Source organism: Manihot esculenta, chromosome 6, assembly GCF_001659605.2.
Source record: "Manihot esculenta cultivar AM560-2 chromosome 6, M.esculenta_v8, whole genome shotgun sequence".
In the NCBI taxonomy this organism is placed as follows: domain Eukaryota; kingdom Viridiplantae; phylum Streptophyta; class Magnoliopsida; order Malpighiales; family Euphorbiaceae; genus Manihot; species Manihot esculenta.
The window spans coordinates 8310590-8382678 of NC_035166.2; the positions used below are offsets into that span (position 1 = coordinate 8310590).

Here is a 72089-nt window from a genome sequence, read left to right on the forward strand (position 1 = left end):
AAAAATCAAAATTGATTAAATCAAATCGAATCGAACTGAATCAGACCGGTTCGGTTCAATTCGATTTCTGACCAAAATCGATTCGGTTCGATTTTCATAAATACTAAAATTTCGATTTTCGATTTATTCGATTCAGTTCGATTTTGAACCGAACCGACCGAATGATCACCCCTAATCTGTACTAAAAAATAAATAATAATAATAATTCACATAATAAAATTAATACAAATTTTAAAATTTAATTTTATAAAAAGTCATAATCTTTTAAATATGATTTATATTTTTTATTTATTTTAAATATTAAAAGGAAAAATATTATGGAGAATTATTATTATATGCTTGAATTTTTAAAAAATACTAATTCATTCATTTTAAAATTATTTAATTAAAACGTTTTGCATGAAATCAAACTCTTTATTTTTTTTATAAAAAAATTTATATTATAGAAATAAAATAATATGTATAATTAAAATTATTAAATAAAATAATATAAATAATTCATGCTAATGATTCTTTAAAAAAACATTAACGAATTAAATTTTATAAAATACATTGGATTTTTAATTAATATTTTCGAACATAAAGATGAATTAATTAATTTTAAAGGTAATTTATCAAAAAATATTTTCACTCAAGCAAAGCCTTCATGCATAAAAAAGCTCGTCTCCATCACAGCCATCATTCAAAGGGACCCGCCATCCTGTCTTGTGTTCATGTGTGATGTACCCGTGTCCCCGCTGGTCCTGGGTAGCCAATTTGAACTTTACGCTGACCTTCGTTCTACACCAAGTCTTGCTACGCAGCCTCACTTGGTTGCCCAAGTGGACGCGACTGGCTAGGGTCCGGATCACAGTTTGATTCAGAAGTAAATTGGAATAAATTCCATTTTTCTCTGTAGTTATATTTGATTTTATCTAAAATTAGTTTTTATCTAATTTTAAAAAAAATTTGATTTATAATTAAATTATCCTTTTTATTAAAAAATGTTAAAAATAGTAATCTCAAATTTTTTATTAATAAAATATTTACTAAAGTTATAGTAAATGTTTTCAATAATAAAATTAGTAAATTTTTATTAAATACAGAAAATAGGTTTAATAGTAATTTTTAAAATTATTTACTAAAGAATAATAATTTTAAAATCAATAATATAAATTAATATTAAAATATTAAAATTTTGAAAATTATTACTTTAATTTTTTCAATAATTTTATTCCAAAATAAAATGATTTCTCCTACTAAATGCTATTTAAAATTAAATTTTTATTTCATAATATTAATCGTTTTAATAATTATTTATTTTTTTATAGTTAACTGAGACGTCGGAATTTAGCTTTGAAATTTAAGATTTTCATTTAAATAAAGAAAAAAATTACTATTTAATTTTAGTAATATGAAAAAATTTATTAATTAAATTGTTTAATTTAAAAATATATTAAAATATTTATCATATTTTAAAAAGTTTACCGATTAATTTTCTGATAATTTTATTTATTAAATATTATAAAAAATTAAAATATTTTTAAAATATTTAACAATACCATTAATGATATTAATTAAAAAAATTTAAAATATTTATAAAAAATTAATTAGTAAATTTTTTAAAATTTTAAGATATCAATTAATAAATTTTTTAAAATTATAGGTTTTAAATAATTAAATATTTAATGGCAATATTAAAAAATATATATATTTTTTTAAAAATTAAAGAGTTAATTAGTAAGTTTTCTTGATTAAATAGTAATTTTCTAAAAAGAATTAAAAAATTAATTAAAGTGACACGACATTAAAATTAAAATTAGCATTAAATCATAACTAAAATCCGATATACCTTTCCATTCGATTCCGGTTCCTTTTTAGCTTTGAAACCAAAATTGCTGAATCTCAACTTAAATAGTTGATTTTGTGTTGAATCAATTCAATTAAAATATATAAATAATAATCGGTCAAAGCAAGTTGTGAGTTGTTACTGTGAGATAGATGCACGTGGCAAGAATCTAATGAATAGAAAATACAATCCAGCCCGATGAGTGAAGATATGAACACCTCAAATGTCCGAATCATTACAAAGACCCCCTTCTTTCGACAAGGACAAGTTTTGGCGCAAAGTTACAGTTATCTAGCGTAACCCAACGTATCTCCACTATGCATATAATCGCGGGATTACCAATTTACTAGCTGGCAATGACCATTACCAAACAATCGACCACATTAACGTCAGATTATCGAAAAGTGTCATATTTACCTCCATATTCTTACAGTATAAAAGGAGAAGAATCACAGAGGCAAATGTACGCTATTCTCTAACACTAAAACTCTAAGCAATTCATTGCATTCTCTCTACTTGTCGATATACTGACTTGAGTGTCGAAGTGGCTGTCGTGCGTACCCACCACCACCACCTCACATTTTCTTTCTTGCAGGTTCTAACCAATCACATCACAGTTCCATTCCGGCCTCGTCATCAATCTAATCTTAGCAACATCATTTAGTTCCATTATCGGGAAATCCATTGAATCCTCTCTATTCATTTGGATTACAACCGATCTCTTATTCTTTTTCTTATAGAAAGAAATCTCTCTCTCTTTTCTCCCTCAAGATGGTCAGTAGTTCACAAGCTGCTGCTAATATTACTACCAATGAGGGAGTCATCATTTCTTCTGCCCTTGACAACAGAGAGAATATGCTCCCAATGGTTAATAAAGCAGGCCTCAATAATCTAAACAATGAACATATACTTTAGAAAATCCAAATGCTGCAGGCTACCCTTGAGAAGTACAAGGCACGGGAAGAGGTATCAAATGGATTCAGAAAGAAGGGAGGAAGCCTCTGTAGATACCCCAAGGATTCGAACAGAAACGGTCAAAATGCGGTCCAAGGGAGAAGTCGAGCCCGAACATGAATCAGATGAGGCTCGAAAAGGCGTCAATTGGAAGCTAATACGGGCCATTCAAAAGTACCAAAAGGAATAAGAAGAGGATTTCAGCCTAGCTTGGACAAATATGACGGAAAGAAAGACCCCAAGAGCCACCTGGCAATCTTCAGGACGACCATGCAGCTTCAGGATATAAATGATTTTGTGTTATGCTAGGTGTTTCCATCCACACTCATAGGTTTGGCTCAAAAATGGTACCAACATCTAAGTCCAGATTCAATTTAAAATTTTACACAGCTTTCCGCATTATTTAAATCTAAATTTATTACTTGCATGGCTCCTAAAAACCTTTTCTCTGACTTGCGGAAGATTCACCAGAGAGAGGGCAAGTCTTTAAGGAGTTTTATCTCACGTTTCAACGCTGAAACCATACAGGTGGAAGAGTTAAGTCATGAGATAGCGTGCGAAGCATTAAAGAAAGAAACTCACAACGTCAAACTCATAGATTACTTAATTAAAAATCCAGTCGCGATATAACAATAGTTAATAGCAAAGCCTAGAAATATATCAGACTGGATGACAAAGTCCAGGCGTTAAAAGAAGACAAGAGAGCAAATCAAAAGCAAAGTCAGAAGTCTGAGAGATAAGAACATGAAGGAGATCATAGGAGTTATCCCATCTCACGAAAGAGGGACGATCAAAATAAGTATACGAATTACACTCCATTAAGTGACTCATGGACTCATATTTTGATGTGGATTAGAAAAAATAATAAAAAAATCAAGTAGCCACCCAAGCTCAAACCTGAAAAAGTGGAGAAACGAGATAGGATAAAATATTGTTGCTTCCATGAAGATCACAGTCATACAACAGAAGAATGTCAGCAACTAAAGGATGAGATTGAAAGGCTGATAAGGGATGGTATCTTTCGAAAATTCACAAGGAAGGGAAGGGAAGAAAAGAGATTTGAGCCCGAGGAATCAACCCTTGAAACAACCCCTGATCGAGAACCTGTAGGGGTCATACATGTAATAAAAGAAGGACCTAGGGATGGTTAGGGAAGGTAAATAAACTGGAAATATAATTACCAGACTAGTAAGAAAATTTTTTAAGTCTCGAAGGTCATTCGACCAAAATTTTTACAAGCTAGACAGTTTGGGGAGCCGAGTGGTCCCCCACTCTCGATATATTTGTAACATGAGGATATTTCTTTTTAATAATAAAATTAACAAGTTATTTTCATATGTTTTATTCTTCAGTGGTAAGGAACAATAGAATTGCCTTCCTCCAAAAAAAAAAAAAAAGATAAAGGAGACAAGAAGAGGCCACAAGACGAGCATTGATCCCACTATACAAGACCATAAGGCGAGTTTCGCCAAGCCATGTCACAAGGCAGGCTCCACCAGACTATCTGAATGTTGGTCCCAATATACAAGACCACAAGGCGGATTCCGCCAGGCCAGGTCACAAGGCAAGTTTCGCCAGACCATCCGAGCGTTGGTCCCACTACACAAGGCCACAAGGCCACAAGGCGGGTTCCGTCAAGTTAAGCCACAAGGCAGGTTCTACCAAGCCAAGTCACAAGGCAGATTTCACCAGACCATCCGGGCATTGGTCCTACTATACAAGGCCACAAGGCGGGTTCTGCTAGGCCATTTCACAAGGCGGGCTCCGCTAGACCATTCGAGTGTTGGTCCTACTATACAAGGCCACAATGTAGGTTCTGCTAGGCCAGGTCATGAGGCGAGCTTCGCTAGACTATCTGGGCATTAGTCCCACTAAACAAGGCCACAAGGCGGGTTCTGCCAGGCCAGGTCATAAGGCGGGCTTCGCCAGACCATCCGGGCATTGGTCCCATTAACTCAAAGTGGTCACAAAAGGCCATAGGGTGAGTCTCGCTCTATTGTTAAGGACAAGTATTGGCATCAAGATCACGAGGAATCCCATAGGATCTTTCAAGACCCAAGGCAAGTATATGTCAGGCCACATGTCTGAGTGTTATCCCCATTACTCAAGGATTTTCAAGATAATTAGTACTGCCACGATGGACAGATGTTAACCCTTAGCAATCCTTTAAGAAAAAAGAAATTGTTTCAAATCTTGAAAAAAGGTTGTAAATGAACACAGGGTGTGTAGACACACAAAAATAAAATAATAAACTTTCATTAAAAAGGATTACATAGGAGGAATGATATTTTTAGATTCTTCCTAAATCTCCACTACATCATTGTTTCCCATATCTATTACAGTATTTATAGAGACCCGGTCGGTGGGAGTATCTTTATCACGCTCCTTCTCCTCTTCAATTTTATCCTCCTCCTTAGGAAGAATGTCGTCTATCCAGGAAAAATCCTCAGAAGAAAAATGTTTTGCCAGCTCCTTCTTCACCAAATCTTGGCCTTGAACAAACATCTCCCCACCCTATGCCACTATCTCCTTGAGCTTCACCTTGAGCTCGCAACCTCTAATAGAGGTAGCCTGGGCTCCTTTAGCTTGTGCCTGTAGCTCCAAGACTTAGTGTTGCAATAGGGCCACTTGATCCTGGGGCAGATTTACCCTGATTCTCAAGCCCCAACTTAAAAGCGATGGCCTCATCAAGGTTGGCCCGAAGCTTGTCCACAAACTCCGGGATCTCCTTCATGGTACCCTCGTCTTCAGCAACTTGAGCCTTCAACCTTGAACATTCTTTGATCAAGAGCCTCCTGTCCATATCATCTGCACTAGACTTTCGTCTTAAGGCTTTGTATCGCTCCTTAGCTAAGTAAGTGTAGAGGGCACTCTTCAGTGCAGAGTGTATGGAGTTGCCAAAAAGCTTATTTGTCTCAAGCTCATTTAGGTGGCACCGGTTTGTAGGCTTTAGGGCACCTTTGTTCAGCAGGAGTCCTAAAGTGGGATCGTCAAAAAGCGAGGGTGCCCGATTTAGTGCCAAAGCCAGACGATGGATATTCAGATGCCAGCAAGATTCAACCCTAACGCTCGTAGGAGCTGATATAGAGGAGGTGGGGAAATCAGCAGGAAGCTCAAAGGCTGGGGCAGAGTCAGAAGCGCCCAAAGGAGAAGACTCAGGCTGTAGATGGGTCGACCCTTCCATTGTAGGAGGTGGCGGGGAAAGAGGAAGCATGATAACCTCTGCCGAGGGGCGAGCACATTAAGAGGGGGTACTAGCAACCCCGACAACAGCTTTGTCTTTACGAGTGGCACTTGCCGCCTCAGCGAATTTGCTTGACCCATCCATATCTACAAAAGAGGAAAAGTAAGTAAGAAAGGAAGTTCAAAAAATAAAAAAGATAGAAAGAAAAGTACCCTGATCTCAAGCATAGGAAGTTCCTTCGCCAAGGCCAGAAAGATTGGACGAGTGGGGACCCCGGGTCTGATTTGCTTGCAGATGGCTCTGCCAAGATAAAATGGTGTTCCTCACCACCTGGGTGATGTCAATTTTCTTTAGGGATTGAGCCATGGTTAAGAGAAAGACTAAAGTTTCGTCCTCCTCTTTCCTTGGATGGAACCCATCCTTCTTCAATTTCACCTAATAATGCCAACTCGTTTGAAGCTGCCCAAAACCCCTTGACGTTCAGTGACGAAGGATAAAAAATTTATTTTTCCACCGTTTCAAAGAGGAAGGCATCTGGTCAAATATGGTTAAGTATTTTCAGCTACTGAAGTAACAAAACTCTTTGTTTTTATGAGTATTCAGCTAGTACAACTAGGAGAAAAGTGCTACACTCGGTTCGATGTGATTATTGAGGTAGACAAACCGAAAAGCCACGTAGATTCTTCAGCTATTAGGATGAAGCTGGACAACCGAAAGCTTGTGAAATCGAAGAACCTCCTCAAAAAATGAGTCTAGGGAAAATCGAAGACCCGCCTTCATCTACTCCTAAAAATTAATGATAGTGTTCTTAGTAGGGATCAAGTCGTTAATGCGGATGCAGGGAGTAAGAGCCAAGACTTGGAAAGTCTCTCGAGGAATATATACCAAGTCTCACTAATTAAACCTCCCTCTTTTTTTGAAGCCTCCTTCAGTGGAACGATGGAGTTGGTGCTCAGATGGGACCATCAGAGGAGGAGCTGGAGGAAGAACCCTCACTAGGGAAAGAAGAAGTATTTCTATTCATATTGAAGAAAAGGAAAGTGAAAATTACTGTAAGAAGTACAAGTTCGTGAGGAGTAAAAATGAAGAAAAAGTTGCGAGCAATTTCTTCTGAAAAATAAAGAATCACAAGAAGTTCGTGAGGAGTAAAAATGAAGAAGAAGTTGCGAGCAATTTCTTCTGAAAAATAAAGAATCACAAAAGGTAGCAAAAATGGAACTAGGGAAAAATAAAGGGTTTCTATAAGATGGTTTCGACGGCTAGCTTTACATACAGTACGATAAACAAGGCAGTCATCATTGAAAGACTAGATAGATAAAATGGCGTGAGGAGCATAAAATCAATCTTAGGAGGCCATATGCCTCAAACTTCGAGAATAGTTATCCCCTTCGAATCTTAAGAATAAAAAACCAGCGGGGGACCTCTGATGTTATATAACAATCATCCAAAGAAATCTGTAAGTTGTCACTGTGAGATAGACACATGTGGCAAGGACCTAATGAGTAGGAAACGCGATTCAGCCCGAGGAGTGAGGACACAGACACCTCAAATGCCTGGATCATCATAAAAAATCCACCCTTCCCTCTACAGAACGAGTCTCGAAATAAAATTACCATTATCTGGCGTAACTCAGTGTATCTCCACTACGCCCGTAATCGAGGGATTACCAACCTATTAGCTGGCAATGACCATTATCAAGCAATCGGTTACATTACTGCCAGATTATCGGAAAGTGCCATATTTAATTACATCCACCTTCTTACAGTATAAAAAGAGAAGAATCACAAAAGTAAATGTACATTATTCTCTAATACTAAATGTAATACCCGGCTAGACCCCGACATCGGAATTCCTATTTTCCGGTGGAATCTCAGATGTCGAAAACCTCTAAAAGGGAAAAATCATGTTTTTATAAATGTTTTTACATGTTTTTAAGGTTTTAAGTAAGAAAGAATTTCGTTTTGAAAGAAAAAGGACAAAGGAGAAAATCCCAGGTTCGGCCGCCGAACCTCATGTTCAGCCGCCGAACTTGGTGGAGTTGTGGAGGCACTTTTGGCTTTCGAAGGTGGTCTGGCCACCCACCTATAAAAGGCCCCCTGTCCGAAAATGGACGAGTTTTCTCTCTCTATTTTTGGGCAAGTTGAGTCTTTGCCACCCCTTTCATGATTTTGTGTTTTCTCCTCAAATCCTACAAGTTTTTAACAAGTTTTAGCTTGGTTTTGAAGTTTTTAAGCAAAGATTGAAGTTTGGGAGCTTGGAGACCTCCGGAACTCATTTTCCCCAAATCTCCAAGTTGGGTCACGTTTTCTCTCGATCTTCAAGAGGTAAGCGTCGATCCTCGCCTCCTTTGATGTCTTAAGTAAGTTTTATGAAGGTTTATGGGGTAGAAATGCATGTTTAGGTTAGTTGTAAAAAATGTTAGTTTAAGGATAAATGTATGCTAAAATGAGTTGCTATGTTGATGTTTGTTGGGGTTTAGGTTAGTTTTATGCCCCTATATGCTTGAGAATGTGTTTATGCATGTTGTAGAATAGCCAAATGCACGTTTGGAAGGTTAGGGAGGCTTAAATGTGCATAAAGGCTGAGTTCTGCCATTTCTGGAAGAACTCGGGTTCGGCAGCCGAAGGCACTTTCGGCCGCCGAACCTGCCTGTGGTGGCACTTTTGGCTGCCTAAGCTTGCCCCCGAAAGTTTGGACTTTTGGCTCTGGAGGGCAGTTTCGGCCGCCGAACATGCATGAGTTTCGGATCTGGAAGGAACATTCGACCACCGAAGGTGCCGCCGAAGGTGCATGGCTTTCGGCTCTGGAGGGACTTTCGGCCGCCGAACTTGCCGCCGAAAGTGCCTTGTTCAACCTTCCTTTGAATGTTTTCTATGAATATTTTGTGATGTTTTAGGGGGTTTTTGGGGAGTTGTTTAGAGTTATGTTAGTGTATGTTCGGTCCCTCATTTGAGTCCACCTGTGTAGGTTCAGACCCGAGGAACCGAGGACCCCAACAGTGAGATAGCTGCTTTTCAGTCAGTTCAGAGTCAGCCAGAGGTGAGTAGAACTAACTAATCTCTTATTTCAAGAAATTAAATATTTTAAGCATGATTCATGCATCATGATATATAATAGGTTGATTGCATTAGAACTCACAAATATGACGCATTGCATTATTCATTATGGGTGTGGATGGACAATAGGACGACTCACTAGCCCTCTAGATTTTCATTGTATGTAACAAAAGTCCTGAGGAGCCCCACCGAGGGCCGAGCACAAAGCTTATTATATGTAACAGAAGTCCTGAGGAGCCCCACCGAGGGCCGAGCACAAAGCTTATTATATGTAACAGAAGTCCTGAGTAGCTCCTTCGAGGGCCGGGCACAGAGTAGAGGGAATTTTGGGTCAGTCCATCCGTGATGTGAATTAATTGTGTTGTGATGCATTCCATGAAAGCATGTTTTATATTAATGTTTTATTGTTCTGCTCACTGGGCTTTTTAGCTCATCCCTATCCCTTAACCCCTAGGCTTGCAGGTTCAAGATAGACCGGGGAGTCTTCGAGGCTAAAGGTTGCTTATGTAATAGTTTAGTGTGGACATGATTTGTGAAATGTTACAAAGTGTAATATAATGTAAAGATATGAGTATTAGTATTGTGCTTGGCCCTATGGTCTGTTATAATCCCTTTTATACATGATCTGTTTTTGTAAATGTTTTAATGATGTTGGTGTTGAACCAAGCTTGTCTTATGAGATGTTGACCCAACTAGAGTTTTTTATTAGGGCTATAGTATGGGGTTTATATGTGACAGGTATAATGTATGCAAGATAGGCTTGGTATATAGAAAAGTTTAAAATTTTTTATGTAAATGTATGATCATGTATGGAATTTTATCAGGTATACAGGTTGCATGTTAGGCTTGCTACGGGTCTCGGCGACCTTAAGTCGATCTGGATTCTAGCACCGGTAGCGGTCCGGTTTCCAAGTCGTTACACTAAAGTCCTAAACAATTTATTGCATTCTCTCTACTCGTCGATATATTGACTTGAGCGAAGCACAGTTCCATTTCAGTCATGTCATCAATCTAATCTCAGCAACATCAAGAAATATGTCAAAATTATAATTTTTGAATTTAAAATAAATTTATTCACTTTTTATTATCTTTTACATCTATTTATTTTAAAAATTATTAATTTTGATTACTCATTCTAATATATATATATATATATATATATATATATATATATATATATATATATATAAGAGTTCATATTGTTACTTGATTAAGTAAATTGAAGTATATATATATATATATATAAGAGTCCATATTGTAACTTGATTAAGTAAATTCTAGTAACTACAAAAATAAACTAATCTTTATGGTAATTTTTTATATTTTATACTATAAATTTACATAAAACTAATACTTCATTGTTGTAAAAATAATCATTTTAAAAAAATAATAACAATTTATTTTTTCAAATGTATAAAAATATATTGTACAAATCAATATAATATAATTATGCTAAATTAACAACATTATTGTTAATTAAAAGTAATATTTTCTTTCTATTATTTACAAAAATATGTTATGATATTTATGTGTTATATTTCTAAAAAATATTAATATTTTTATTAATTTAATAATTTTTCATAAAATAATTATTTTACAAAAATATATATCATTTTTCTATAAATTTATAAAATAAAAACATAAATGTCATAGATTTTAATTCTTTTAAAGAATTTACAAATGTATTATGTTTATATATATTTTTAAATTATTCTTATTTTCCATTAATATTGTATATTTTTCTTGTAAAATATTACTTTAAAAAATTATTAAAATACAATATAAAGTTTTTGTAAAATTTAATTTGTTTTTTAATAAAGCAATTATTATTTTATTTTAAATAAAGTGAACAGGTGTAGAAATGAATTGAGAAAAAGAAAGAGAGAAACAAAGAAAAAGAGAGAATCGAAAGAAGAAGCAGCACCGTTGAGAATTTCCAGCTTTGGATTTTTGTTTTTCACCGTTTTTGTTTGAATATTTTGCTTTGTTTTGTTTTTTTTTTTTTTCATTCTTATTTTTCTCTCCTCATTTTTGGGCGAAGAGAGTAAGCTTGAGTTAGTTTTTTATTTTTTATTATCGCCATCCTTTTCAGAATCTCTCGTCATGGACAGTTATGCTAGTGGTTTGTTTTTTTCTTTTTTTCATTTGTTGTTTTGTTGTTTGTTTTGTGTGTTTCTAAATTCTTGGCGTTGATCTTGCAAGAGATTCAATGTTTACTAAATCTATTTACTGAAGTTTTGACTGGTGCTTCTAGTATGAAGGATAGTTGTTTGTGTGATATTGATATTCTCGAGATTGCACCAATACGTCCCGCGATCACGCTTCCATTAGGCATCATCAGCTGGGTTTTGCGATGTCTTCTCTCTCGGTCGTCTCTGTCAGTGGATGACTCCTGATATTGAAAGCTTGTGGCTTGCTTGTGTGTGTTGCATGTCCGTTGCCTCTGTTCTTCTTGCTTCTGCTCTTGCATACTTTCTGCGATTGGCATCGCTACAGCTATCGTGTTTCTATATGGTTTTTTTCTATAGATTTGCTTGTCTATTCTGGTCTCAGCTCGACATTAGAGAATTGTGCCGATGAGTCTGTGCTTATTGGTGAAGTCATAGTTGCTGGTTGGCACACGTGGTTGAACCGTTGAATTTTACTTTTAATTTGTGCATTTTGATTTTGATTTTTTTTATTTGATTTTTCTTTTAGTTTGAACCTTTATTTTCTGTAGCTCCTTTTCGATAGTTATGTGAACCTTGTACAAATACAATCTACTTAATATCGATAAAAAAAATTATAAAAATCCATTTATATATATATATTTTAAAATTTTTTTATTTTTATTTATTTTTCATTATTTTATTTAAAATTTTTATTTACAACGTGTTTCTTGGGGTTGGAACATAAATTCATTTGTCATTTGGTTTACTTTGCACGGAGACGTAAGCTGAAATCTAAAGACTAATGTAAGCTTCCAACTCATTGCGAGTTGGAAGCCTTATGTAAAGACGGCAAAATGATTAATCTTAGATCCACTTTTACTTTCCAGAATTTAAAACAAGGTAAGTTAATTAATATCTGATATTTTTAAAATTAAATACTTAAATTACTGAATTATTATTCTGTCCAAACACTATTTTTTTATTTAATTTTTATCATTATAAATGTGAAAATATTTTTATTGTCTTATTTTAAATTAAAAATTGTTGCTCTCATATTCAAATTTAATAAAATTTAATATTTTTAATAATTTATTTTTCATTTAAAAAATACCTAATCTTAATAATTTTTGTCTAATTTATTACATTTAATTAATTTTAAATATTTTTTTTTTTTGAAATAGGGGATGGGGGAGTCGAACCTTTGACCTCACAAGGCTACAAGGATGCACTTTCCACCAGGCTAAATCTCGGAGTGCTAATTTTAAATATTTTTATCTTTTAATTTTTATTTATTAAAATATTTCAGTATTTAATACTTTCAAAACTTTTAAAGATAGCTTATTCATTCAATTTAAAAAAAAAAATTCTCATTCAAAATATCAAGTACAACCAAAACTATTTTCATACTAACTGTATCATTTTTACAATTAGCACAATCAATAAAAATATATACACAAATCATAAAGTAAGTTTTCGAATGCGATAGCGTATGCTCAACCTTTTATGCAAAAATGTTTTTATTTTTCTTTACTTTCTTCGCTTTATTTTTTTATTTTGCATACTTCTTTTTTAATCTTGATGAAAAGAAGAGATTAGTGATAAATACGGAATGGTACTAAGTAAATTTAAACTAGTTTATAGACTTTTACAAATAATATTTTTAAAAGAAAACTTATTTTCAAAAATTAACTACTCACCAGTTTTAAACTATTATTTATAATGAATAAAATGACTTAAGTTTTAATCGTATTAATTATAAAATAATTTAAGTATTTAATTTTAAAAATATACGGATTGATCCGTTAAATATATTAAAATTTAATGAGTAAAAAATATATTTTATTTTAAAAAAATTATATTAGATTTTTATTTTAATAATTAAATTTCCCTTTAATATCAAATTTTATATTATAATATAAAATTAAAGACTTCTTTACAAGATAATTAACTTAATTACCTTTCAATCTCTGCTAGAAAAATGCAAATTCATATATGTTGAGCAGAATGGAAGTGATGAGCCAAGAAAATATAAAATTAATTATATATAAAAATAATTTTATTTTAAATTTATTTCAATAATATATAATTTCAATGCAAAAATGATCTATTAAAAATACTATTTAAGTATGTAACCAAATTTAATTAAATAGTCAAATTGAAATTTATTGATAAATTTAGTGCCCGTGCGTAAATAATTTTAATTTTATAAATATTCGAGAATTTTGTTGAAATAAGAAAGAAAAATACAATGTTTCGTATATATAATCTAAAAATTAGATTGATGATATAACCAAAATGGAACTGTATTGCGATTGGTCAGAACTTATAAGGAAGACAACGTGAGGTGGTCGTGGGTGTTTATGGCAGTCACTCCGACGCTCAAGTCAGTATCTTGACAAGTAGAGAAAGCGTAATGAATTGTTTAGAGTTTTAGTGTTTGAGAATAACATATATTTGTCTTTATGGTTCTTCTCTCTTTATACACTATAAGAGATAGGGATGAATATGGTATTTTTCTGATAATCTGACGGTAATATGGTTGTCTACTTGATAGGGAACATCGCCAGCTATTAGGTTAAATCTCATTATCACAAGCGTAATTGAGATATACTGGACTGTGCTTAATAATGATAACTTCGTGTCAAGACTCGCCCTATTGAGGGAAGGGCGAACCTTTTGGTGATAACCCGAGTGTTAAGGTATCTGCATCTTCCTTTCCTCATACTGGACCGCATTTCTATTTGTAAGATACTTGCCACGTGGTCTTATTCTGTGATGACAGCTCATAGCTCACTTATGGTAGTTATTATGAAGCACTAGAGGTCCCCCCCCACCGGTTTTTGATTCTTTATATTCGAAGGTAACGTTTCATCTTATTGACCCTCGTGGCGCAACTTGACTATTTACACAATTTTGTCTTTTCTTGGTCATAATAGCGTTCTTATTTTTTTGTCCATATTAAAGATTTTGCCAGCTACGCCATCGTATAAAAACCCTCTTTTCTCTTCTTTTTATTTGTGATTGTTATTTGCGGGAGAGCATGGAGTGGAGCGTCTTCTTACTTCTTCCTTTTAAGGATAACCAGACCTGTGTGGAGGATGTCATTGTGGTCTATGAAGAGCAGCCGAAGATAAATTTTTGTGAAGGCATAGGCATGTTACTAGAGATTGCATCCATCCCAACTATAATGCTTCTTTCAGCGTTGTGATCCTCAGGCCTTCATAATTATTCTTTTTGGCGCTGACCAGCCCGACTATAACACTTTTTCAATGTCGTGGTCCTCACGAGAAGGGTTAGATTTGTGCAAGATTGATTTTGAGGGCAAGGTCATTGGGAGAGACAATTCTTCGCGTGCTCTTTCAGATGGTTTCTTCCCATAGGATCAGATTTTGATGATTCTGTAATAGTGACTTTATTTGAGTCCCTTTTATCTCCTTGTCATCTTTTGTAATGAAAATGCTTAATTTTCCTTTTTATCAGCAAAGATGCATTCACCTTTGCACCATGTGTGTAATATATAGTCTTTTGATTCTTGTTTATTATTGTTTGGAAAGTCCGCCTTCAGTAATAGGTCCCACGTTTGAATGGTCTAGCAAAAAACCACTTATGGCCTAGCATAGTGAAAACTTTCTTGTGACCTTGATTAATGGGACTAACGCTCGAATGGTTTGGCAAAAATCACCTTGTGACATGGTCTGATGAAAACTGACTTGTGGCCTTGATTAATGGGACCAATACCTGAAGGTTTTGGCAAAAACCGCCTTGTGACCTAACCCGACGAAACCTGCCTTGTGTCCTTGATTAAGGGACCAACACTTGAATGGTTTGGAGAAAAACCCCATTGTGGCCTAGCCTAGTGAAAACTACCTTGTGGCCTTGATTAATGGGACCAATGCCCCAAGGGTCTGGCGAAAATCACCTTGTGACCTAACCTGGCGAAAATTGCCTTGTGGCTTTGATTAATTGGACCACTGCCCGAATGGTCTGGTGAAAATCGCCTTGTGACCTGACCTAGTGAAAACTGTCTTGTGGTCTTAATTAATGGGACCAACGCCCGAATGGTCTATTCATCAGTCAGTTGTTTTTGGGTAAGACAATCCATCATTCCTCATTACTGACATTCTCATCATATAAAAATGACCTCATCAACTCATTATTGATAAAATTTTCTCAAGTTACAAATATTCCATGCATGGGGCATAACTTGTCCATTTAGCTTGGCCAGCTTATAGGACTCGATGCGAATAACCTTTGTGACCTTAAACGACCCTTTCCAATTTTCTCCTAACTTATCGAATATAGTGTTGCCACCTGTTATGTCTGATCTTTTGAGGACTAAGTCTCTCACATTATAGGTTTTCGGTTTGACTTTGCTATTGAATAATTTGGACATTTTGTTCCTATAAGCCGCCATTCTTATTGCAGCCTTTTTTCGCAAGAATTTGACTTGGTTCAAATTGAATTGCATTTTCTCGGGGTGTCCCGAAATTTCAAAATGCTATGTCTGTTAGTTAATCCAGAGATTGTAGCAAATCAAAATACGTAGCGAAATAAAAATTTGATCTCTAAATTACCTCTCAGGAACCAAATGATTCGTTTAATTCGAAAAGAATGATTCAAATTCTAACCTTTTAGAAGCTTTCTTCAAAATATTCAGTGAATTTCAGGTGTCGCTTCTCATGAACACTCTCTGTCAATATCCACATGAATGCTTGCCATTTGGAGTATTAGCTCTTGAAAAATGGCAAGGGCTTTGTCATTTCCTTTTTTTTTTCAGAAAAAAAAAATTGCACCTACTTATTCTCCAAAGAATAAAACATGAGTCAGCCTCTCAACGTGAGTTCTCAACTCCTTACTCTTTAGAGAATGTGTATCTATTACGTGGTCTAACAAAAAACAGATACTGAGACATTTATCTAATTCAAATTGGAATGGAGAGAAAAATGGTTGATATACCAATCCATATCAAATACAGATTGACATATTATTAGATAATAATAATAATAATAATAATAATAATAATATTGAATATTAATATTATTATTAATATCAGATTAATAGACATCAAATCCATTAACAGTGTCTAGTCTAATAACGCATTTTTTGTGTGCGATTCGATATACCCATATTAATTGGCAGTAGACCCAATCTTTATTAAAACCTACAAGTTATAAATTGTCTCTAGCAAGACATTATAACTACACAATTAATGAGGATTGATTTTCCAATTAAAGCCTTATAATAGAACATGCAGTAATCTGATATGGATCCAATAGGGTAAATTTTTAAGAATGGTGTGAAGTAACCTTATATCATTAAAATGGGGTCTAAAAGGAGTTCTCATATGATCTAAATATACTTGGGGCATGCTTCAATTCATATGGGGCAGATTTGATGCAAAACTTGCAATTATAGATTTAGGAAGTCTAATCAAGGCTATGGACCAAAACAACACAAAAGGAAGCCTAAAGTGAAGATCAAAAAAGACTTTTATGAAGATTCAGCTTTGTCATGATGGGCTTGCTATGTTTTATTATTTAAACACTTGCTTTATTTTGGTTTTGTTTGAACTTGTATTCTGACCATATTTTATCTTTTAAGTTTTAGAGTGTTGGGCCATGTTTTGACCTTATATTTTAATACTTATGAGTTTGATGTGTTATTTTAGTGTGCAATTGGGTTTGGACCTTGTGTGTGGTTCGGCCAAGCTTAAGAAGAGTGTTTTAGGGTTTTAATTTTCTCCTTACTATATAAAAATAAGGAACACTTATAAGAGAAGCTTTTAAATCAAAATTTTCAGAATTCTTCTTCATGTCTTTGGCGTGTATTGCTTTGAGTGAGAGTAAGGATTTACTTTTATCAATTGCATCAAGAATCTTGACTAAGTAATAACTATTCGTTGCGGCATCTGTCGGATTCTCATCTAAATTCTTCTATCATTAGTGTTTCAGCTTCTCTAAGTGTGGGGTGCCATAGGAGGTGAGTTTATTAAATCTTTTGATTTCATATCTACTCGTGAGTGTAGGTTTGAGACTTGTGCTATAGGGTTCCATATTAGTAAATCCTTCTAACATTGGTGTTTCAACTTCTCTAAGCGTGGGGTGCCATAAAAGGTAGATTTATCAAATCTTTGGATTTGAAAGTTCCTCTTACAAGTGTTTCTTATCCATATATAGTAAGATGAAAATTAAAACCCTAAGACACTCTTCTTAAGGTTGGCCGAACCACACACAAGGTCTAAACCCAATCATATACTAAAATAACACATTAAACTCATAAGTATTAAAATATAAGCCCAAAACATGACTCAACACTCTAAAACTTAAAAGATAAAATAAGGCTAGAATACGAGCCCAAACAAAGCCAAAATAAAGCAAATATTTAAATAATAAAACATAGCAAGCCCATCATGACAAAACTGAATTTTCACAAAAATCTTTTTTGATATTCACTTTAGGCTTTTCTTTGTGTATTTTTGACCCATAAGCTTGATTAGGCTCTATAAGCTTATAATTATAAATGTTGCACCAAATTTACCCCATATGAATTGAAGCATGCCCTAAGTGTATTTGTATCATATGAATATCCACCAAATTTACCCCATATGAATTGAAGCATACCCTAAGTGTATTTTTATCATATGAATATCTTTTTGAACTCCTTTTAAACCCATTTGAATGATATAAGATTGCTCCACACCTTTATTGGAAATTTACCCTATTGGATCCATATCATATAATCCCTTTGTCACACGATATCTAGTTTGAACATAAGTCATGTTCAGTGTCATACTTATATTGTTCAAACTTATGATTACTCGATCTCCAAATAGACTGATAATCAAATGTCATTGATCGCACTATCAATTCATTTGAACAGCTATACATTTCTCAGTCTCACTTATCGAGGAGCCCAAAAGATATCTATCTCAGAGAGAGGGACAAATTTTATCTTAATTTTTCAATATCCTCTACATAATTTCTATCATGCCCGATTATAACTGTAATACCCGGTTAGACTCCGGTATCGGAATTCCTACCATCCGGTGGAATCTCGAATGTCGGAGACCTCTAAAAGGGTAAAACCATGTTTTCATAAAATTTTTTAATGTGTTTTATGGTTTAAAGCAAGATGGAAATGAGTTTTTGCATGAAAACAACCTTGGAGGAAAACCCAGGTTCGGCCGTCGAACCTCAAGTTCGGCCGTCGAACCTCAAGTTCGGCCGCCGAACATGCATGCATTGCGGGTGTGCCTTAGGCCCCCGAAGGCATAAGTGAGGAAAGCCCAGGTTCGGCCGCCAAACCTCAAGTTCGGCCGCCGAACATGGCATGCATGCGAAGGCACGTTCGGCCCCCGAACGTGGCCTGGCCAGCCACTATAAAAGGGTCCCTTAGCCGAAAACGGGTGAGCTTTTCTCCCCATTGTCGGCCAAGGTGAGCTCTCCGCCATCCCTCACCAATCTTGAGTCCTTTCCTTCAAATCTTTCACAATTTTCACTAGTTTTCACCTTATTTTGAAGATTTTTAAGTTTTGAGCAAGTTTTGAGCTTGGAGACCCAAGGAAGTTGAAAATCTCCCATCTCCAAGTTTTGGTCGTCCCTCTCTCGATCTTCAAGAGGTAAAGGCCGATCTTGAACTCATTCCATGTTTTAAGTAAGTTTTATGAAGATCTATGGGGTAGAATGCATGTTTAGCTTATAGTTAGGGTTATGAGTTTATGTTGTGTTTTTGAACAATGTGGCTTGCCAATGCATGTTTGATGTGTTGTAGACGGGGTTTAAGATAGTTTGAAGCCCATAGGAGCTTGTATGCTTGAGTATGTGTGTTGTAGAATAGGATTATGCATGTTTAGAAGGTTTGGGAGGCATTGGAGGCAAGAGGAGCCAAGTTTCTACCCTTTGGCAGAAATCAGGTTCGGCAGCCGAAGGACTTTCGGCCGCCGAACATGGCTGGGGAGGCAAGCCTTTCGGCTGCCGAAGCCTGCCCCCGAAAGGAGACTTTCGTCTCTGTCTGAGAGTTTTGGCCGCCGAAAATGCCGCCGAACATGCATGAGTTTCGCCTCTGTCTGGGAGTTTCGGCCGCCGAAGGTGCCGCCGAACCTGCCTGACTTTCGGCTCTGGAAGGACTTTCGGCCGCCGAACCTGCCGCCGAAAGTGCCCTGTCCAGCCTTCTTTTGCATGTTTTTCTATGTTTGTTTCATGTTGTTCTAGGGGGTTTTTGGGGAGTAGTTTAGAGTTATATTCATGTATGTTTGGTCCCTCATTTGAGTCCACCTGTGTAGGTTCGGACCTGAGGAACCGAGGACCCTAGCAGTGAGTCAGCTACTTCAGTCATTGTCAGAGCTAGCCAAGAGGTGAGTAGAACAAACCTTTAAGATTGAAAGAAAATAAATTATAAAGTTTTGAGCATGTTCATGCATCATGAATGTCATGTGATGAATTAGGTTGTTTGCATTAGAATTCACGAATATGTTGCATTCCATTTATGATGTTGATGTGGATTGGTTATTGGATGATCCTTTAGTCCTCATATGATATGATGATGTTACGTCATGATACGGTATGGAAGTCCAGGTTGTACCCATTCTACGTCCCTGGCACGATGTAAGAGAAAGTCCAGGTTGTACCCATTCTACGTCCCTGGCACATTGGAATGCTATGTTATGTTATGTTAAGAGAAAGACCGGTTGACCCATTCTACGTCCCGGCACTTTGGAATGTAGAGGACTATTGGTGACAATACCATCCGAGATGTGATTTGTTGTGATGTGTTGCATTACATGATGGCATGAGATTTTAAATGTTGTTTTTCATTATTCTACTCACTGGGCTCTTGTAGCTCAACCCTCTCCCTTAACCCTCAGGCTTGCAAGTACGGGCTAGACAGAGAAGTCAAGGAGAGTAAAGTCATGTATTTGTAATAGATAGGAAGTGGACATGATAAATTGTAAGATGATGTAAAGTTGAATAGTCATGTTATGTGTAATGATATTGAGGATTAGAGGTTGTGCTTGACTTTATGTATAAGGTATCCCTTTTAATACATGATCCTAGATGTTTTATGATGATTATGTAAACCAACTCAACTTATGATGTATCGCCCATTGGGGCATTGATGAGATCCCACAGAGGGGTCATAGCTATGATCATGTTTATGTTCAGTGCATGCACAGGTTGAGTTTGGTGCATGAATGAAAGAAAAGTTTTAATTTCTATGTATATTGTTGATCATGTATGGGATTAAGTAGGATTTCAGGATGTATGTTAGGCTTGCTACGGGTCCCGGCGGCCTTAAGCCGACCTGGATCCTAGCGCCGGTAGCGGTCCGATTTTCGGGTCGTTACAGAAATGGTATCAGAGCCCTAGGTTCATATGGTCGGACCTAGAGTGTCGGGCTCATAGATGTTATAGAAGGTCAAGCACAATAGGAAGATCATGTCCACTAGGATAGGATGTAGAGTCCTATCTTGATTGATGATGTGAAATGCCATGATTATATGCATGTGCATTAATGATATGTGATGTATGTGATGAGGGTTCATGTGTGCCCACATGAACCATATGATGCTAATGTTTGCTTGTTATGTGCTGCCTTTCAGAAAACAGGATGAGGGAAACTCGTCGATCTGCACGATTGACTGGAGTGCCACCTGAGGATGAGGGCACGAGCGCCCGTCCTCCTGCATTGCCTAGGGCAATGTCATATAGATCAAGCAAAGAGAGAGTGTCAAGGGACCCTATAAGGTCTTTTGATGCTAGCAGAAGGGGGACAGATAGAGGAGGAAGTTCTTCAGATGTGAGGGAGGTTATGGAAGAGGATCAGAGGAGGGATGGGAATCTGGATGTCAGCATGACGGAAGAGGGGACAGGGGAGTCACAGGGAGGCGTTCAGGCCTCGGGGTATGGTTTTCCACCCCATTATCCACCCTTCCCACAGGGTTCAGGGTATCCGATAGGAGGCACATCGGATTACTCCAGCTTTAGCCCCTACCCTACCTACATGCCTTATCCACCTTTCTATCCACCTCACCCCCAGTACCCAGCTTATCCACCCTCACCCTTTTATCCTCACCCGGCAAACCCCACCTCGGGGAATGCTGCACCCCCACCTCTACCACCTACAGAACCAGCAGCCCCAGTTACTCAACCTTCTAGACCTAGCTCAGCCAGTGGGAGCAAGGTCAAGATGACCGACTACATGAAACTGGGTGCTCCTCAGTATGAAAAAGGGGATGACCTATTTGTGTATCTTGAAAGGGTTAAGGTGATCACAGATGAGATTGGGGCTGATGACAGTAGGGCCATTCAGATGGCTGGGTTCACGCTTAAGTGCAAGAAGGCACGAGAGTGGTTCAAGAATTATGTGAACCCGAGAGTGGACAGCATGTCTTGGGAGGAGTTTGCAAACGAGTTTGCAGGATGGGCTTTTCCCGATAGCTCAAGGGAGCTGAAGATGATCGAGTTTGAGCAGTTGAGGCAGACCGATGAGATGAGTGTAGAGGAATTCACAGATAGATTCTTGGAGCTGTTGCCATTTGCAGGGCAAAACCTTAACACAGACCAGAAGAAGTCAAGGAGGTATATCATGAAACTCCACTCCAGATATTCCTCTTTGATCTAGTCAGCAGATAGGGAGAGCTTCCATGCCATAGTGGATATGGCCCGGAAAATGGAGGCCAGTGCCATCGTTCAGGGAACAGTCAGACAGTCAGTGGCACAGTCTTCTGGTTCCAAGACCCCAGGCTCTTCTTCTCTAAGTGCAGCAGCTTCAGGTAGCAAAAAGTGGAGTAATACCACTAGGAAGCCTAAGAAGAACAAGTTTTGGAACAAGGTCAAGTCCAGTCTGGGACTAGGGAGTGGCTCGAGCTCTAGTGCGGATAATGCAGTTTGTGCAAAGTGTAGTAGGCCACACAGGGGAGTTTGCCGGGCTGGGACAGCAGCCTGCTTCAGATGCGGGCAAGAGGGACACATGGCTCGGGAGTGTCCTAGGGCAGCTTTTGGAGCACAGACTCAGCAGACGGCTTCTGGCAGTGTGGCTCAACCAGCAGCTCCAGCCATGACTCAGGTCAGTGGCAGAGGCAGAGGAAGAGGGGCAGCCTCTTCTTCAGCGGGTTTCAGAGGTGAAGGTCCATCAGCTCCAGCACGGATCTTCACCATGACTCAGCAGGAGGCAGATGCATCTAACACCGTGGTGGCAGGTAATTTAGTCATTGGTTGTTCAGATGTGTATGCCTTGATGGACCCTGGTGCATCTCATTCTTTTATTGCTCCGAGAGCCGTCGAGAGGTTGGGTCTGATGATCTCTGGGTTAGAGTGTCCTCTCTGGGTCAGTGGACCCAAGTGTGATCCATCAGTGGCAGAGTCAGTCTGCCAGTGCAGTCCAGTCTTTGTTGAGAGAAGATGCCTTTCCGCCGACCTTGTGGTTCTAGACTTGACAGATTTTGACGTCATTCTAGGGATGGACTGGTTATCTACCCATGGTGCTACCTTGGACTGCAGGGACAAGGTAGTCAGGTTCAGAGATCAGGATGGGTCAGAGGTTGTCTTCAGGGGAGACAGGAGGGCTACACCTAGAGGTCTGATATCAGCTCTTCAGGCTCGTAGGTTGCTTAGGAAGGGATGTCAGGGGTATCTGGCTCATGTGAGAGAGTTCAACAGTCAGGTTAGAGAGCCCGCCTCGGTGCCAGTGGTTAGAGAGTTCCTAGACGTCTTCCCAGACGAGCTGCCAGGTTTACCACCTGCTAGGGAGATAGAGTTCGAGATAGAACTGATGCCTGGAACCCGACCGATCTCTATCCCTCCCTACAGGATGGCTCCAGCCGAGTTGAAAGAATTGAAGGAACAGTTGCAAGAGCTGGTAGAAAAGGGCTTCATCCGACCGAGCACCTCACCTTGGGGTGCACCAGTCTTGTTTGTCAGAAAGAAGGATGGATCCCTTAGACTTTGTATCGACTACAGGTAGTTGAACAAAGTCACTACCAAGAATAAATACCCATTGCCAAGGATCGACGATCTATTCGACCAGCTAGCAGGAGCGGGTTGTTTCTCCAAAATAGATCTGAGATCTGGGTATCATCAGCTGAGGATCAGAGAAGAAGATGTGCCAAAGACAGCTTTCAGGACCAGATATGGGTATTTTGAGTTCCTTGTAATGCCGTTCGGGTTAACCAACGCCCCTGCAGCATTCATGGATCTCATGAACAGAGTGTTTAGCCAATACCTGGATCACTTTGTTATTGTCTTCATAGATGATATCTTAGTGTATTCTAGGAATGCAGAGGAGCATGCCCATCATCTGAGGTTGGTTCTGCAGACCTTGAGGGAACATGGCTTGTATGCCAAGTTCTCCAAGTGTGAGTTCTGGCTGAGGAGCATTTCCTTTTTGGGGCATGTAGTGTCAGAAAATGGAATAGAGGTGGACCCCAAGAAGGTAGAAGCTGTAGCTAACTGGCCTAGACCCACTTCAGTGACAGAGATCAGGAGTTTCTTGGGTTTAGCAGGTTACTACAGGAGGTTCGTTCAGGACTTCTCAAAAATAGCGGCTCCTCTAACCAGGTTAACCAGGAAGAATCAGAAGTTTGTGTGGACCGACCAGTGCGAAGAGAGTTTTGAAGAGCTTAAGAAGATGTTGACTTCAGCACCAGTGTTAGCTCTGCCATCTAGTGATGAGGATTTTACAGTCTTTTGTGATGCGTCCTGTAACAGCCCGGACGTGATCCCCGGCACTGTTACCGCTCACAGCCCGTGACCTTCCTCTGGGCCCAGCCACTGTGAGCAGCTCTTAACATCCCTTCACCCTCACGGGTTCCAGGCAGGATTTGTCCCTCGGGGGAGCCATTACGGCCCGCCCTAGCCCGAGTGGATTTGGCCCAATTCCTTCCTCTGGGAATTAGGTCGCCTCCCCCACTGCTCGAACCCTTGACCTCCCACTTTAAGGGAATAGTCTGGTGAGAGTGAGTACCAATTGTTCACAATTGGTACTCACTCTCACCAGACTATTCCCTTAAAGTGGGAGGTCAAGGGTTCGAGCAGTGGGGGAGGCGACCTAATTCCCAGAGGAAGGAATTGGGCCAAATCCACTCGGGCTAGGGCGGGCCGTAATGGCTCCCCCGAGGGACAAATCCTGCCTGGAACCCGTGAGGGTGAAGGGATGTTAAGAGCTGCTCACAGTGGCTGGGCCCAGAGGAAGGTCACGGGCTGTGAGCGGTAACAGGGCCGGTCGTACGGGGCCGGGCTGTTACACGTCCCGTGTGGGACTGGGTTGTGTACTAATGCAGAATGAGAGGGTGATTGCTTATGCTTCTAGACAGCTGAAGAAGCACGAGTTAAATTACCCCACGCATGACCTAGAGATGGCAGCAGTAATCTTTGCACTCAAGATGTGGAGGCACTACCTCTATGGGGTAAAATGTGAGATCTTTACAGATCATAAGAGCCAGCAGTACATCCTGAGTCAAAGAGATTTGAACTTGAGACAGAGAAGGTGGATAGAGCTACTGAGTGACTATGATTGCAAGATTCAGTATCATCCGGGTAAGGCGAATGTCGTGGCAGACGCCCTAAGCCGGAAGTCACTAGGCAGTCTATCCCACATTACGGCAGAAAGGAGACCAGTGGTGAAGGAGTTTTACAAGTTCATTGATGAAGGTCTACAGTTGGAGTTGTCTGGTACAGGTGCTTTAGTGGCCCAGATGAGAGTGACACCTGTGTTTCTGGAGCAAGTGGCTCAGAAACAGCATGAGGACCCAGAGTTAGTGAAGATTGCCAGGACTATTCAGTCAGGCAAGGACAGTTAGTTCAGATTTGACAGTAAGGGGATCCTCCGCTATGGGAGCAGACTTTGTGTACCAGATGACATAGGGCTAAAAGGAGACATTATGAGGGAGGCTCATAATGCAAGATACAGCGTTCACCCCGGAGCCACCAAGATGTATCAAGACCTGAGAAGTGGCACAGTTTGTGTCAGCCTGCGAAGTGTGTCAGAAGGTGAAGCTGGAACATCAGAAGCTGGCTGGAATGCTTAACCCGCTACCTATTCCAGAGTGGAAATGGGAGAATATAGCTATGGACTTCGTAGTGGGGTTACCGGCGACGTCCAACAGATTGGACTCCATATGGGTGATTGTGGACAGACTCACCAAATCTGCTCACTTCATCCCTGTCAGGAGTGGCTATTCTGTGGACAAGTTGGCGCAGGTGTATGTGGATGAGATCGTCAGGCTGCATGGGGTTCATGTTTTAATAGTGTCGGATAGAGGGCCCCAGTTCACCTCCAGGTTTTGGCAGAGTCTGCAGAATGCCATGGGTACCAGGTTGGATTTCAGTACTGCCTTCCACCCCCAGACTGACGGACAGTCAGAAAGGACCATCCAGACTATCGAGGATATGCTCAGAATGTGTGTGCTGGATTTTGGTGGTTCTTGGAGGCTGCATCTACCTTTGGTGTATGAATGAAAGAAAAGTTTTAATTTCTATGTATATTGTTGATCATGTATGGGATTAAGCAGGTTTTCAGGATGTATGTTAGGCTTGCTACGGGTCCCGGCGGCCTTAAGCCGACCTAGATCCTAGCGCCGGTAGCGGTCCGATTTTCGGGTCGTTACAATAACCTTTATGATTATCCGATTAAAGGCAATGTTTGATTATGTCAAAACATAATAGTTCTTATATCAAAACATAATAGTCCTTATGTTGGAAACTATGACAATCTCAAGTCCAAGGATTAATTCATAACTATTATGAGATTCACTAATGACATTAGTCTATGTAGTGATCTCAGTGTGGGTCTATCCAATAGTTTGTTCTCTAACAAACATCTATGATATTAATTTGCATCACTATTATGAGATTTAATAATGACACTAATTCATGTAATAATATCAGTGTGGGTCTATCCAATACTTTGTTCTCTAACAAGTATCTATGATATTAATTTATATCACTATACACATAACCATCTCATGATCATCAATCAATATGCATACTAGTTATATTATTATCTCTATAATAATAAAAATCAGGGATGTAAATCATTATTATATAACATGCAAACAAATAATAATGATGACAAAAATCTCTTTATTAATAACAAAATGAGTAACATAAAGGTCTAAATTAATAGCCTAGGGCACATATACTAACAGTGTCCTGAAGTTGTTTACTTGTATTTCTATGGGGATGACCGCTTTCATCCCGGATACAAGGGAGAAGGGTGTTTCTCTAGTAGCTGTTCTGGGAGTAGTCCTATACACCCATAGTATGTGAGGCAATTCTTCAGACCAAGTACCCTTAGCTCGGTCGAGCCTTTTCTGTAGCCCATGTTATATAGTCATATTTCTAATTTCTGTCATACCATTGGACTGGGGCTGATATGCTGAGTTGAACCTCAAATCAATCTTCCATTTTTTACAAAAGTCTTTAAATCTTTCACTTGCAAACTGGATTCCATTATCGGTAATCATTATTTTGGGTATTTCAAATCATGTGAATAAATTTTTGTTGACAAAAGAGATTGCTTACTGGGTAGTGATGGACTGTACTGCCTCAGCTTCTACCCATTACTAAAGTGGACTACTACCACGATAATAAATTTTCTTGACCTTGATGCCTTATGAAAAGGGCCTAGAATATCTATTCCCCACTAAAAGAAAGGTCAGGGACTTCCAATAGCCGTTGTCTTTTAGGATTTTTAGGCCTTCCTCCTCCGTAACATATAGCAACCATGGCTGGGTGGAAGACCTCCTGTATAACTAGCCATCAAGTAGTGCGTACTTATAAGACTTTCTTATTAGGTATTTGGCTAATAAATCATCAGCTGAAAAATCATATTATATCGAGAATTTGTATACGGACGTCATCAACGACTCTCATTCTTCTATGGAGAAAGACTCTTCCATTTATATTGTTGGAGTGTACAACAATGGTTGGGTTAAGTGCTACTCACTTGTTGCCGCCATCTTGGCTAATAGATCTGCCTCTTCATTGTCACCTTTGGCCACTTGGTGAAGTTTGCAGCTGCCTTGTCCATCCTTAATTTCATTATTTATGGATCAGACCTTTTTCTCATATTTGACGAGGTTCGATTCTCGAACCTTGAATTGTTCCTGACACTGATTGACAACCAATTGCGAGTCACTAAAAACAATTGATTTTTTGATACCTAGCTCCTTGAAAATTCTTAGGGCCATGATTACTGCCTTCTCTTCAGCTACATTATTGATGACTTTGAAGGCAAGTTTTGCTGCATATTGAAGCTTTATACTGGTTTGGGATTGCAAAAGGATCCTGATTCCTCCACCCCTGGCTTTGCCAGCTCCATCTGCCCAAACTTTCCATTCTTCCATGGTTGCTTCAGAGGACTTTGAGAGTTCCAGCGGTGGAGTCATCTCTACTACAAAGTCGATTAGGACCTGGGCCTTCATGGCCTTTCTAAGAACATACTTGATATCATAGGCCAATAATATTACTACCCATGTAGACAATCATCTTGACAGCTCTAGCTTGTGTAAAATCTTTTGCAAGGGATAATCGGTTCTGACTTCTATGGTGTGTGACTCGAAGTACGGCCGCAACTTTGTGGTTGACATGAGTACTGCAAGTGCCAATTTTTCAAGAGAAGAATAATTCAACCCTGCCCTTTTCAGAACTTAGCTGGCATAATACACTAGGCTTTGTTTCCCATTGCTCTCACAAATGAGTATTGAGAAAACTATTTCCTTTGTCACAGATAGATATAGGAATAAAACTCCACCTTCAACAGGTGGGCTTAGCAACAGAGGAGAGAATAAAAAGGTTTTTAAACTTTCAAAGGGCTTTACACACTCTTTTCCCCCCTGAAACTTACCTTTGCCTTTCAAGGCTTTGAAGAATATGAGGCACCTTCTGGCTGAACAGGATATGAATCGCTCCAAGGTAGTGACTTGCCCATTTAGCCTTTGTATCTCATTAATGGTCTTGAGTGCTTTCATGCTTTGGATAGCACTAATCTTCTCTGGATTCGCCTCTATGCCCCTTTTCGAGATGATATATCTTAGGAATTTCCCAGCCTTTACTCCAAAGGTGCACTTTTTCGGGTTCAGCTTCATACTCGCCTTGTCCAGGACATTGAAGACTCTCTGGATATCCTCCAGATGTTCTTTTAATGAGCGGCTTTTAACCACCATGTCATCAATGTATACTTCAATAGTTGACCTTACTATATCCTTAAAGATCCATGACACCAACTTTTGGTATGTGGCTCCTGCATTTTTTTAACCCAAAAGACATTATCTTGTAGCAAAAAACTCCCTCGTCTGTTATGAATGCGGTCTTTTCTGCGTTCTTGGTGTCCATTATGATTTGGTAATATCTCGAGATGGCATCAAAAAAAGAGACTACCGCATGGCCCAAGGTCTAATCCATCAATCTATCAATGGACGGTAAAGGATAATGATCTTTCGAATATGCTTTATTCAGGTCGATGAAGTTCACACATATTCTCAACTTTTCGCTTGCTTTTTTGACTAGCACCGTATTGGCCAGCCATGTGAGATACTATACTTCTCTTATTAATCATGCACTCAAAAGTTTCTCAACCTCCTCTTTAATCATCTGCTGCTTTTCTGGTACAAACCTCTTTTTCTTTTGTTAGACTGGTTTGACGTTCTTATTAATAGATAACTTGTGAGTGATAAGAGCCGAGTCTATACCTGTTATATCTTTTAGGGACCAGGCAAAAGTCAACACTCAGCTTTTCAATAGTTCTATAAAATGAGTCTTTATTTTATTGATTAATGTTGTGCCGAACCGTATCTTATGCTCCTTTTCTATCTAAACCTCCTCTACCGAGTTTGCCGTTTGTGGCTTTATGTGAGATTCCAGTTTTTTCAGCAAGTTAATGGGCATGGTTGCTTTCTTGAGACTTTCTATTGGATGTTCGTAACCTTCTTTGGCTAACATTGAATGGCCTTGGACCACTGCTATGCCTCCTAAAGCTAGAAGCTTAAAATACATAGCACTCATGTTAATAATGATACTGTGGCAGTTTAGGACTGGACGATTGAGTATCACATTGTACACAAATGGGATGTTCACCATCGCAAACTCGCGTATAACTCTTACCTATATCTCTCATTCCACAACACCAGGGGAGATTGATGGTACCCAATACTGCCATGGTCTGTCTCTTAATCCTACTAAGGGATAGAAAACTCTAGCAAGACTATTTTTATCTAAATCTAACTTATTGAGAACATTTAAGATGAGAAGGTTAACAGAACTACTTGTATCCACAAGCATCCACCTTACCTCGTACCAGTTCAATAAGATCTTAACGACCATGGGGTTGTTTTGAAAGAATCCTACTGCCTTTTCGGCAAGACCAAACCTTACCTCTTGCTTAGCCCATAGTTCTTGATGGACAGATAGGACATCTCCTGCCTCGCAGTTATTTTTTCCATTGCCCTTATTAGGTCCTCTTGTAATAACATGTACTACTTTGGCCATTTCAAAAGATCAGAGAAGAGAGAGATCCTCTTTCTCCTCTTTTTTTTTTCAAAAGGAAAAGGAACAAGAGATCAACTTCAATCTAATGAACAGATAGAGTTCAATGGAGTTCCTGGCAATAAAACTAAATGATGTTGTAGAGATTAGATTGATGATGTGGCTGGAATGAAACTGTGTTGCGGGAATGAAACTGTGTTGCGATTGGTTAGAACCTGCAAGAGAGAAAACATGAGGTGATGGTGGGTGCCCACGGCAGCCAGTCTGACGCTCAAGTCAGTATTTTGATAAGTAGAGAAAGTGTAATGAATTGCTTATAGCTTTAATGTTTAATAATAGTATACCTTTGTCTTTGTAATTCTTCTCTTTTTACACTGTAAGAGATCCCTATACTGTAAGAGATAGGGATGAATATGATATTTTTCTAATAATTCCGCGGTAATGTAGCTATTTGCTTGATAGAGAATATCGCCACTTATTAGGGAAAGTCTCGTAATCACAGGCATAATGGAGATATGCTGGATTGTGCTTGATAATGGTAATTTCGTGTCGAGACTTACCTTATTGAGGGAAAGACGAGTTTTTTGGTAATGATCTGAGTGTTAATGTGTTTATATTTTTCTTTTCTTGTGTTAAACTGCATTTCTTATTTATAAAATACTTGTAATGTGACCTATTCTATAATGATAGCTCATAACTCGCTTTTGATGGTTGTTATGCAGCATCAATTTTTAAGAAAATTTTTATTTTTATTGTAATATTAAAAAATAAATTGCATTACTCAAATTTATATATAGAAAGTAAATAATTTTTAATAAGATTTTAAAGATTTATAAAACCATTTTTCTTTGAAAAAAACAATTTTAAATGGCGTAAAGTTCTTAGAAAAAATATTTTTTTCTAACGAATTTTCATAAATATTTTAAATATTAAAAATTGAAAAATTTTTTTAAACAAAAAATGCTGAAAATTGAATAATTATATTTAAAAGAATGTTTAACTACGATGTTTGTTAAACTAAAAAAAAATTAACACGTGTTGAAAATAATATTTAAAAAGTTAAATTTTTTAATTACACATAGCAGATCAACTTGCCGTGGATGATATGGTATGGTACCATATACTCCCACTTCAATAATAAAAGAAACATTTCAAGTATAAAAAATGTCATATTTTTAAAATTTTAAAAAATTTATTAATTAATTTTAATCATTAAATACTTTCTATAAATTTATCAATTGACTTTTTATTTTACAAAAATATTTATTAATTTTTTTATATTAAAAATATCTTAAATTTTTATAATATTTAATAATTAAAATTAATAATTTTTTTTAAATTTTAAAAAATTTTAATATATTTTTTAAAATCACAAAATTAACTAATAAATTTTTTAATACTATAAATTAAATAATAATTTTTACATGATAATGTGCAATTGGTTCATCTTTATATTTTAAAAATTAAAAAGTTACGAAAAGGATAAACTAAAAAAAAAAGGAATAATTGAATTTTTTAGGAAGTAAATTGGTAACATAAAAAAAAATCACAAATTACAAATTCATCCTCTCCAACTCTCCAAGTACAATGAGAACTATAAGCATTAAACTTCTATAAATAATCAAATATATAATAAAAAGGGCTGCTTGATTTTCTCTTCTCCCCAAGCATTATTTTATCAGAGATTTCAGAGAGAGAAAGAGCGAGGGAGCTCTTCTGCTACCCGCAGGTGGTTGCTTCTTGCAGAAGGTTCTCTGTGATTTTTTTTATTTTCCTGTTTCCCGTTAATGTAAAAAGAACAGTTTAAGGAGGAGAAGAAATTGCAGATTTCAATAACAATATTAAAAAGGAGAAAAATTGAAGGGTTTTCGTGGGGAGAACCTTGTGTAGAGAGCCTAAATTTCCCAATTAGATTCCATCATCTCTTGACGTAATCGCTTTCTATTGCTTTAATCTCTCCATTTCAAACTCTCAGAAGAAAATTCGCTTTTCGCGTCTCAGAATTGTATTTTGATCGCCTCGTTTCTATCTTTGTTGGCTTTTATCTTTTGTTGCTTTGGCTTTGTTCTGAGCTTCGATTGGGGGGGCTTTTTCGGTTTTTTTGGGTGTAATCATTGGTGGGTACTTTGCGATTCGGTCATACCTTCGTGATTTGATGATGGGTAGGTGATTCATAGGGCTTTAGCCGAATTTTTGCGTGAGTGTGTCGTGAACGGGTGGCTTTTGAAGAATTGCACCCTGTTTTTTTTGGCTAAATTGGGCATTGTGGCGGATTTGGGTGTAAAGCTGTAGGTTTTTGGATAAAATCTCTGGAGGGTGTGGTTCGGATATGCTGTTTTTGCAGATTCTCTTGGTCTGTCGATAACATCTGGTGTTCTGTCGATTAAATTCGTCGTGGGTGTGCGGAATATTGGCTGTGTTGGCTGATTTCTGTAGTGGGATGGTGAAAAATCAAGGGTTAAGGCTCTGAGAAGGGTTGATCCTTCCATTTAGTTTTAACACAGACTTAAAACAGATCGATTCTGTTGTTTCAAAGATCATATCTTTGGGATCAATTGGCCTTGTTTGGGGTTTTAACATAATTTCTGCTGCAGTGTTGGTGAATTTTGTATTCTATTGTATTTTGTGGTGGGCAGCCCTGCGTCCAAGGATAAGATGAGTTCAAGCATCACGGGAGGTTCGGTTCATGAGGGTAAGCTTCTAGTTCACCTAGCAGAAAATGGCCACTCCTTTGAGCTTGATTGTGATGAAACAACCCCTGTGGAAGGGGTTATGAGGTATATTGAATCTGTCGCTGGGATTAATTTTAATGAACAGCTTGTTTTGTGTTTGGATATGAAACTTGAATCTCAGCGGCCACTTTCTGCTTATAAGCTTCCATCCAGTGATCGAGATGTGTTTATATTCAATAGAGCTAGGCTCCAAATCAATTCGCCTCCCCCTCCACCTGAGCAAGTTGATGTTCTTGAAGTTGCAGATCCTCCATCACCAGCATGTCCGCATGATCCCCACCCTTTAGATGACGCATTGGATCCTGCTTTGAAGGCTTTGCCTTCTTATGAGAGACAATTTAGGTACCATTATCATAGAGGTCATGCGATATACAGTAGAACTCATATGAAGTACGAGCATTGTGAGAGGTTATTGAGGGAGCAGAAGGTGCAGGAGAGAGCGGTTGAGGTTGCTAGGGGTAATTTGGAACAATATTATAGGATGATTAGTCAGAATTACTCAGAATTCATGAAGCGCTACACACCGCAGCATAGGATGCATTCCGAACTCTTAATGAATTACAGGAGGGATTTAGAAAATCTGAGGTCTATTAAACTTCATCCAGGTTTGCAAACCACTACACGCAAGTGTTTAGTGGATTTTGTGAAGGAAGATAACCTGAGAAAAGCTGTTGAGAATTGTAGCAACTCCCATAGGCAGTTTGAGAAGAAGGTTTTGGAGTTTAAGCAGATGTTTAGTGAAGTAAAGAGCAAGGTAGAGGAGTTATTTGCTTGCAGGACTTTGATTCCTTTTAGGAATTTAGAGCTAACCATCAAAGAGCATCAGCGATTCATCAATGAACAGAAGAGTATAATGCAATCTTTAAGGTTGGTAGACTTTCACCCAAGTCATCTGGACTAAATTATCTCTGTGATTTTTTATTAGTCTTTTTTTACCTATGTCAAGTTCCTGGTGCTTTTCATGTTTGCTTGATATATCTTGATTGATGCAATAAGCTGTTCCTTCAGAAGTTAGAACTACTCTATTACTATGGCATTATTTTATTGCTAGGAATTGGTTTTGGAACTTTTGTTATAATTTAAAGTTTGTTTACCATTAAGCTAATTGGTCTCTCTTTTTCAAGAGATAAGCATAGAGTAAACACTCCTGATGTGTTCTTTGTTCTTTTTACATGCTACCTGCCAAAAGAAAAAAAATAGTCAATTATTCTTACATTCATGCATCACAGGTGTGACGTTAGTAGCTTCTACTTTATTTGATAGTTAGATGTTAAGATGGTGGGATTTTGTTAGATGTAGCCTACAATAAGTTTTTTCCACTGAAGGTCGAAATGTAGAAAAGAAAGGATGGGGTTTTTGCTCTGGTAAAGAAAATAGTTTTGGGATCTTTTGTTCCATTTCCTGTCTCTAAATGTCTACTTGCAAATTAAGTTGGATAGTTAGGACTGGAAATTACTGAATTGACATTGAGGTTTCAAATTGTTGATGACCTTTCATCGCATCTGGTAACTTGTAGCTTGTTAATCCTTTTATGTGTTAATCATTCTAGTGATTACTGTAGCCTGATTGAATCATCAAGTTTACAAGGCTCTTGGTCTTCTTCTTTATGAAGTATGGAAAGCTTTCCTCTCTATGTGATTTGTAATTCCCTCGCCAACTTGTAGAATTCATTTACTTCAGAAGCCTTTCCATATGAGAAAATGTGTGTATTCTCTAGTTTAAGGTCATTATTTTCTTTTGATTTGTTATTTCTTTGAAGATAGATGAGCTTGATTATATGTTTCCTTCTTAACCTTGTGCATAGAACTTCTCAAATGCCGGATTGTAACCTCATTGTTTCTGGCTTCATTGTTATGGGGGTTTTGATTTTTTGTTCTTTATTATATCTGATTATACGTGGAAAGAAATAAAATAAATGTCTAAGCCATTTTAACCATTTAAGGTGGTTTTGAAGCATGCATGGTTACAAAGCCTTCAAGTTTGCCCCTTCCCTATTGCAGAAGACTTTGAAATATCATTAGGTCCACTTATCATTTATCAATACTCTATTTTAGAGCTTATGTTTATAAATTCTTCTTTCTTTTTTTTTCGTACAGTCCTAGTGTTGTAGGAAGATTTTGTAAATTCTGTAAACAAATGACTATGTGGTTGTATTAATGCAGCAAAGATGTAAATACAGTGAAGAAACTTGTGGATGATTGTCTGTCCTGCCAATTGTCCTCTTCACTTCGCCCTCATGATGCAGTTTCAGCCCTGGGTCCCATGTATGATGTCCATGACAAGAATCATTTGCCTAAGATGGAGGCTTGTGACCGTTCAATTACCAAGCTTCTTGAGTTCTGCAAGGATAAGAAGAACGAGATGAACAACTTTGTGCACAATTACATGCAAAAAATAACATATGTTTCTTATATAATTAAAGATGCTAAGTTTCAGTTTCCAGTTTTTAGAGAAGCAATGATGCGTCAGGATGATTTATTTACTGAACTGAAGCTTGTTCGTGGGATTGGTCCTGCATATAGAGCCTGCCTTGCAGAAGTTGTGAGAAGAAAGGCCTCCATGAAACTTTACATGGGCATGGCTGGACAGTTGGCTGAAAGGCTTGCTACCAAAAGGGAGACTGAAGTTAGGAGACGGGAAGAGTTTCGGAAAGCACATACTTCATATATTCCAAGGGACATATTAGATTCAATGGGCTTGTATGATGTTCCAAGCCAGTGCGATGTCAATATAGCTCCTTTTGACACAAATTTGCTTAATATTGATATCTCAGACCTGGACCGTTATGCACCCGAATATTTGGTGGGACTACCTGTAAAGAGTGAGAAGCATGCAAGCTTGAAAGGCTCATTTTCCATGTCCAATGACAGTTCTCAATCTGCTGAGGTTGAAGAGATTGTTGCAGACGCTCTTGACAAAGACTATTCTGAGGAGCTTCTTGAAGGCAGTGAGTTGGTAGAGATTGCTGGAACTAGCAAGTTGGAAGTTGAGAACACGAAACTTAAAGCTGAACTAGCTTCTGCAAAAGCACTCATATGTTCCCTCAGCCTTGAAGTTGAATATGAGTCGGTGGATGATGATAAGGTGGAAAGCTTGTTGAAGAATGCTGCAGAGAAGACAGTTGAAGCTCTGCAGCTGAAAGATGAGCATGAGAAGCATCTCCAATCTATGCTTAAGGCAAAACAACTGCAATGTTTGTCATATGAGAAGCGTATCCAAGAATTAGAGCAGAGATTGTCTGATCAGTTTCTGCAAGGGCAAAAACTTTCAAGCAGCAATATTGCATCTGATTTTGACCTTCCAGCTGCAAAAGCTTTTGACAGCAAACCACAAATCCTTAGTGATGTGCAAGCCCTTGTGCCTTGTATATCAACTTCAGAACCCATGGATGAGGTTTCTTGTATTTCTAGTTCTTTGGATGCAAAACTAGGGCTTTTCACAAGGCAACCAAGCAAAGGTCGAGAAGGGGGTGATGAAAATATGATGGATTCCTCTGGAATGTTAAATACTCAGTTGGATTCTCTAATGATGGAACCGCATCGTGAAGAACTGCAAGTCAGTGATAAAGATGGGAAAGATAGAAATTTGGGACAACTGGGCATGTCATTGGCAAACAGTTCCACAGCTGAGAGTATGCCTGAAGCGGTAAATGTGATACCTACTGATGCAGCAATAGAGCCAAAGATCGCTGGTGATCTCATTTTGGAATTGGAAAGTGCACTTGGAGAAAAATCAAATCAATTGAGTGAAACTGAATCCAAGCTCAAAGCTGCTATGGAGGATGTTGCATTGCTTACTAGGGAATTGGAAACAAGTAGGAAGCTCCTTGATGAATCTCAGGTATTAGCACATGGAACAGTGAACCACAATTTTGGATGTTTCATTTTGGATAAAATCTGTGCTGGCTTATGCACCCTCTTCCTCTAATAAATAGGGTTTTATATTTTTGACATCATGACATAGTGTGATAGTAGACTTATTAATTTTTCTCAGAATGCTATAGAAAATTCTGTTCAACTGAGAAATTTTGAATCTTTTCCATTTTCTGGAAACTGGGTGACTCCTGCTTAAGTTTTTGGAGTTTGCATACAAAATTTGACTATTTATTTTCTTCTTAACTATGTCTCATGATGGTCAGAAACATTTTCATTTAGCATTTTGGAGTTTTTGGGACTTGGAGTTTCATTTCTTAACATCCTTGAAAAAACCCTAGGCTTAAACTGAAAATGCTAGTATGATTTATCTTTTTTCTTGTCCTCGAATCTGAGATAATTTCCAAACTGTGATACCTAGTTCCTGTTTCAGCACTAGCAGAAGGAGCACAATTTCTTAAATGCTTGCCAACAGAAGAGTGCTTTTTCCCACCTATTCTAAATTTAATAGCAAAGGCAGACGGAATGTCTGAAATGACTGCAAGAATGACCTTTGATGGTGCTCCATCACTCTAAATTGTATAAGCAAGGAAATATTTATCTGAAAGATAAATCATAGTTGGTTTAGTAATTTTACTCTCTCAAACATCTATTGCTTGTCTGATGTATGATTGTTATTTAAGATTCGAACACATTGCAAAAATTACTTTAAAGGGTTCTCATTAATAATTTCATTTGGTTTGTAAGGTATCATTGATTAATGTTGTATAATATTTTAACCTTTTTCGTTGTATCGGCAGTAGTTCCAATTAAATTTTGGCCATCTTGGTTACTATTTTGATCAGTTGTAGTCTTGTTCTGATTGGATATCACAGATTCACTCCTTTTTTCGTGTTTCCTATGGCTATCATTTATTTACTATTTATTATTTATTTTGTATCAAACATGCTTTAAAGATCTGACCAGCTTGTAATTCACATGTTTTCCTTTCTCATAATCTTTTTTCCCCGTGTAACAGATGAATTGTGCTGACTTGGAGAACTGTTTGCATGAAGCGAGAGAAGCAGCCCAAACCCATCTTTGCGCTGCTGATCGGAGGGCCTCAGAGTATAGTGCTCTGCGTGCATCTGCTGTGAAAATGCGTGGCCTTTTTGAAAGACTTAGGAGCTGTATATGTGGCCCGGGTGGAGTTGCTGGTTTTGCTGATTCCTTGCGTGCCTTAGCTCAATCTTTGGGCAAGTAAGATTTTTGGCAGAATCCTCTATTACTAACTTAGCTCAATCTTCTATGGTTTAATAATTTTTTTTGTGAGACCATTCATCCGAAACTTGGTTTTGTCAGTCAAGCATTTACGACTTGTGTGATCAAATATTGGAAGTATAAAAAAGTTAAATGAAGAGGAGCTGCAGAGTTTCTTTTTCTGATTTTTTACTAATATTTTGTGGGGAATGGGGTGTGTTTGACATGGTTTTCAATTGTTATGGTTGTGGCTGTAGTATCAAGATGTCAATGCCAACTGCAACTAGTTTTCTAAAAGAAATGAAAAGCTTTGAGTTTTAGGTAGAAGTGATGATTATTTGAGGATCTTAGTCTTGCATTGGGTTGTATCAGTTTATGCTGGGATACAGGCAAATATGTATTGGCCTTCACTTTGTGTATCCACGAAAAATGATGTAAAATATGTTGATATGTTACTTATCAGTGTCAAGATCCTTGATGGGGTATGTTATTCTAGAATTACATATGGGATTCACTTTGAAAAATGGCAACAATTTAATTGCTTTACTTTGAAAATTATACAGCTCCATTAATGACAATGAAGATGATGGTAATGCTGAGTTTCAGAAGTGCATCCGGGTTCTTGCAGATAGAGTTGGTTTCTTGTCTAGGCATCGTGAAGAGCTGCTTGACAAGTACCCAAAACTGGAAGCTGCAAATGAGCAGCTTAGAAAGGAGTTGGAAGAAAAGAAGGAACTTGTTACCACTTTATATAAAAAGCATCAACTTGAGAAGCAGGTAATTTTAGATTGTTAATGGAGTTCTGTTCTTCATTAATTAGTGGTGCTGCATGACCAGTTGCGACCCAAATTGTTATTTACATTTTAAAGCAAATTATGGTTATGCACGCTTTTCAAGTGCTTTCTTATCATTTTAATTTTTTGGTGCATGTGTGCACGCACAAGCATGTTTGTTGGGTTGGTTTGTTATTGAGTTTAACTTTTATATGCCATCTATAGAATTACCTACCTCTTTTTAAGTAATTGTTAAGACTGGCTTAATTTCTGGCAGTACTGTCATCAACGGGGCATGGTGTACCGTTCTTGTGTGGCCTTAATCTTATGTAATTAATCTTATGTAATTTTATGTGTTCGTCGCTTACCTTTTTAGTTTTCCTTTTCAATTTTAGACCTTTCCTGTTTTAATATCCTTATTATTATTATTATTGTTATTGTTATTATCATCACCATCATGTAGTATATCACCATCATGTAGTATAGGAAAACTAACTAGGTAGTCTCTGGGTATTGAAATGTCCATGCGGTTTTAAAAAGTTCTATTAAAAAGTCTATGCCGTTAGATTGAATCACTGATAGTTCTCCTTTTTAACACTAAAAGAAGACATAATTTCTTTTCCAAATTACCCTCATGTGTAAACTCCTTAAAGAGAGAAAAGATGAGAGCATTTAAGAGTTTTCTTGCTGCTGTACCGGCTAATATAACGGAGTGACTTTTTTATAGACTTTTTAAAACCCAGATGAATGTTGTAATGTATTTTTCAAAATTCGGATTAATTAGTTAGTTTTCCCAACCATAGGGATTGTAGTAATTTTCCCTTGTGATTATAATAGTTGTGTTGAATCCTTTTGCTTTAGTCTTCTGGAACTTGACAGTACGGTGTTTTTAATGGTGTATTACTGCAGGCAAACAAGGAAAGGATATCTTTCGGGCGATTGGAAGTTCATGAGATAGCTGCATTTGTTCTCAACTCAGCTGGGCATTATGAGGCAATCAACCGAAATTGTTCTAACTACTATCTATCTTCTGAATCTGTGGCCTTGTTTACTGATCATCTTCCGAGTCGTCCCAGCTACATTGTTGGGCAGATTGTGCATATTGAACGCCAGATTGTGAAGCCATTGCCTTCAAGCTCACCCAGGCCTGAGCATGGCAAGACAGATCCAGTGGATCATCTGACTTGTGACACAGGAACTGACCAATTGACCCTGAATTTGGGATCAACTTCAAACCCATTCAGTCTTCCTATTGGCTGTGAATACTTCGTAGTGACAGTAGCTATGTTACCTGATACCACCATTCGTTCAGCACCTCCTTCCTGATCCCACCTGCCTCATGCAGAATACGACGTGATGGAAGAAATCAAGTGTATATTATATATATTATGTAAATGAATATTGGAAAAAGATGGTGGAAAATGAACTCTTTTCTTTTTGTACAGTTGATGTTCCATTTAAGTTAATCTTTGCTTTGTGTATAAAGCTACTCAATTTACTGATGTAAAAAAAAAAAAAAAAAAAGAAAAGGTGAATATATTTATCAGTCTCTTGAATTTTAATTGATTTGCTTGCTTCAATTTGAGTTGATAGAAGAGAATTTATAAACCAGTTCTCCAAAAGGTGTTTTTACGTCGCTTCTTCTTTTTGGATGAACTCAAATATGCAATGAAATTTTGGTAATCAAGGCAATAAATTCAACTATGCAATCAGAAATCAAATTTACTTGCAGTATGATTCTTGTAAATTATATTATGCTTATAATTATAAGTAATTGCCTCTTGTTTGCTTATATACTCTAAAATGAGAAGTTAATAACACCACTAATTTATATATTTTTTTATAAGTTGCATTTAAATATTTTTGCATTTTTAAAAATTAATTAGTTATTTTACTATTTAGTTTTTTAATTGAAAAAACTTATTAATTACTCTTTTAATATTTTAATATTTTATTTTTATAATATTGATTGCTAAAATTAATAAAGAAATTAATTTGTAAACTTTTTAAAATTAAAGAAATATTTTTCTTTTTTTTTTTTAAACTAAAAAATTAATGGGATTTTCTACATAAAAAGTAATAACTTTCTCTTTTAACTTTTTTTTTAAAAAAGTTAACCATTTAAAAAATTTTCAATCTGTCTTGAAAAAAAAAAAAAAGTATTTAGCTATTAACAGTTTTACAGAAATTTGAAAGTGGATTATTATTTTCATTATTATTGAAAATAAATTATTAATATGATATCTAAGATTGCTTTTAACATTTCCTGTCACGTTATAGCAGAGATATTAATTATGTCTAATTTATTAAAATATTAAGATAAATTCATAATCAACTCGTAATAAAAATTTTTGTTATATAATTCAATAAAGAACGAAATAAAAATATTTTTTAAAAGTTGTTCTACTACTCTTCTTATTCACTAACATAGATGATCAAGCAATTCCAATTAGAGAATGCTGTAAAATATTTTTTATAATTTAATAAGTATTAGAGTGAGAAATTCATATTAAAACATCACAAAATTGAATCTTGATAATTTGCTAAATAATAGAGAAGAATCAAAAGTTTTAAAAATAAATTATCACGAAGAAAAATATTAATTTTTACTTATTAGTTTATTCTGGCGTACGTACAAAATAAATGTTATTTATACCAAATATCTTGTGATCCTAATTGGAATATGAGAACAAAATAACTTATAATTGAAATAGAAAAATAAGATAAATCTTAATTAAAATAGGAAGGTATAAAATAATCATATTTGAATAAGAAAAATTATATCTAATTCTATTGATTTGGCTCATAATATATATAGGATTATAAAAGATACTAAAACACACTAAAAATCTCATATATGAACTTCCAAAATTAAATTAATTATAACCAAAATTGAATTTATGAATTTTAAGAAAATAAACCAATTTCTTTTTCTTATCTTCTAAACTTATTATTCAACTTGAATAATTTAAATTCTCTTTTGAGTTATGATTTCTTGCTTTCCTAATTGAATACTCGAACAATATCACAACGTTCTTGCACTTCAAATTGTTGAAAAGCATTATCCCCTTGTGCGCACATTAAATATAATTAATCTTAATTTCAGATAGAGTCTTTAAAAATATCTCTTGATTAATTTTCAAATTTAAAATGGCTCGTACAAATAAATTTTCTTAAATATTTTCACAAACAAAATATTTCGATATGTTTAGATCATTTATGAAATATTATATTAGAAGCAATATGAAGAGTAGCATTACTCTATTATGAATGTATTTTAAAAATAATTAGGGCTATTAAAAATGTTTATGATATTTCACGATTATATTTAAAACTTTAAATTTTAAATAGTAAAATTAAATCTTTTTAATTTGCCGTAATTATAGCGAAAAAAAAAAGAATAATTATAAATTATAATATAGTTCCTAAAATTCTATTTAGCTAATAAAATAATTCTTAAATACATATTTTATTACAACAATGTTATTTTTTGTTAATCCTTTTTTATTCCTATTTCCATTTTTATATAACATTATAGTTTATTAATAAAAATTTGAAATATAAAACTTTATAATTTAAAATATATAATATTTTATTTTATTTAGAATATTATTGATAGAAAATAAAGTTTTTCAAATATAAAAGATACATATATAATTTATAATATTGAGTATAAATATTTAATAAAATATTTTGATATATATTATTTATATGTAATATTTTATATAATAAAAATTTATTTATAATAAATATTTTTAATATAATACATTTAATATTACAAATGATAAATATAAAATATATTCAGTTTCCATATAAAATCTAAATTAAAAAGCTATAACATATAAAATTTCATTGTTCTAATAATTAATAGTATTTATTATTTAAAGAATACAGTGAACATGATGAACATGTGAGAAACTTCACTTCTTATATCGCCTCAAAAATAGTATTCAAAAATTATTATTGAATATTAGAGTATTATATTGAATATTTATACTCAATATTATAAATTATATTCATATATTTTATTTTAAAAATATTTTACTTACTATCAATAATATTTTAAATAAAATAAAATATTATATGTTTTGAATTGTAAATTTTTTTTATATTTTAAGTTTTTATTAATAATTTATAATATTATATAAAAGTAAAATAGGAAATAAGTAATGAGATTGATAAAAAATGATATTGTTATAATAAAATATGTATTTAAGAATTATTTTATTAGTCAAATAGAATTTTAGAGATTATATTATAATTTATCACTGACTTTTTCATTCTAATTTAATTTTTTTAATTATAATTGTGATAAATTAAAAATTTTTAATTTTATTATTTAAATTTAAAACTTTAGACATAAATATAAATTATCGTAAATATTTCAACCTTTTATCTAATAATCTAAATAATTATAATTGCGCTCCCTACTATAAACTGAAATTATTTTTTTTGAAAGCAACTAAAATTCAGTTGCTAAAATTATTTTTTTATAATTTAATAACCATTTTGATTATTTTTTAAAACTATTATATAAAAAAATCTAAACAATTTATATTTATATCCAAACTTTAATTTTTAAATGATGAAGAAAAAATTTTTCAATTTAACACAATTATAGTCAAATAAATCAAATTAAATTTAGAAAAATTAACAGAAAATTTCAATGTAGTTATAAAATTCTATTTGAATAATAAAATATTTTTTATTAATTTCATTATTTACTTTTTATTTTCATTTTTATATAATATCATAGATTCATAATAAAAACTTGAAATATGAAAAAGAACTTTATAATTTAAAACATATAATATTTTATTTTATTTACAATATTATTAATAGAAAGTAAAATTTTTAAAATATAAAAAATATACACATGATTTATAATATTGAGTATAAATATTCAATGAAATATTTTAATATATATTATTTATATGTGATAATTTATATAATAAAAATTTATTTGTAATAAATATTTATTCAATATAATATATTTAATATTATATATAATAAATATAAAATATATTTAATTTTAATATAAAATTTAAATTAAAAAACTATATATTTTACTAGAAATATAAAAATTTAAAGAGTACGATCATTAACTTATCTAGATTCAATTTAATAATTTTTATTATAATTGTGACAAATTAAAAAATTTTAATTTTATTATAAAAAATTTAAAATTTAAAATATAAATATGAATTATTCTAAACGTTTGGATTTTTTTATGTAATATTTTTTTTAGTAAATAATAGTTTCAAAAATATTTATCAAAATATTGGTACCACAAGCATCTATATTACTTTAACTAATATAAAACTCTATATAATTTAATTAAATCAGTTTATTGAGAATTCATATTATTTGCTTCAAATAAATTAATTTCTTTAGTAATGTGGTTTAGACAACTTATATCTTTCAAGAGATTTCATATATATATTTTTCAAGTGAGTCATATAAATAAATAGTCACTATATGCATAAATACATTTTAACATTTTTTTTTTCAAATTGCCAAACTAAAAATAATTATCTACTACAAAACATAAATATCAACCACATATCTCTTTGTAATAACTATAAAGTTTTATGAATTAATCACTTTTATTCTACTTGCTGAGTATGGACTTAGATGTTTATTCTATCCCCTAATATGGAGAAAATTAATTTGCTAAAAATTATTATAAAAAAATATCATGTGAAAAATTTTAAATATTAAATTAAAGTTAGAGATTCATACTTGATATACATTCATAATCTCCTTTGAAAGCCCATCTTAGTGCGTTGTGGTGGAATAATTGAAATATATATCGCATATGTAAATAATTCTTGGTTTTTGACTCAAAACTAATTGTAAATATGTCTCTGCATTTTCAGAAACTTATTAAAACGTCTTTAACTTTTCTCTCCGTCAATGAAATAGTCATTCTGTCACATTTTCTGTTAAAAATAGATAAAGGATGAGAGATAAAATTTTTAAAATCCAATTTTTCCCTCAAATAAAACCCCTTATTTAGTCCTTGGATGTTGCTATTATTAATAAGTCAGTCCCTACATTTTCAAAGATCTATTAAAACGTCCTTATCTTTTCTCAGATCTATTAAAACGTTCTTATCATTTCTTTTCATTAACGAAATAGCCCCTCCTCCTCCTCCAAAAAGATGACGAAAAAGAAGAAGATGATGATGAAGGAGAAGAAGAAGAAAAAAGAAGAAGAAAGAGAAGAAGAAGATGATGATGATTAAAAAGAAGAAAAAGAAGAAAAAAAAATCTCCTCTTTCTCCTCCTTAAAGAAGAAGAATAAAAAGAAAAATCGAAGAAGAAGAACCAAAGAAGAAGAAGAGGAAAAAGAATCAATAAAGAAGAAGAAGGAGGAGGAGGAAGAAAAAAAAGGGGATAATTTAGTCTTTTGCTATATTTTTAACAGCAGAAATAGACAGAAAGGCTATTTTATTAACGGTGAGAAAAGATAAGGACGTTTTAATAGGTTTCTAAAAATAAAGAAATTGACTTATTAATAATGGCAATATCTAGGGACTAAATTATAAATCTTTTTAAAAAAAATGCTTGATGATTCTCTCATTCATTAATTTTGAGATGATTCTCTCATTCATTAATTTTGAGACTTAAGAGAAAATAACAAATTATCTTTTGAAAATTTTTCCATCATATAGTGTCTAACAACTCATTTGAAGTTTAGCTTTAAGTGAATTTTATAGTACCAAATATTACATTGATATCATTTGCCGTACATATATCTTCATCATGGATCAAGAATCCAATTAAATAAATAACCAAAATTTATTCAACAAGAAATATTAAATAAGAAAACTTGCAAAGCAATATAAAGGAAAAAAATAACACAATAAAATTTAACTGGTAATTAATTTTCCCTTGAGAACAAGCAGCAAATGCGAATTCATTTGAACCTTCTTGATTTTCAAATAAGTAAATATATGAATTCTCAATAATCTTTTCGCATCATTATTGATTTGCAATAGTCCAATCGATCAATGCCAAATAATAAATCATTTTGATTAGTAAACTTTAGGTCTACCGTAACATATATTTTAATCATAATAATATTTTTATAATAAAATTTGAAAGACAAAGAATGTTGCTTTCAACTCGTATTTCTTATTCAGAAGAATAGATATAACAAAAGTACTTGACAATAGTCTCATTCAATATCTCAATATAATCGAAATGAATATATAATCCTCTAATTCATTGTCTTTGAGACTTAGGATAGAATAACAAATTATCTTTTAAAAATTTTTTCCTCCATATAGTGTCTATCAATTCATTTGAAGTTTAGCTCTTCAGAAGCCTTCAGTTAATTTTGTAGTACTAAATGTTATATTAATATTATTTATAGGATATATATCTTCATCAAGGATCAAGAATCCAATTAAATATATAAGCAGAGTTTATTAAACAAGAAAACTTGCAAAGCAATGTAAAAGAAAAAATAATACAATAGATGGTAAGTTACCAATGGATTTTGAAATCCATTGCCAATTTACCAAGGATTTCAAAATCTTTTGAAAAATTTAGTAATAAAATATCAAATAGATTTTGAAAATTTATTACAAAATTATAAAAATAAAAAAATTGTGTTGAATTTACAAATGAATTACTAAATCCATTTGTAAATTAATCACTTAATTTTATTATTAGCAATTATAAGTAGCTAAATTCTATTGATAAATTACTAGTAGATTACTGATTGAATTCAAAATATGTTAGTAAATTTCAAGATGATTTTTTTTTAACTTCCAAATCACTGGAATTTGTTGGTAAATTTGACACTAAAATTTTTACATATATTACCACTAGATTTTGAAATTTATTAATAATTTATTGGTAAAATCTATTGGTAATTTGGTAAATTCTTGTAGTGGGAGTTGTTAAGTGCACAATGATATATCATTTTATCTCTCATAATTTCAATATTATTCTTATTATCAATTCATTTTTTTATAAAACATCTATTAAATACAACAAACGTCGAATCCGTTAAATTCAACAGATTCTCTATTCTAGTTTAAGGATTCTATAGATAGGATGAATGAGTGTCGATTTCACAGAAATTTATAAATTTATTTATTTTAAATATCAAATGAGAAAAATAAAAAAAGAAAATTTGAAATGAAAAAAAAAACAAAAGAAATTTTAAATTGAAAATTTTGTTTTAAAGAAGGCAACAAATAATAATAATTTTAATGAAGTAAAGAATTAATGAATAGAATTCAAGGTAATTCAAATTAAAAGATTTATCAATTATTATTGATTTTAAAAGTAATTCAGTCAATTTTCTATTATTTGGTTAAAGTGTTTAAACAAGTAAATTCCATCAATTTTTTTTAATATTAGATTAATATGCAAAGTACTAAATTAATTCTTAATTAATTAACAATCTTATCAAATGAATAGATTTTATTGATTAATAATTACAAGTAAATTATTTAGATCAAATCATTTAATTTTTTAATATAAATAGATATATTAATTACTATTTGCATTAATTCAATTAAATAATTATTATATTTAATTGAGTTAATTAGCAATATGTTGTCTAATTAGAATATTTAATATACCTCTTCAATATCTAAAAAGACAACAATAGAGGTGATATTTCTCAAAAGAAGGAGAATGAAAACAGAAATTTAAGATGAAAAGAAAATGAGATTGGATCTCACAACTTTATAAAAATCTTAACTAGATTAACTTTCAGCTGATAAAGAAAATTAGCTATGAAGAGTCATTACAAAATGCAGAAAAATATAAAGAAGAAGAGTATTGTTCAGCTCAAGATGATTAAGTGATTAATAGATAAAGAGATAAAGAGAGATATAATATATCTTCCTACTCCTAAAACAACCTTTTATGTAGACTTTTTCCCAACTAAAAGATAAAAGAAAATATTCAAATTTGAAAGAAAGAAAAGAAATCAATAAATCCTTCTACTATCTTAATTCTTAATCTGATTACACTTTCAATTATTTGAAATATTTTAAATTGTGTACAACTGTCAAAACTGAATTTCTACTGTGTCAAGGTCGAGCTTGGGTCATATTCTTAGACAAAATAGAACTTTTCAGTCCAAAACAGTTTTAAAATAACTTCTATCGGTTCTTTTTAACACTTTCGGCTACAAACCTGATTAAAATTAAAATTGAAGTGAAAATCCATTTTTTTACCATCAACAATATAATAAAATTATGGAAATTAATATGAAAAAAGTAGTGAGTTTGATAACTCATCAAAAGATAACTCCAAGAGTGAGATTAGATGACACAAGTCTCTTTTTATCTTAATTAAACTTTTCAAATTCAAAATTTAAGTATAAATCACATTTAAAACTCAGAAAAAAAGTGTTTTACCTTTTTAGTAGATACTCGACTAAATCGTGAGATTTAGATACTAAATGATTTTTACATATAACATTTACACATGGTAATGCATTTCTCCCAAAATGAGTAAGGAAAGTCAGGAATTGAGAGGGATTGAGGGATTGAGTTTATGCAAGGCCAGTGCCCAGCAAAGGAGTCTTTGATACTGCTTGTCGATTGTTTTCTTGATCTCACTGAGTGGTTTTGGGTAGGCAGGGGAAGGTTTGTCATTAGATTTTTGTATAATTTTGTTGCTTATTTCAACCTTGGTCTTCCCTCGCCAAGGTTGGTTGTGCATGTAGTTTTGAATTCGGGTTTTTATTGTTTCTTGTTTTCTCTTTAAGGTCTCTGTCAGCAATCAAGGGAGGGTTCTCTAATGACCTAGCGATAGTGGTCATTCTGTTCTAACTTCCTGAGAGGGTTCATACTTGAATGATAACGGCAATTCAGGATCACACTACTACATTTGGTGATTAATGCTCCTGAAGGCCATTGACAGACCATGCTATATTGTGTCTCCTTTCTGCTGAGTGCCACTTGTTTGGTTGTATCAGAGTTGTTCTTACACTTACGAGAAGCCAGGAGCCTTTCCATCTGTTGACAATGGAAAATGGGCCCGATTGTCTTTGGTTGTAGAGTTTGTACTTGGTTGTCTTGTGGCAGCAATTGCTATCGGCGTTAGATTGAGGCATCCTGCTTTGCTATCGGCAATTATAGTTGTCGGAGCTTCCTTCGCTTTCCTTGGCTTGGGTGGTTTAATTCAAGGTTAGGAGTTAATTAGTTTGTCATTTGGTTTGAAATTGCTTGGTTGGGCTTTTAACTTTGTTTTGTTCAGACCGTGTACATGTCTGCATGTATGTTTCCGTCCATTTGAAAAATTGCAATGCAATTCTTGCATGTCCAAAAAAAAAAAAAAGAGAAATGAACAGGGAAATATTTTTACACGACATTTACAAGGATTCTTCATCAATACAAATTTCCGAATCCCTGAGCAACCCCAAGTCTCAAATTAATGCAACTCAGAATCATTAGATATATTATACAGCCAGTAGCTCTGCATTTCACAAGAGAGATTCACTAACTAGCGTTATTTGCCATCCTTCAACTAATAAACAACAATACTAATTATCTAGCTTGACTCTCACCATCTTCTTCAGAAATGTTAAACAAGAACTTTGGAAGAGATGCAATCCGAGGAAGATGAAGCAACAGCTCCCCAAATGAGTCTTTCCTCGACATGCCTGGTGTATGCTTGCTGCCAGAAACATCATTTATATTCCCTTCAGGGTCCTTCAGATCACCTTTACTCTTGTTTTCATGCAACAATTCACTGGTGTCATTTACCTGAACTCCTTTACCGGTGTCTGACTCTTCAATGCAACTTTCCTCATTAACTTGCAAGTTCTGGGTTGAAACAGGGTCCTTCTGCAAGAGACAGCAGAGAGAATTGACCCTAGCCATGAGCCTTTTCTCATCCGAGGAGGTTGTCAGCTGGGTGTCGCTAAGAAGGTACTGTGCGATGTCCTCTAATATGTCCTGGCATTCTGATCCATCAGCAGAGAACTGTGCATTTCCGGAGGTCATTTGTTCTGAAATACAGTTCCCAATGTGATTCATGAGATCACTCATTGACATAGATGATTTCAAGCCAGGCACTTTGATCTGATCCCAATTCCTAGGTCCCTTTGAATCAACAGCCTCACAAACTCCACCCCCTTCAATTGCACGAGTATCCATCACTAACATGAGAAAGAAAAATCAGTCATCATTCTCAGAAGGCAAACAGCTTATAGAACACTACACTACTCAAATGGTAGGGAAACAAAAGTACCAGGGTCCTGGCATTTTGAATAATAACAGCATTATCAATTAGAACAAGAATATCAAAATAATTTTAGATGAAACCACTTTTGCTCTTGAGATGAGATATTTAATGCAAAAAACTTTGGGAAGATAGGACATAGGATCATGTGTCCAAGTTTGCAGTATGATTCTTTGGCTCAACCAAGACTGGAATATAGTCAGACAGTTATAAACATCATAAAATCAAAGAATTAATGGCATATACTGAAACATAGTATAAACAGATAAATTACAAAGTATGGTTAGTTAACAGTATTATCAATTTAGGTTCTTTAGACTCCTCCCAATGACCCAATGTCATATCAGAAGTTTCCTTGCATGCAGAAGTAACATTATATAGTTAATTTACACTGTCTAGAAAAAATATTGCAACAATTTTCCTCAGGTTTGCAGTGTTTGGGGAGAGAATAATGAAAATTCAATTTTAAAACAAAAAATCACCCGAGGGGAAAGGTCACCTTCCCTAGACTAACCCAACGGCCAGATAAATGGAACCAAAAATTAGAACATAATTATTTTCCGCTAGTGCAGCATTATCGCATGAAAATTCTGTTCATATAGATCAAACAAATTCCATAATCTTATCATACCTGAGCTAGGAGAAGGAGCTCCTCGGGAAATGTGCTCTGATGATGTAGCAGCATGATCACCCTTTTCAAACTCTAAGGAAGATGAGTGAGCGGCAGATGGTGATGCTATATCTTGGAAACCAGAAAGAGAGGATCCTTTACCAGTCTCCACTTGATTAAAATCATGACTTTTTGATTCATCTGGATCTTCAAAAACAGATGAACGCTGTTCAAAATATGGTGAATCCAAAATTATTTCTGGTTGTCGACTTAAAAAGTTCAAACGCATGTCACACTGGATGAGCTTTTCAAAATGTTTATTTAACAGCCCCTGAGGACATTGCAGAAAATGTTGCCTGCAGAACGAAAATATTAGATTTTTATGTAAGTATATTATCGTGGCTCATTATGACATAATAGCTGTATCTTCTTATGTAGATTATCATAATGAGTCTTGAAAGCAGTCCCTGATGATAAATTTTGGAATTCAGTTTATAGCAATGGTTTATCATAAATGAATGTAATACATGGCTAATAGGTAAATGAATGAAAGAACAAAAGAACTGGGGAAAGAATAATTATACAAGAAGGTTCTCAGCTAAAAACAAACATAATCAGCAAAAATTGGCGACTGCAGAATTTAGAAGATGGCACATACTAGAAACAAGAATGCAAAAGAAAGTAATAACAGGTTTATTCAGACAAAATCTCCAATCAGTAAGAGAGAAAATTTTAATATTATACCTGTGTATGCTAGCCTGTCCATTAGTAAAATCTGCTGTTGCCTGCCATAAGGTGTGCTTTCGGGGCTGTGGATTAGTCTCCCTAAAGAAAAGAGGCTGTCTAGCCAGCTGCATTGCACAAGAAAAACCTTAAACTCGTAAAGATCCATATCAATAGCTTCACACAAACATGCAGACAGATGCACATATAGAGTAATTTACCACAACAGTCAATGTTCCAGGTGCACTATCAGGACAGTTAGCCTTCAAAGCCATAATATCTGACCATTGGATTTCTATCTTACTCTTCAGACCACCTTCAAGAACTTCCCAAACAAGCTTATGCTTCGCAAAGTAACACTTTGCAACCAACTCCCCTTCATATCTTGACTTATACTGCCAACAACAAATGATCCAAGAAAGTATGTGTAAAATTACCTCCATTAATCAAACCATGTATATTAAAGATTAGAATGCCATGGTCATGTGAGCTCAGGCATATACACACTTAGAAATCAAACATATAACATACAAATACCTCCCAGCTCCCAATCCTTAGAATAGAAGCAGGAAAGTTGGAGGCCTTGAGCTTGTCAGTGGTGCCTGAAGCAATAGTAGTTTTACTCTCCTTCTTAACTTCCAAGTTATTATTTTCAGTCCGTTGAGCTCCTGGCACTGAAGAACCTCCTTGAGAGAGCCTCATTTGAATCAAGTCCAAAAGTGATGGGCTCTTTCTCAGCCGTAATCCCAAAGGGCTAGGCTCATCCAGCGGATTGTATTGCGCCGGTGGAACAGGAAATGCATTAGCACCCGCACCCCACTGCTAAATTAAAACAATTAAAATTCAACTAATATTAATTTCAACAAAATTATAACTTGCAAGTTTGCAACTGTGAAGCAACCGTCACAATGAAAACAAATTAACATTCTAATGCATGCCGGATATCATCAGAGATCCTAGATTCTTCACTTTAACAAATAAAAAAAAAGCATCACGTTGTGTCCCAGAAATTTCAAAATTGCAGGTCCAAGTCCAGCAAGAAAATCAAAATTTCAGAAGTAAAAGGCACGAAATGGAAACCCCATCCAAATTCATTACCACTGAATCCTATACTAGATTCAACCCCAATCCTCAACTGTTTGGCTGCCGAAAAATTTTCCAATTTTCTCGAGAATGACAACAAAATACAGGATACCATACAGCCAAATTAAATTGCACTAGTAGGAGCAGGAGTAAATTGATTAAATATTCGCCATTATTTTCATTTATTTTCTCACCAAACGAACAAACGTATTGGAGCATAATGAGTACCTGTTGAACAGCTTGCGATGGCTTGGATCGCTTGTTGAGGGACCCATGCTCTTCCTCTAAAGGATCCTCCACGATCTCTAGCTTCACCGGCACCTTGTTCCCACTTGACGACGTCGTTTCGGGTTCAGCCGGCAGATTCCCGGATTTCATCAACTGCACCATCGATTTTTCCCCAACCAAAAACAGCTCCGAGAAATCCGTATCCAAAATCAAAAGATTTTTCCCGAGAAAATTCAAAAGGAAACAAATCCTACAAATCAAAATCAATTGTCCTCTCTTTTCTTTTCTTTTCTTTTTTTGGGATCGAGAAAATATTGGGCGGACGATGTTGTGAAAACCCTAGAATTGAGAGTTGGACTAATCTTAACGGTGAGTTTTGACGGCGTGCACGTGCGAATTCTGCGTTTACGAGGAATAGCACGTGTCATTTTGACTGTATTGGTTGAAATTACGGAAAAGTTGTTGGCTTTGATTGGCTCTTGGCCGAGGGAGGAAGCGAGGAGTTTGGTCATTTAGCAGAGGGGCATAAAAGGCACATGACGGCCGACACGTAAGAGTTAGTGGATAAAATGTAGGGCCCGTTGATTCTTCAAAATGACGGCGGTGGTTGGTTTGGTGCGACACGTGCCGGATGATCCGGAGTTTGCTTGACAAGACCGGTTCCTTGAATTTTTTCCTTTCTCCAATGTAGGAATTCATCGAGGATGGGGATTGGGACTCCAAAATATGTACGGGGAAAATTATTAGAGCCCTGAATTTATGAAAAGTAATTAATTAATTCTCATAATTTTAAAAAACAATTAAAATATCTTTCAATATCTTAAAATAACTTTCAATATTTTAAAATATAATCATTTAATTTTTTTTATTAAAAATCACTAATATATTTCATTTGTCTTAACTAAAAAGGTAATTAAAAAGCCTCTATAAAAAAATGGACTTTTAACTCTATTTTTCCTTCAACTTCAACAAATTTTGTTAATCCAATATAAAGTATAAACAACAAGGTTAAAATTCAACATACACGAAAAAATCTATTAACCTAGAGTATAATTTCCAAATTAATATCTTTAAGTCAGAACTTATTTTTTAATCAACAACAACTTTCACTAATATCTCAAATTCAAATACAAATTAAAACTCAAATCAATAATAATAAATTTCATCTATAGTTCAACTCAAAATGAAAATAAAATTCAAATATAAAGAACAATAATGTTTTATTTATTTTAAAAAATATATTTTATAAATTTAAAACAGGTGAAACAATAAGTATTTCTGATATAAATGAATGCTATAAATCTCTTCATGATAAGATAAATGGAGGTTCAAATACTATTAATGCATGATCAATGGACTGTTGCTGACAAAAAAAAAGAAGTAAGCACTGTCAATAGTGGTGAAGAACTCCCTCTCGTCTTCTACTGCTTCGATGGCATCTTGTTGGAAGTTCTCTATAATTATATAGAGAGAGAAAAAGTTGATTTATGCGATGGTGAGGTGAGACATGAAATGAATTTTAGAAAGTTATGCTGTTGGTTAAAAAAATAGAAAAACGCACCGATCAACATAAAAAATTTACAATATGGTTTAAAAGGTTGAGAGAAAATATAAAAGGTTTAGTGATTTAGGGTAAAGTTTATGGAGATAGAAAATAGATCTAGCAAAGGAAAGGATCTAGGTTAATAAAGAATATTTGAGGGTGGGGTGCGGTGAATCAATTGGGTAAGTGGAGAAATGAGTTAACAATATAATTAAGATTGAGATTTATCATTGATTGGAGTTCTTGAGTAGGGCAAGTGCCCTAGGCTTTATATGTCTGTAAAAGTTTGTTTTTTTTTTTCTTTTTTGAAAGCAGAGCTACTGATTGTATTAATAAAATTTCATCAAATAAAAAGGGATATCATCTCAAACAGAGAGACGATTATGCCTGATAGATTCTCTAGCCAAAGTATGAGCAGTTGGAGTAGTATTACGACGAACCCATCTAACAGAAATATCAGTTCTAGAACCTAACAAAGATTTACAATCATTCAAAATTAAACCCCCTGCATAAGATAATTTGGCAAAAATACTCTTCAAGTGCCTGTCTAAACCTCTGTATAAGATAATTTGGCAAAGATACTCATCTTTCTTTCTCACCTCTCGAGCATAAATCATTAAAATCTCCCGAACAAACCCACGGAATAGAGGTTCTACGAGATAAAGCTCGAATAAGGTTCTAAGACTAACAATGTCGTTGCGATTCCAGAAACCCATAATAACTAGTAAACTTTCATTGAACATTACCTTCCGAAACAACCAAACCAATAAAATTTGAAGAAAAGCCAACCACAGAAACATACCCATGACTCTTCCACATTAACGAAAGGCCTCCTCCCAATCTTTATCTATTGACTGAGAAGCAACCATCAAAATATAAAAAACTATGAAAAAATTCCATACAGAACTAAGAGTTTTTATTTCCATAAAAAATAAAATGTCCGACTTGTAACTAGAAACCAAATCTTTCAATACAATAACTGTCCGAGAATTGCCGCCATAAATCTGCCAAAAAGGTCTACATATTCTGAAAATTGATTGGATTACATGTGAGAAATATCCCCACCATACAGAAATCAGAAGTGACGATCGGAATATCTTTGGAGCTCTTAATAAGGACAACAACATTTTCTTTTTCATCGATAATCAATTGATGTAGATCGTCTTCCTTGAGGAAGAGGAAAGAAGAAATTAGGTTTATGAAAGAGGAAAATGCGAGAGTATTGAGCCACAAAATGACCACAGAGAAAACTTGCATCGAAAGTAAGTACATCCATGTCTGTAAAAGTTGGTTGCTATCAATAAAGTGGATAAAATTTATTTTTGGAATTAAAATGGTAAAGGAGTTTATTTTGGAAACTAAAAATTATTCTCTTTTTTATTAACATTTCTCCCCTTTAACTAATAAAATTCTTACTAAAAGATAATATTTTAAAATAGTAAAAATATTTTAGTTACATATAAAAATTATAAAAATTAATTAATTAATTAATTTCTCTAAAATTCAGGACTTTATAATAATTTTTTCAATATGTAAAGAGCATAAGGCTAAGGAGAAGGTTTATAAGGCCTAAAGATACACATCACCACATGAAGGACGAAGGTCCAACAACATTCTAATCCTAATTTAAGCAGGGAAAAGCGCCTTTACCATAAACTGAAAACACTAAAGCATACAAAATTTTTGCACAAAAGAACTTTAGAAACCAACACAGGCACTAAACAACAGGAACACAATATTATACTTCCCTTCTTGAACGACTACAAACTCTCAGAAGCCCAAATGACTAGAACATCTCCAGTACTTGAAGAAAGCAGTAAGTTGGAAATTCTTAACATTCTTATACCTTGAAAGCCAACCACCTTGAGGATAGAGAAAGCCTCTAGAAGATACCCAACTAGAAAAAGTTGGAACCCTCTCAAGCTAAATACCAAGCCAAAACTTATAAAATGCTTCCTTTGAAGAAGATCTAAACATGCAAGACTAGACCCAGAGAAGGTTTCTCTTGAAGAAGATAATATGGACAAACAGGTCTAAAAACACAACCCTTTCCTTCCATTTTATGTCCTGCAACAAAAATCAGGTAAAAAATTATGTGTAGCCTAGCTACCTAACTAGGAAAAGATGAAACTCTCTCAAGCCATTTACCAACCTAGATACTCATAAAACGCTTCTTTTGAAGAAGATTTAAACATGCAAGACAGGACCTAGAAAACGCTTCCCTTGGAGAAGATCTGGACATTCAAGTCTTACAACATAGCCCTTTTCTTCTAATCTATGTCTAGCAACAAAAATCAAATAATATATATATATAGTCTAGCCATATACAGGCAGGCAAGGGCAATCCACAATCTAGGGCTAGAAGGATGTTATTCTATGCCCGGATGGAGTAGAGGACAACCAAAATCTATAACAGCAAATGGGTGCTAGTCAGCCAAAAGAAAAGAAACTCGTATAGAAATTCTCTCTCTAAACACAAGAGAGAGAAGAACCTTTCAAATCTTTGGTCCTTGAGTTCAGTCACGGATGGATGAAATGGATAAATCTAGTATTTTTAGAGGTGCATTTAATATAACTAGTTTTTAATTATATTTTATTAATTTTAATATCTTAACTTGAATAACCATTTAAATTTGGTTTTTAATTATTATAATATGAAATTATATATTATAACTTTAATTAGAAAGAGTTTGTTTGAAAGACTATCATGAGATAAAATTAAAAAAATAAATTACTTTGGACAATTTTATCGTTATAAATGAAATACAATAAATATGATATTAACATATGATTTTTTTATTTTATTAATTAATATTTATTATTTAATAAAATTATTATCAAAAAATACTTTTAAGAGAATTATTATATCTAGTTTATTGCTTAACTGTATCCCAATGAAATGCAAAACTTAAAACCTAACTGATATTACATAACAATCGCTCAAAGATAAGTTATGATCTGTCACTATAAGACAGGTGAAACGACTCGAAAATCGGACCGCTACCGGTGCTAGGATCCAGGTCGGCTTAAGGCCGCCGGAACCCATAGCAAGCCTAACATGTGACCTGTAAACCTGTTTAATCCCATACATGATCAACAATCATACATAAAAATTTAAAACTTTTCTTTCATACATTCTCTCATACACCAAACTCAACCTGTGCCTGCACTGAACATAAACATAACTATAAATATTGACCCCTCTTTGGGATCTCATCAATACCCCCAATGGGTGACATACATGTGTTGAGTTGGTTTACATCTACATCATAAAACATCTGAGATCATGTAATAAAAGGGATAACAATACCCATAGGGTCAAGCACAACTTCTAATCCTCAATATCATTATACATAACATGACTATTCAAACTTTACATCATCTTACAATTTATCATGTCCACTTTCTATCTATTACAAACACATAATTTTACTCTTCTTGACTTCTCTGTCTAGCCCGTATCTGCAAATCCTGGGGGATTAGGGAAAGGGGTGAGCTACTAGAGCCCAGTGAGCAGAATTGTAACGACCCGAAAATCCGGACCGCTACCGGCGCTAGGATCCAGATCGGCATAAGGCCGCCGGGACCCGTAGCAAGCCTACTATGCATCCTGTACAGCTGGTATAATCCCAAACATGATCAAACATAACCATAAAACATTTACAACTTTACCTGTACCCAGCTTGACCTGTGTATGCACTATGACTGAACTCATAGAACCCCTAGGGTCAGCATACCCTATGTCAAACTCGGTCCATCACATGCAACAACGTAAACTAAAACTCATGTATAAAGGGATTAACCAACTCGGGCCAAGCACAATACTATAACTCTGAACATATAACATAATATCATATTACAACATAACTCGTTTACATCCTTACATAACTTTACATTACATCATGTCCACTACTATTCTATTACATATCAAGACCATAACCATATCTCGTCGTCTTCCTGAACTACCTCTGACCCTGCAAGCCTGGGGTTAGGGGAGAGGGGTGAGCTAAAAAGCCCAGTGAGCAGAAACCATAAAAGAAAACAGTTCATTTTAACTTATGCTATCATGGAATGCGTCACATCACAAATATATCACCTCAAGGATGAATCTGTCACCAATAGCCCCCTACATATCAATCTCGTACCATAACAAGTCAGCAATACTCTATGCCAGGGGCGATACGGCCACGCCTGGACTTCATATGCTCTATGCCAGGGGCGATACGGCCACACCTGGACTTCTCATGCTCTATGCCAGGGGCGATACGACCACACATGGACTTCTCATCTCATCTCATATCGTACATGCCATATCATATCAGTCCATATCATATCATAACATACTGAGGGCTAGAGGATCATCCAGTATCCATCCACATCATTATCATCGTATTATGCAATGCATCATATTCGTGAATTCTAATGCAAATAACCTATTGCATAACATGGTATTCATGATGCATGAACATGCTTGAACATGCTGAAAACATTTGATTTAAAACATAAGGGTTAGTTCCACTCACCTCTGGCTAGCTCTGGACTAACTCTGAAGCAGCTAACACTGCTAAACACCTCGGTTCCTCGGGTCCGGTCCTACACAGGTGGACACCAGTGAGGTGCCAAACATACTTTAAACAACTCATAAACAACTACCCAAAACCCCCCTAAAGCATCACTTAAACATGCATAGAAAACACTCAAGAAAAGGCTGGACAGGGCACTTTCGGCGGCCGAAAGTCCCAGACAGAGACTAAAGTCAGGCAGGTTCGGCGGCACCTTCGGCGGCCGAACCCTCTCTCCAGAGACGAAAGTCAGGCACTTTCGGCGGCCGAACATTACCTTCGGCGGCCGAAAGTCTGCTTTCAAGCCAAAACTCAACTTTCGGGGGCAAGGTTAGGCGGCCAATCCCTGCATCCTCAGGCAGGTTCGGCGGCCGAAACCACCTTCGGCGGCCGAACCTGAGTTCATCCAGAACTCAGCCTTTGTGCATTTCAAGCCTTCCAAACCTTCCATACACCCCAAAACAAGCACCCAACTTCTCAAACACATGCATATATCCTTAACCATGCACAAAGGAGCTCAAACAAGCTTAAACTCCCAAAAACAACATCTAAAGCATACATAGATAGTTTATGACCCACATAGGCCAAAACCATCAAAACAAACCAAACCTCACATACTCTTTCCCAATCATGCATACTCTCTCCCATATGCTCAAGGGGGTTGAAAACTAACTTACCCCAACACAAACATCACATGAACATACATTATCATACATTGGGCATAAAACCCACATAAACCCTAACATGCATATCTACCCATACTCAACCATCAAAACCTCTTAAAACTCACTTAAAACTTCATGAAACGTAAAAGAAAGCATAGATCCACACTTACCTCTTGAAGATCGAGGGTTTGTGCGAGCTCTAACTTGGAGATGGGAGGAAACTACTCCTTGGGTTTCCAAGCTCCCAAAACTTTGATCTAAGCTTGAAAACTCTTCAAAACAACCATGGAACTCATAAAAATATGAAGGAGATGAAGAGAAAATATGAAAATGACCAAAGGAGGACATGAACACACCTGAGCTCGAGAATGGGGAGAAATCTCGCCCATTTTCGGTGTGAGAGGCTTTTATAGGTGGCCAGCCAAACCTCCTTCGGCGGCCTAACATGCATGCAAAACACCCCCATGTTCGGCGGCCGAACCTGGTTTGTTCAAACATAGCTTTTGGAGGCCAAAAGCGCTCCCAAAACCAACTCATGTTCGGCGGCCGAACTTCACTTTCGGCGGCCGAACCTGGCAAAAACCTCCTTGGTCTTTTCTTTTCAAAACTCAGTTCTTTTTCATTTAACACCATGAAATCAGTAAAAATCATTTTAGAAATCACATTTTACCCCTCTAGAAGACTCTGGCATCATCAAAATTCCATATTCCAACGGAGATTCCGCCGGAAGGTAGGGATTCCGATGCCGGAATCTAGCCGGGTATTACATTCTTCCCCCCTTTAAGAACATTCGTCCTCGAATGTTCAAACAAACAAACAGGCAACTCAAAACATAGCATCTAACATTCATAAGCAAGCAGCAACAAGCAAGCAAAACCTAAAAACCTCTATTCTAAAAGAGAGACGCGGTCATTGCTGGAGTATAAACTCTCGGTCTCCCCGGTGAACTTTTCACCTTAAGGTGATTCTAAGGAGCTTTCACCATCGGGATTTCCTTGTTTCCACACTTTCTGACTTGTGTGTCTGCAGTCCGTACTAGCTACTCAACATAGGTGAGATCCTCTACGGTCTCCACCTCTGGTTCCTTTAAGAACCTCACTCGGACCCGACACGAACTCATATATTGTGGAAACATGGAAAAACGAATGGATCTCTTCCATTGAAGTGGGTAAATCTAACTCGTGGGATACATTCCCAAATCCTTTGCAGGATTTCAAAGAGTCCAATGTATCTGAGAGCTAATTTACCTTTCCGCCCATAGCGAATCACCCTCTCTTTAGGAGACACCTCCAGCAAACCTCGACTTCCTCGAGAACCTAAACACGCTTCCGCTGCGCACTCTGACAAAACTCTTCTTCTCTTCTGAAACCCTACATGCCTCTTGCGGAAAACTTCATGATTCTCCTGCTGATTCACAGCAGTTCTGATTCTTCTCGTCTTTGACTACTGGCCTTCTTCTTACTATACTAAGGGATGGGGTAAGCTGCCAAGCGGTTTCCGGTTGAGGGCATCTATCGAAATATCTGCCTCAGCCGAATATACCGAACCTTGAAGTCGAGAATACCACGCAGTTTTTTTTTTTTTTTTTTTCCTATACCTCATGTTCTTCTCCCTTGACTCAAGATGTATTGCAAGCTCTTTCGATCTGTAAGGATCTGTCCACATACCTTATACAGGTATCGCCTCCACATCTTGAGTGCAAGTATTACCATTGCCATCTCTGGATCGTGTGTAAGATGATTCAACTCATGCTTCTTCAGCTACCTAGAAGCATAAGCAATCATCCTGCCACTTTACATTAACACACAACCTAGTCCCACACGGGACGCATCACAGGACACTGTGAAATCTCCATCACTGGCGGACAGAGCTACCACTGGTGCTGACATCAACATTTCCTTTGGCTTTTCAAAGCCCTCTTCAATCTGAGTAGACCACACAACCCTCTGGTTCTTCTTGATCCATCTGGCCATAGGAGCGGCAACTCTAGAGAAGTTCTAGACGAACCTCCATTAGGTAACCTGCCCAACCCAAAAAGCTCTTGATCTTAGTCACTACAAGGGGCCTGGGCTAGTTAGCTACAACTTCAACTTTCTCAGGTCTACTTCACTTTTCTTTCTCCGACACACATGACCCAAGAAGGATATGCTCCTTGACCAGAACTCACATTGGAGAACTAGGCATCCAAGCCATGTTCCCTCAAGATCTGCAATCCTAATATCAGATAATGGGCATACTCTTCTGCATTTCTGGGACTCACCGAGGTACCGTCAATGAAGACCATAACGGAGTGATCCAGAAACCAATTAAAACTCTGCTTATGAGATCCATGAATGCCGTAGGGGCGTTCATTAACCCGAACGACACTCCTAGAAACTCATAGTGCCCATATCTGGTTCTAAACACTGTTCTCAGTACATCTTCTTCCTTGATCTTAACTGATGGTACCTAGACTTCAGATCTATCTTGGAAAGGCAACCAGCTCCTGCTAGCTGGCTTAAAATAGATCGTCGATCCAAGGTAACAAATACTTGTTCTGGGTAGTGACTTTGTTCAACGACTAGTAGTCGATACAAAGTCCTAGGGATCCATCCTTCATCCTCATAACAACACTGGAACACCCCAAGGTGAAGTGCTCAGTCAGATGGGAACCCTTAACTACCAACTTTACCACTGCTCTTACAACTCTTTAACCTTGTTGATACCATCCTGTGGGGAGGAATAGAGATTGGTCCAATTTCATGCATTACTTCTATTTTGAACTCTATCTCCCTGACAGGTGATAGTCCTGGGAACTCATCTGGGGAAACATCTAAACTCTCTAACAACGGGCACTGAGGCGGGCTCCCTGACCTGACTGCTATACTCTCTCTGAAGAGCTATACCCCTGACAACTTTTCTCGAACAACCTACGAGCCTATAGGGTTGATACTGAACCTCTAGGTATCCCTATTCTGTCCCCTCTAAGGACTACCTCTGATCCATCTTGACCTCTGAACCTGACTACCTTGTCTCTGCAGACTAGGTAGTACCACTAGTAGAAGAACCAATCCAACCCTAGAATGACGTCAAACAGTCAAATCTAGAACCGCTAGGTCAGCTGGAAGGCATCTACTCACAACACATACTCTGACTATACCGGCAGACTGACTCTGCCACAGATGGATCACACTTGGGTGCACTGACCCCAAGGGGATACTCTAACCCATAAGCTATCAACCCAACCTCACAAGGGCTCACAAGCAAACAAAGAAAAGAGAAACATCAGGGTTCATGAAATAGACACACCAGAACATACCAGAGTGAGATTACCTGATCCCATCGGGTTCGATGTGTTAGCCTCCTGCTGAGTCATGGCGAAGATCCGCGCTGGAGCTGATGGACCTTCCCCACGGGAACCTGCTGAAGAAGGGGCTGTCCCCCTGTCTCCGCCTCTACTACTGCCCTGAAACATGACTGGAGCTGATGGTTGTGCCATACTGCCTGGAGTTGTCTGATGGGACGGTGTCATAAAAGCTGCCTTAGGACACTCCCGAGCTATGTGTCCCTCCTGGCCGCATCTGTAACATGCTGTAGTCCCAAACCGACAGACTCCCTTGTGCGGCCTACCGCACCTTGCACACTCTGCAACCTCTGTGCCTGAGCTCGAGCCACCTCCTAATCCCAGACCAGATTTTATTCGATTCCAGAACTTGTTCTTCTTTGATCTTCTGAGACCTCTGTCTCCCTTCTTACTTTTTGTGACAGCCTCGCTCAGAGGGGAGAGATTAACATCACTTGTCCCCGGGAGTTTGGAACCCGAAGACTGTGCCACGTACTGTTTAACCGTTCCTTGAATGATAGCACTAGCCTCCATTTTTCGTGCCATATCCACTATAGCATGGAAACTCTCCCTTTCTGCTGCTTGAATCAACGAGGAATACCTGGAGTGAAGCTTCATAACATATCTCCTAGACTTCTTCAGGTCTGTGTCAAGATCTTGTCCTGCAAACGGCAAAAGCTCCAGGAACCTGTCCGTAAACTCCTCTACGCTCATCTCTTCCGTCTGCCTTAGCTGCTCAAACTCAATCATCTTCAGTTCTCTGGAACTATCTGGAAAAGCCCATCCTGCAAACTCATTGGCAAACTGCTCCCAGGATAAGCTTTCCAACCTTGGGTCCACATAGTTTTTGAACCACTCCCTTGCCTTCGGGCATTTCAATGTGAACCCTGCCATCTGAATGGCTCTACTGTCACTTGCTCCTAGCTCATCTGTTATCATCTTTACCGTTCTGAGGTACTCAAAAGGGTCATCGCCTGCTTCGAACTTGGGGGCATCCAACTTGAGGTAATCTGTCATCTTTACTTTACCCCCAACTGATGAACCAGGTTTGGGTATCCGGACATCAGGGACTATTGGTTCTGCTGGTGGAGGAGGAGGTGCAGCATCCCCTGGGTTAGGGTTTGCTGGACCTGGGAAAAAGGGTGAGGATGGAAACATGGGGTATTGTGGGTAAAAGGGAGGATAGGGCATAAAGGTGGGATATGGATTATGACTAAAGAAATCCGATGTACCTCCCATCGGATACCCTGGCCCTTGCGGGTAGGGTGGGTACTGTGGTGGAACAAAGCCCGAGGCCTGAGTGCCTCCTTGGGACTCTCCCATATCCTCTACTGACATACTCATGCCCAAACTACTATCTCTTCTCTGGTTATCCTCCTCTGTTTCCATCACATCCGCTGACATAACTTCATGAACTGATCTCCTCCGACCTGCATCAAAAGACCTTCTAGGGTCCCTTGCTGTACTTTCCCTAATCGTCCTACAAGATCTTGCCCTCTGCAGAGCAGGGGAATGGGCATCCATGCCCTCATTCTCTGGCGGAGCTCCAGTCAATCTCGCAGATCGACGAGTTCCTCTCATCTTGACTTCTGAAAGCATAACATAGCACATAAACATTAGCATCTTATGGTTCATGTGGAAACACACGAACCTGTATCATACATAACATACATATCATAGCATTAATGCACATGCTCATCATCATGGCATTTCACATCATTATACAAGACAGGACTGCATATCATATCCTAGTGGACATGATCTTCCTATTGTGCTTGCCCTACTATAACCTCTATGAGCCCGACACACTATAAGTCCGACCATGTGAACCTAGGGCTCTGATACCATTCTGTAACGACCCGAAAATCCAGACCGCTACCGGCGCTAGGATCCAGATCGGCATAAGGCCGCCGGGACCCGTAGCAAGCCTACTATGCATCCTGTACAGCTGGTATAATCCCAAACATGATCAAACATAACCATAAAACATTTAAAACTTTACCTGTACCCAGCTTGACCTGTGTATGCACTATGACTGAACTCATAGAACCCCTAGGGTCAGCATACCCTATGTCAAACTCGGTCCATCACATGCAACAACGTAAACTAAAACTCATGTATAAAGGGATTAACCAACTCGGGCCAAGCACAATACTATAACTCTGAACATATAACATAATATCATATTACAACATAACTCGTTTACATCCTTACATAACTTTACATTACATCATGTCCACTACTATTCTATTACATATCAAGACCATAACCATATCTCGTCGTCTTCCTGAACTACCTCTGACCCTGCAAGCCTGGGGTTAGGGGAGAGGGGTGAGCTAAAAAGCCCAGTGAGTAGAAACCATAAAAGAAAACAGTTCATTTTAACGTATGCTATCATGGAATGCGTTACATCACAAATATATCACCTCAAGGATGAATCTGTCACCAATAGCCCCCTACATATCAATCTCGTACCATAACAAGTCAGCAATACTCTATGCCAGGGGCGATACGGCCACGCCTGGACTTCATATGCTCTATGCCAGGGGCGATACGGCCACACCTGGACTTCTCATGCTCTATGCCAGGGGCGATACGGCCACACCTGGACTTCTCATCTCATCTCATATCGTACATGCCATATCATATCAGTCCATATCATATCATAACATACTGAGGGCTAGAGGATCATCCAGTATCCATCCACATCATTATCATCGTATTATGCAATGCATCATATTCGTGAATTCTAATGCAAACAACCTATTGCATAACATGGTATTCATGATGCATGAACATGCTTGAACATGCTGAAAACATTTGATTTAAAACATAAGGGTTAGTTCCACTCACCTCTGGCTAGCTCTGGACTAACTCTGAAGCAGCTAACACTGCTAAACACCTCAGTTCCTCGGGTCCGGTCCTACAAAGGTGGACACCTGTGAGGTGCCAAACATACTCTAAACAACTCATAAACAACTACCCAAAACCCCCCTAAAGCATCACTTAAACATGCATAGAAAACACTCAAGAAAAGGCTGCACAGGGCACTTTCGGCGGCACCTTCGGCCGCCGAAACTCCCAGACAGAGACTAAAGTCAGGCAGGTTCGGCGGCACCTTCGGCGGCCGAACCCTCTCTCCAGAGACGAAATTCAGGCACTTTCGGCGGCCGAACATTACCTTCAGCGGCCGAAAGTCTGCTTTCAAGCCAAAACTCAACTTTCGGGGGCAAGGTTAGGCGGCCAATCCCTGCATCCTCAGGCAGGTTCTGCGGTCGAAACCACCTTCGGCGGCCGAACCTGAGTTCATCCAGAACTCAGCCTTTGTGCATTTCAAGCCTTCCAAACCTTCCATACACCCCAAAACAAGCACCCAACTTCTCAAACACATGCATATATCCTTAACCATGCACAAAGGAGCTCAAACAAGCTTAAACTCCCAAAAACAACATCTAAAGCATACATAGATAGTTTATGACCCACATAGGCCAAAACCATCAAAACAAACCAAACCTCACATACTCTTTCCCAATCATGCATACTCTCTCCCATATGCTCAAGGGGGTTGAAAACTAACTTAAACCCCAACACAAACATCACATGAACATACATTATCATACATTGGGCATAAAACCCACATAAACCCTAACATGCATATCTACCCATACTCAACCATCAAAACCTCTTAAAACTCACTTAAAACTTCATGAAACGTAAAAGAAAGCATAGATCCACACTTACCTCTTGAAGATCGAGGGTTTGTGCGAGCTCTAACTTGGAGATGGGAGGAAACTACTCCTTGGGTTTCCAAGCTCCCAAAACTTTGATCTAAGCTTGAAAACTCTTCAAAACAACCATGGAACTCATAAAAATATGAAGGAGATGAAGAGAAAACATGAAAATGACCAAAGGAGGACATGAACACACCTGAGCTCGAGAATGGGGAGAAATCTCGCCCATTTTCGGTCTGAGGGGCTTTTATAGGTGGCCAGCCAAACCTCCTTCGGCGGCCTAACATGCATGCAAAACACCCCCATGTTCGGCGGCCGAACTTGAGGTTCGGCGGCCGAACCTGGTTTGTTCAAACATAGCTTTCGGAGGCCAAAAGCGCTCCCAAAACCAACTCATGTTCGGCGGCCGAACTTCACTTTCGGCGGCCGAACCTGGCAAAAACCTCCTTGGTCTTTTCTTTTCAAAACTCAGTTCTTTTTCATTTAACACCATGAAATCAGTAAAAATCATTTTAGAAATCACATTTTACCCCTCTAGAAGACTCTGGCATCATCAAAATTCCATATTCCAACGGAGATTCCGCCGGAAGGTAGGGATTCCGATGCCTAATTAATCATATGGCATTCATGATGCATGAACTTGCTCAAACTTGTAATTTATTTTCTTTAAATCGTAAAAGTTTATTCTACTCACCTCTGGCTAGCTCTGACAATGACTGAAGCAGCTGACTCACTGCTGGGGTCCTCGGTTCCTCGGGTCCGAACCTACACAGGTGGACTCAAATGAGGGACCAAACAACTAGAACATAACTCTAAAAACATCCCCCAAAAACCCCCTAAAACACCTCAAAACATTCATGCAAAACATGCAAAGGAAGGCTGAACAGGGCACTTTCGGCGGCAGGTTCGGCGGCCGAAAGTCCCTCCAGAGTCGAAAGTCAGGCAGGTTCGGCGGCACCTTCGGCGGCCGAAACTCCCAGACAGAGGCGAAACTCATGCATGTTCGGCGGCACTTTCGGCGGCCGAAACTCCCAGACAGAGGCGAAAGTCCTCTTTCGGGGGCAGGCTTCGGCAGCCGAAAGGCTTGCCTCCTAGGCAGGTTCGGCGGCCGAATGTCCTTCGGCTGCCGAACCTGGTTTCTGCCAGAAGGGCAGAACTTGGTTCCTCATGCACATTTGCCTCCCAATCATCCAATCAAGCATATAACTCAACCAAAACATGCATAGATACATACATCAACTCCTAGGGGCTTCAAACTATCTTAAACCCCATCTACAACACATCAAACAACACAAAACCAACATACATTGTCCATAAACCAACATAAACCCAAAAACATAACAACAACCTAACATGCATTTCTACCCCATAGATCTTCATAAAACTTGTTTAAAACATACTATAAGCTCAAGATCGACCCTTACCTCTTGAAGATCGAGAGGGAAACGACCCTAGCTCGGGGATGGGAGAAAGAGTGTTCCTTGAACCTCCAAGCTCCAAAACTTGCTCAAAACTTGAAAATCTTCAAAACAAAGCGAAAACTTGTGAAAATCGTGAAAGATTTGAAGGAAAAGACTCAAGATCGGTGAGGGGTGGCGGAGATCTCACCTTGGCCGACAATGGGGAGAAAAGCTCGCCCGTTTTCGGCTAAGGGACCCCTTTATAGTGGCTAGCCAGGCCACCTTCGGGAGCCGAACGTGCCCCCGCATGCATGCCATGTTCGGCGGCCGAACCTGGGCTTCCCTCACTTATGCCTTCGGGGGCCTAAGGCACACCCGAAATGCATGCATGTTCGGCGGCCGAACTTGAGGTTCGGCGGCCGAACCTGGGTCTTCCTCCAAGATTATTTTCATGCAAAAACTCATTTTCTTTCATGCTTAAAACATAAAACACATTAAAACATTTTATGAAAACATGGTTTTTACCCTTCTAGAGGTTTCCGACATCCGAGATTCCATCGGACGGTAGGAATTCCGATACCGGAGTCTAGCCGGGTATTACATTCTCCCCCCCTTAAGAACATTCGTCCCCGAATATTTCTCAACTAGCACATGCAAGGCATACAACATAACATACACATAAAACACATAAGAACTAACCTTAGAAAAGATAAGGGTATTGCTGGAGCATGGACTCCCGTGTCTCCCAAGTGCACTCTTCCATATTGTGGTGGTTCCAAAGGACTTTCACCATTGGGATTTCCTTGTTCCTCAACTTCCTGATCTGGGTGTCTATGATTCGTACTGGCTGTTCAACATAGGTGAGATCTTCTTGGATCTCCATATCAGGCTCACTAAGAACCTTGCTCGGATCTGACACGAACTTCCTCAACATGGAAACATGGAAAACCGGATGGATTCTTTCCATTGAAGTAGGCAAATCTAGCTTGTACGATACATTCCCAATCTTTTGTAAGATTTCAAAGGGTCCGATGTATCGCGAGGCTAGTTTACCTTTCTTCCCAAAACGAACCATTCCTTTCATAGGAGACACTTTGAGCAATACCAGGTCCCCCTCCTGAAACTCTACTTGCCTCCTGCGGATGTCTGCATAACTCTTTTGTCTGGTTGCAGTAGTCTTGATCCTCTCTCTGATAATGGGTACCACCCTGCTGGTGATCTCTACTAGCTCAGGCCCTGCCAAGGCCTTCTCTCCAACTTCCTCCCAGCAAACAGGTGACCTGCACTTCCTTCCATATAAAGCTTCATATGGAGCCATCCCGATGCTAGCATGATGGCTGTTATTGTAGGCAAACTCTACCAAAGGTAGATGCTGCCTCCAAGAACCGCCAAAGTCCAGCACACACATTCTGAGCATATCTTCTATGGTCTGGATGGTCCTCTCTGACTGTCCGTCTGTCTGTGGATGGAAGGCAGTACTGAAATCCAACCTGGTACCCATGGCATTCTGTAGACTCCGCCAAAACCTGGAGGTGAACTGGGGTCCTCTATCGGACACTATTGAAATGGGAACCCCATGCAGTCTGACGATCTCATCAACATACACCTGCGCCAACTTGTCCACAGAATAGCCATTCCTGACAGGGATGAAGTGAGCAGATTTGGTGAGTCTATCCACAATCACCCATATGGAGTCCAATCTGTTGGACGTCGCCGGTAACCCTACTGCGAAGTCCATAGCTATATTCTCCCATTTCCACTCTGGAATAGGTAGTGGGTTAACCATTCCAGCCGGCTTCTGATGTTCCAGCTTCACCCTCTGACACACTTCGCAGGCTGACACAAACTGTGCCACTTCTCTCTTCATAGCTGGCCACCAATAAACCTTCTTCAGATCTTGATACATCTTGGTGGCTCCGGGGTGAACGCTGTATCTCGCATTATGAGCCTCTCTCATAATGTCTCCTTTTAGCCCTATGTCATCTGGTACACACAACCGACTCCCATAGCGGAGGATCCCCTTGTTGTCAAATCTGAACTCACTGTCCTTGCCTGACTGAACAGTCCTGGCAATCTTCACTAACTCTGGATCCTCATGCTGTTTCTGAGCCACCTGCTCCAAAAACACAGGTGTCACTCTCATCTGGGCCACTAAAGCACCTGCACCAGACAACTCCAACTGTAGACCTTTATCAATAAGCTTGTAAAACTCCTTCACCACTGGTCTCCTCTCAGCCTTGATGTGGGATAGACTGCCTAGTGACTTTCGGCTTAGGGCGTCTGCCACAACATTCGCCTTACCCGGATGGTACTGAATCTTGCAATCATAGTCACTCAGCAGCTCTACCCATCTTCTCTGTCTCAAGTTCAAATCTCTTTGACTCAGGATGTACTGCAGGCTTTTATGATCCGTGAAGATCTCACATCTAACCCCATAGAGGTAGTGCCTCCACATCTTGAGTGCAAAGATTACTGCTACCATCTCTAGGTCATGCGTGGGGTAATTCAACTCGTGCTTCTTCAGCTGTCTAGAAGCATAAGCAGTTACTCTTTCATTCTGCATTAGTACACAACCCAGTCCCACACGGGACGCATCACAAAAGACTGTAAAGTCTTCATCACTAGATGGCAGGGCTAACACTGGTGCTGAAGTCAACCTCTTCTTAAGCTCTTCAAAACTCTCTTCGCACTGGTCGGTCCACACAAACTTCTGATTCTTCCTGGTCAACCTGGTTAGAGGAGTTGCAATTTTTGAGAAGTCCTGAACGAACCTCCTGTAGTAACCTGCCAAACCTAAGAAACTCCTGATCTCTGTCACTGAAGTGGGTCTAGGCCAGTTAGCCACAGCTTCTACCTTCTTGGGGTCCACCTCTATTCCATTTTCTGACACCACATGCCCCAAGAATGAAATGCTCCTCAGCCAGAATTCACACTTGGAGAACTTGGCATACAAGCCGTGTTCCCTCAAGGTCTGCAGAACCAACCTCAGATGATGGGCATGCTCCTCTGCATTCCTGGAGTACACTAAGATATCATCTATGAAGACAATAACAAAGTGATCCAAGTACTGGCTAAATACTCTGTTCATGAGATCCATGAATGCTGCAGGGGCGTTGGTTAACCCGAACGGCATCACAAGGAACTCAAAATGCCCATATCTGGTCCTGAAAGCCGTCTTTGGCACATCCTCCTCTCTGATCCTTAGCTGATGATACCCGGACCTCAGATCTATTTTGGAGAAACAACCCGCTCCTGCTAGCTGGTCGAATAGATCATCGATCCTAGGCAAAGGGTACTTGTTCTTGGTAGTGACTTTGTTCAACTGCCTGTAGTCGATACAAAGTCTAAGGGATCCATCCTTCTTTCTCACAAACAAGACTGGTGCACCCCAAGGTGAGGTACTCGGTCGGATGAAGCCCTTGTCTACTAGCTCTTGCAACTGCTCTCTCAACTCTTTCAACTCCGCTGGAGCCATCCTGCAGGGAGGGATAGAGATCGGTCTGGTTCCAGGCATCAATTTTATCTGTAACTCTATCTCCCTAGCAGGTGGTAACCCTGGCAGCTCGTCTGGGAAGACATCTAGAAACTCTCTAACCACTGGCATTGAGGCGGGTTCTCTCACCTGACTGCTAAGCTCTCTCACATGAGCCAAATACCCCTGACATCCCTTCCTAAGCAACCTACGAGCCTGAAGAGCTGATATCAGACCTCTAGGTGTACCCCTCCTGTCTCCCCTGAAGACAACCTCTGACCCATCCTGTCCTCTGAACTTGACTACCTTGTCCCTGCAGTCCAAGGTAGCACCATGGGTAGATAACCAGTCCATCCCTAGAATGACGTCAAAATCAGTCAAATCTAGAACCACTAGGTCGGCGGACAAGCATCTCCCCTCAACAAACACTGGACTGCACTGGCAGACTGACTCTGCCACTGATGGATCACACTTGGGTCCACTGACCCAGAGAGGGCACTCTAACCCAGAGATCATCAGACCCAACCTCTCTACGGCTCTCAGAGCAATAAAAGAATGAGATGCACCAGGGTCCATCAAGGCATACACATCTGAACAACCAATGACTAAGTTACCTGCCACCACGGTGTTAGATGCATCTGCCTCCTGCTGAGTCATCGTGAAGATCCGTGCTGGAGCTGATGGACCTTCACCTCTGTAACCCGCTGAAGAAGAGGCTGCCCCTCTCCCTCTGCCTCTGCCATTGGCCTGCGTCGTGGCTGGAGCTGCTGGCTGTGCTACACTGCCTGAGGCTGTCTATTAGGACTGTGCCATTGGGACTGCTCTTGGACATTCTCGAGCCATATGCCCCTCCTGGCCACATCTGAAACAGGCTGTCGTCCCAAACCGACATACTCCCTTGTGTGGCTTACCACACTTTGCACAAACTGCATTATCCGCACCAGAGCTTGAGCCACTCCCTAGTCCCAGACTGGACTTGACTTTGTTCCAAAACTTATTCTTCTTGGGCTTCCTCGTGGTGTTACCCCACTTTTTGCTACCTGAAGCTGCTGCACTTAGAAAAGAAGAGCCTGGGGTCTTGGGACCAGAAGGCTGTGCCACTGACTGTTTAACTGTCCCCTGAATGATGGCACTGGCCTTCATTTTCCGGGCCATATCCACTATGGCATGGAAGCTCTCCCTATCTGCTGACTGAATCAAGGAGGAATATCTAGAGTGGAGTTTCATGATATACCTCCTTGACTTCTTCTAGTCTGTGTTAAGG

The 72089-nt window shown here is 37.3% G+C and overlaps 2 protein-coding genes across 4 annotated transcripts; one reads left to right on the forward strand and one right to left on the reverse strand.

Annotated features, from left to right (window-relative positions):
- The first annotated feature begins 31293 nt into the window (after nucleotides 1-31293).
- On the forward strand, nucleotides 31294-39829 carry LOC110616589 (autophagy-related protein 11). Its single transcript, XM_021759014.2, has 5 exons — nucleotides 31294-33250; nucleotides 34546-36223; nucleotides 37274-37494; nucleotides 38058-38271; nucleotides 39177-39829. The coding sequence occupies exons 1-5, from the start codon at nucleotides 32307-32309 to the stop codon at nucleotides 39591-39593; spliced, it is 3474 nt and encodes a 1157-aa protein (XP_021614706.1). The 5' UTR covers nucleotides 31294-32306; the 3' UTR covers nucleotides 39594-39829.
- An 8749-nt stretch (nucleotides 39830-48578) lies between these two features.
- Nucleotides 48579-52506, reverse strand: LOC110617571. 3 transcript variants are annotated; one of them, XM_021760449.2, is made up of 6 exons: nucleotides 52131-52506; nucleotides 51357-51638; nucleotides 51041-51214; nucleotides 50841-50947; nucleotides 50118-50452; nucleotides 48579-49403 (listed from the first exon to the last, which is right to left on the reverse strand). In XM_021760449.2, exons 1-6 carry the CDS (start codon nucleotides 52290-52292, stop codon nucleotides 48790-48792), a joined length of 1674 nt encoding a protein of 557 aa, XP_021616141.1. In that variant the 5' UTR covers nucleotides 52293-52506; the 3' UTR covers nucleotides 48579-48789. The 3 variants fall into 3 exon arrangements, with proteins under 3 accessions (XP_021616141.1, XP_021616140.1, XP_043813647.1); XM_021760448.2 differs by having other exon boundaries at nucleotides 51357-51641; nucleotides 52131-52471; XM_043957712.1 differs by lacking the exon at nucleotides 51357-51638 and having other exon boundaries at nucleotides 52131-52471.
- Nucleotides 52507-72089: the final 19583 nt, after the last annotated feature.

Bases quoted from the DNA above. Each gene is read 5' to 3' on its own strand.
- LOC110617571 (XM_021760448.2), bottom strand. From the start codon at position 52,292: ATGGTGCAGTTGATGAAATCCGGGAATCTGCCGGCTGAACCCGAAACG. The intron at 51,215-51,356 runs GTATTTGTATGT...TGTTGTTGGCAG, and splicing joins TAAGGATTGGGAGCTGGGAG to TATAAGTCAAGATATGAAGG. The intron at 50,948-51,040 runs GTAAATTACTCT...TGTGCAATGCAG, and splicing joins CTGGAACATTGACTGTTGTG to CTGGCTAGACAGCCTCTTTT.
- LOC110616589 (XM_021759014.2), top strand. From the start codon at position 32,307: ATGAGTTCAAGCATCACGGGAGGTTCGGTTCATGAGGGTAAGCTTCTA. The intron at 36,224-37,273 runs GTATTAGCACAT...CCCGTGTAACAG, and splicing joins AGCTCCTTGATGAATCTCAG to ATGAATTGTGCTGACTTGGA. The intron at 38,272-39,176 runs GTAATTTTAGAT...GTATTACTGCAG, and splicing joins AGCATCAACTTGAGAAGCAG to GCAAACAAGGAAAGGATATC.